Here is a 59,388-nt window from a genome sequence, read left to right on the forward strand (position 1 = left end):
ACCCTAAACCCTAAACCCTAAACCCTAAACCCTAAACCCTAACAAATACCTAATCAACCCTCAAACGCGGGTTTTTGCTTTTTCGCGGCCCGGCCCGGAATTGCCCTTGATTTACCTGAACTACCTTAACTACCTTAACCACTCTAACTACCTTAACCACTCTAACTACCTTAACCACTCTAACTACCTTAACCACTCTAACTACCTTAACCACCGTAACCGCCATGCCCAACTCAATCCTCATCCACTGCTCCTGACCCCACTGCTTTCTCTTTTTTCCGCTTTCGCCCCCGCCCTCTACCCCGATTCTCCTGCACCCATTCGCCGCCTTGGCCCGTCCTGCATCCCTATCACCTCCACCTTTTCCTCGCCCTTACTGCCCCTTGCGAACCCCCACTTTCCTGACTCATTTTCCGTCTTGCTGGGGGGGGGGCCTTTACCCCGACTTTCCTTACCCTTGTTCTCCTTTGTCGCCGCGCCGTCTTTAACCCTACTTGCTTTTCCTTTTCTGCCCTGGTGGCCGTTGCCCACTAACCTCCATTGAACCCGCAACATCTAAATCCCTGAACGAATCCAATCTCAACCGTCATCATCCATCCCGGAACACAATCCTATCTCAACCGCCAATACCCATCCCTGAACACCATCCAATCTCAATTGCCATTATCCATCCCGGAACACAATCCAATGTCCGCTGTCATCATCCATCCCTGATCACATTCCAATCTCCACCCTCATCATCCGTCCCTGAACACAATCCCATCTGAACTCGTCATCGAACCCTGAACACCTTCCAATCTCAACTCATCAATGAACCCTCAACACAATCCAATCTCAACTCATCATCGAACCCTCAACACAATCCAATCTCAACTCATCATCGAACCCTCAACACAATCCAATCTCAACTCATCATCGAACCCTCAACACAATCCAATCTCAACTCATCATCGAACCCTCAACACAATCCAACCTCAATATCCATTCCCTGAACCCCTCACCTGGCCCCCCGATACTCCGGAACACCCGGTATACAACCACTTCCAATTCAATCCCCCAACATCCATCCCATCAATATCCCTGAACACCTGCCCCATCCGCAATAACCATTAACAAAATCAATCTGCAATCTACCAAACCCTCAACACCTTGCCTCCATCCCCCAAATCCCTGAACACCCGCTGCATCCAACTCCCTCCCCTCCATTCCTCCGCTCATATCCTATCCGTCGTCCTACTGCCGCCGGTACAATCTTCTCTAACACCCATATCCCCGAACACAAATCTCCCCGTCTATATCGACAATCCCGCTCCACTGTACCTTCATATATGTCCTGCTTCTCCCACCCTGTCTATTTCCACCCAATTTTCCATCCGTACTATCCATCACCATCCGCCGATACTCCATGTCGTCTCACAAAATAATTCTGATCTGACCCTTTTTCCTTCCGAACGCCCACCCTATATACATATCCCGTCTTCCAAAATATACCTTTCACCACACCCCCTCGATTTCTTTTTTTTTTTAATATCATTTCCCTCATACCCGCGCCCTGCTGCTGCTTCCATTATGTTTTTCATATCCATTCATCGCCTCTACCATTCCTCTACCTGATTGATTCCTCCCTATTGACCTGCTGTTGCCGTGGCATCCCTGCTCCTCCTTGCCGCCGAACTTGCCGCCGAACTTGCCGCCGAACTTGCCGCTATCCGGCTGCCCGGACCTGTCCATTTCCCATCACAACCCGCCATATTACACCTCGCCTGCTGTTCCTGTTTGTTCTATGCCATTTCATGATTCTCCTCTGATGTACCACCGTCATTTGCATCATGTCGTTCTATCCTTGCTCGACCTCTGCACCCGCTAACCTCCTACCGCCTCTTCACCTCTTGCTTCCGACTTGATTCTCCTATGCCCCTTTGCCTCTCAACTCTACTGCGTTTTTCCTGATTGGCCGATCCACCCTTCACCTTTCCAACGCCACTCTCGCTGGCTTCCGCCTTTATCGTCCGAATATCTCGTCTGATCTCGAACTGTACTCCCTCTGCCGCTCTACCTTGTTCCCCCTGGGGGCTTTCCGACACCCTGCCATTCAAAACCCAACATGTAAAACCCTGAACGCAACCTGGGAATCAAACCGCAACATGAATAACCCTGAACACGAACCACCATGACACCCCATCCCGCCCAACATACCTAACCCTGAACACGCACCGCCATGACTCCTCTTCCCGCCCCAACATCCATAACCCTGAACACCCCACCTCCATACGCGATACCCCTGAACACGGCCGGTATGAAACCCTCGCCAATCAATCGCATCCGGAATATTCCATCTATTCCTCCGCTGTCTTCCAAAACTTCATTCCCCATCAATAACCCTGAACACAAATCTCCCGCTGCATACCAATAAACCCTGAACACCACGCTTGCATACATGGATCATATACTCCCTTAATCAAATCATCATATATTCTGCACTTCTACTACCCATTGCGATCAATCTGGAATCGATTCCTTGCCGTCCAAAATTTTCGACATGTCGTGGCTGGTCGCGGAACCGCAACGAAAATATATATCCGATCGGCTAAATATGTATCGCGACATACCCGTATCCTTTTTTTTACCACACGATTTTCTTCACAATATGCCTTCCGTGACACTGGTCTGGTCGATTGGATAATAATTCATGCCTGTATATCCCCCGGATCCAATATCTACACATTGCTGCTATATCGACGCATTGCTGCTATATCTACACATTACTGCTGTATAACCTGCTGCCCCTGGGCTGCCGTGATGTGTCGCGCCGCTGTCTTTTGGATGCATCTCGCCTACCTCCCAACGGAACCGGAATACCAATCTGCTTGGACTGGAATATATGTATGAAAACAATCATTCGTATATTCCTGCTGGCAAAAACCAAACGCCCACGCCGATGCGATCAACATGACCCACGCCTCGAATCACCGCACTTCTCTCCTCCATCATATGTCTGTTGCGATGGTTCCGCGTGTGCTGGTGGCAATGGATGTGGGCTCGGCCCTGGGATCGTGGGTGGTACTGTCCTTGCTGCTGCTGCTGCTGCCGTCCTCGCTGCGGCTGCTGGTGCATATGCCACCTGGAACACAATCCTCCCACTATCACTGCTGCTGTCGGTGCCGCGGGGGGACATGCGCGTGAATACCATCCGTGGCCCAATGTCCGCGGGAACGGCGTCATCTCGGTCTACCATCTCAATATCCTCATCCGTTGTGTACGCCTCCGCCATCACAATCCCGTCCATCGCAACCGCCTCATCCACCGCCACATCCTCTGCCACTGGCGACGACGACCCATCCGCGACTCGTGGTCCTCCCAATCGGCCTGGCATCCATGTCCATCACACACCGACTCCGGCACCGTGTCACCGCACCGCCTCCGCGCATATCCATCAATACCCATCAACACTCACTACCCTGAACACAATAATCAAAACCCTCAACACCATTATATCCCTCAACACCATCAACCAATAACCCTCTCCATACGGATAAACCCTGAACACCACGCTTCCATACATGGATCATATGCTCTATATCCCGCTGCCCCTTGGTTGCCGTGACGTGCCGCGCCTGTGTCCTTTGGATGCATCTCTCCGACCTCCCGCCGGAACCGGAATACCAATCTTCTTGGACTGGAATATATATTCAAAACATCCTGCATCTATTCCTGCTGGTAAAAAACAACCCTTGTGAAACGTCTACGTGATGCCATCAACGTGACCCACGCCTCGATTCACTGGCCTTCTCCCCGCCATCATATGCCCGCCGCAACCATATAAACCTCACAACAACTCCATGCTTCACCCAATGTGCTTCTGCCATCCGCCCAATATACCTCGCAATCCACCCCTCATCCCATCGTCAAACCCCGCCTGCCCAACTCGTCGCTGCCATACATGCCGCATACCTCAACCCGCATCTGGAATCCATCCAACTGCTTCTGGAATTCCTGCGCCCCCTCGTTCGTCCCCACCCCGTAATCCAATCGTGTATCATCATCCTGCCTCCGCCACTTCATCAATCCCTAAACCCGCCTGACCGCCCCGGACGCCCACGGGTCCGCCAAATCGCCTTCATGCGCTGCTAATCGGCATCACTCCCATCACGCAACATCTCGGATATGCCCAAATCCTCCTTGCCATCATCGCACCGCCTCCGCTCATATCCATCAATCACCCCGTCCAAATATCCATCCAATCCCCGCCGTCGCCAACCGGGATCACCCGTCTGCATATACTCCTCCACTCACGCCTGGCTCGTGCTCTGGCTTTCCAATATATATATTGCCGGGGGCTATTGCTCTGATGAACGGCGCCGGGATCGATATATATTGCTGTCCGTCACCTGCCGAATCATATATAATCTATCGCGCTGATTGTGTCACATTGACAATCCATCCGAAATATTCTTTCCCATAAATGGTAATCAAATCTTTACTGCTGTGAAATCGTGTAAAACGCCTATCTGGGCTTCATTCCGCCGTCCCTGGGATTGGGCTGGAAATGGCGCCCCCATCAAACACCCTGAATATGTTCAATTACCCTTAACACCATCAATCACCGTCAATAACCCTCAACACTGCTAACAACCCTCGACGCCGATAACCCTGAACACATTGATAAAAAATCCCTCAACACATCAATATCCCTCAACATCATCAATATCCCTCAACACCGATAACACTGAAAACGTTGATTAAAACCCGCAACTCCGACAACCCAACCGAATCCCCGCCATATTCTTACCATCGCCCTTCGACCATCCTCTATACTCCCGGAAAACCCACTCCCACCATACCGCTCATCCGCCCTACTCCCCTCCTTCTCCGCATCACGAATGCCCCTTCCGCGCCCATTCACATCCTGTCGGCATCTTCCCCCTCCATCTTTTCTACCCGTCCTTGTGTCCCTGGCCCATACGTCCCCCGCTGCGGAATGTCCCCAATATCCATTTGCATATCAATCATCTCACCTCGCGCATCATCCGCCGGACCCTCCCGGATATCATCACCCAATTCCTATCGTGATGCCCCGATTGCCGCCTACCATGATCTTTTGGAATCTCAATCTGCACACCCTCGGATATGGACCCTATATCCTCATTTCAAACAATCACTTCTACCTTCCCAATCATGGAAAATATTCCCCGACTGCGACACCGGCAATCCACAATATTGAATCCCTCAACACTCCTCATCATATACTATAATGGAACCCTGGACACCCCCCACTATATATTCCATACTGGATCTCGTAACACCTCTTCTATCTGGCCTGGTATCCGCTATCCTGCTAAATCATATTCCTTCAACCATAAATCGGCGCTCGCTAAACACCCCTGCTAATAAACTATAATATTGAAAACCCTGAACACTCTCTCATAAACCCTGAACACTCTCTTATAAACCCTGAACACTCTCTTATAAACCCTCAACACACTGCTCACAATCCTGAACACGTCTGTGAAAACCCCTGAACATCTCTGTTATCCTCTGATACCTGGACACTATGAATCTGTCTGTGCGCTGGCGTTCATATATATATATTTCTGGTGGCTATGGCCTTCATTCACTGGACCGGGGTTGATGTATATTGCTGTCCGTCACCTGCTGAATTATATATAATCGATCGTGTTGATCGTGTCCGAATGATAATGTACCGGAAATATTCTTTCGGCTAAATTGTAATCCAATCTTAACGGCTGTGAAATCGTATAAAACGGCTATCTGGGCTGTATTCCGCCGCCCATGGATTCGGCTGGAAATGGCGACCCATCAAACACCCTCAACACCCGACAACCCTCAACACCGATATCCCTGAACACATTGATTAAAACCTCAACACCACAACCCAACCCAAATTCCCACAATGTCCGTACTATCGCCCTCGGGCCCTCCCCCATAATCTTTCCCCTCGATCTTTTTACCCGTCCTCGTGTCTTCGGCCGATACGTCCTCCCGCTGCGGCACTCACGAATATCCCTTTTAATATCAATCATCTCGCCTCTTGCACTATCCGACTGACCCTCCCGGATATCGTCACTCAATCCCTCCTATCGTGATGCCTCGATTGCCCCCTGCCATTATCCTTCCGAAATACAATCCTGACATCCACGGATATTGACCACTATATGTTCATTTGAATCAATCACTCCCACCTTCCCAATCATGGCAAATACGGCCACCCGACTGCGAAACCGGCAATCCACAATATTAAATCCCTCAACACCCCTCACTATGCGCTATAATCGATCCCTTAACACCTGTTTTATCCGCCCTGGTAATTGCTACACGGCTGAATTACCACTCGAAATGTCTATGCTAACAAACTGTAATATTAAAAACGCTGAACACACTGCTCGCAAATCCTGAACACGTCTCCAAAACCCCGAAATATCTCCGTTATGCTCTGATATCTGGAAACTGCAAATGTGTCCGTGCTCGGGCCTTCGAATATGTATACCGCGGGTGGCTGTTGCCTTCATTCGCTGGACCGGGGTCGATATATATTGCTGTCCGTCACTGGCTGAATCATATATAATCGATCGCGTTGAACTATTCTTTTGGCTAAATTGTAATCCAATCCTTACTGCTGTGAAATCGTATAAATCGCCTATCTGGGCTGCTCTCCACCGTGCATTGGATTCGGCTGGAAATCGCCATGATTCAATATCGAACAACCCCTACTGATAAGTCTGAAAAAATCATATGGAATTCGAATTCGAAAATCTTCTTCCGTGGCCTGCTGAATCTCGATCAATGGCTTCCATCCGTGGTACCGCTGTCAACATCAACCGGAACCCACATCTACCTGCATCGTCACGCCCTTGATATGCCCGCCGCAACCAAATCAACTCCTCCGTGATCTACGCCCGTTTCCGTGCCCTATTCCGCACCATCTGTCCAAAATTCTATCAACGCCTCGTCGTCCTGCTCCGCGTTCCGGACCCCTGTGCGGCCAACCGCTGGGACTACCGCTGCGATATCTCCACATTTGCATATGGCCCCTTCACCATCATCACCACTGTCGGGATCAATGCCGTCCGAAACCCTTGACACCGATCCTGTACCGCCGGACTATGCTCTGTCGTGCGATCCGCCTGCGGGCATATGTATTGCGGCATCCCACGATGGAACCAACCTTCCACCTCCTGCTCCAAATATGCCTCGTCCTCATATCGCTGGGATGCCGTGCCATGGTGTCGATCTGATAAACGGGCACGTTTAATGTCCTGCGTTCGGAATCGATGCCATGGGCAATCGGGATCCTATCCGGTTTGGCGGCCGTGGATACTGGTGGTGGATGGGTGGTGCCGGCTTGTGGTGACTCGGGCTCATGCTCGTATGATCGCTTCCTACCCGCGATGATGGATCTGGATGGCCTCTTCTGATGCCGCCGCACAATGGGCTGGGTACTTTGTGCTAATGGCGAACTCAAACTGACACTGCTGTGGCTACTGCTGCTGCTGGGCCGATGGGCTATAATGGAAACCTCATAACTCTGATCACACACCTGGGGTGGCGGTGGTATGATGGGCATCCATCGGCCATTCTCCACCGGCGGCAATGGGGCTGGTATATACTGGGATGCCACGGGGGAACGATCAATATTAATGGCCTCGGTCATCACGGGCTCCTGGTCCTGCCATCCGGGCGCACATCCATCACATAATGACTCGGGTGGATATCGCCACAACGCTGCCGGTGGGATCCATCAATGTGCCCGTCTACATATGTATCCAACACCACACGCCGGCAATCGTGGACCGCACTCCATATACTCCACAACACCGACATGCTCCGCCACACTATGACCCTGCATCCAACGGCCGTTGCTCCCGTCCAACCCTTTGACCGTCGGCCTGGATGATCATGGCCTCGCTCGGTTGCCCATCGCATCCCGCGCGGCCACTCTCCTGTGCGTCATCGAACATCGTGCGTGGCTGACCGAATGAATGACACTCCGGTTGTCTGGATATCAATTCCAATGCCCAATGCGTTGGTGATGGTGATGACGGCGCTGGGCGTGTCCCGGAATGCTTGCAATACACCATCGCGGTCGATTGTCATCTGGTGATATGCGGCACACCCTAATGACTCGGCCATCCGGGTGATATGGGCCACGGCGGTGCCATATATGATCACCCGCGGGTTGCGCGCGACGGATCCGATCCTGGATGAATGCAATCCCCTCGGGCATATCCACCCACTGCGACTGCTGTTGAATTGGGCCGGGGGCCCCGGTATGCACCCGATATGCCACATGGGGCGATGGGGACGTCCTCGATCCCATGTCACGTCCCCGTCGGTCCATCCCATCCGCCGGCAACACTCGGGCTCCGCACTGGGGGCAATGTCGCGGTTAAACATATCATCTGCGTCTGCGCGGATCGTAACTGGCCTCATTCCTTACTAATGGGCGGAATTCGGGGTCCGGCTCAACACAACATGGCACTCGTCAATCACCATCCGATCCAACCGCTTCCACGTCCGCTGCCGGTCCATGAATCTCCGGACTTCATGACTTGGTACCCTCTCGGGCGTCACTAATATAATGGACGCTCCATCGGGGGGCCACTGGCGATCCCACGCCGCACACGAAATCCCCACCTCCTGGTACCGGCGCTGCATGTCCCGTCGTAATGCTATCACAATGGCAAAACCACAATGGTCATCCCGCCACGACGCACCCACACGGGCCACATGCGTAATACACTGTTGCCACCCCCGGTGGGCATCACCGCGACAATCGGGCTCTCGCCGTGCTGGATGGACCGTCATATGGGCTGTTGCATCCCTCGTAATTGCATGGTGGGATCCCCCATCATGTGCTGGAATGCCTCGGTCATCAACCGCCCATCCATCATGCCGGCGGTGCTGGGCAAATGCCCGGCCTGTCAATCGGCCACCCGGGCCCGGATCCCGTCTTCGTCCCACTCATCCTCATCATCAATATCGGAATGCCGGCCTCCTCGTCCCCCTCGATATGGACCGGAACTGGCTGCTCCCGCGTCCATACCGCCGGCTGATGGCAATGGCGATATCCCGATATGCCTGGATGTTGATCGCGGTACCATGTAACCCCGTGCGGGTTTGTGCCTTCAATATCTCCCGAATCGGGGAACTCCACTCCTTCTGTTTTTCGGGGTCGGGGACCAAATCTAATCGGGCTCGCTCGGTGGTGGCGGGCTGCCCACGGAACCCCCGCTGATATGTCTGCATGGCCTCAATAAACGGCAACACCAACTCCCGCGGGATATATCGGCAAATCACCTGGTGTCATTGTTGATATGGAACCCTTGTGATATCGGCTGACAAACATCACCATCCCATCATCAATGAACCCATTCCGGCGCTCTCGCTCGCTGTCGAATACTCAACAACTCGGGGGCACGGCTGGGTTGCCCGGCACATACGTGGATGCCCACGCTCAACATCTCCCGGATTGACGAACACACGGAAATACTGATGGATCTCCCCCATATGAAACTCAATGCCTTCGGGCGTGATGAACTGCCGGCGTAATGGCCCACGGCACACCCGCTGGATCAACAACTCCGATCCATTGACCGGCCACTGCGTGCGGGGTCCTGGATGAAATTCCACCCTGGCTGGCGTCGTCGTATAAATGATCCCATGGAATAACGGGCGTGGTGGCCGGCGGGCAACACATCAACTGCTCAACCAACATCGGGCGGGTCTTTTCCACCGACCCATGCACGAATCTACGGAAATCGCCCATGGTGAATGGATCTGGTATACAACAACTCATCGCCCGACTGCTACCCCCGGATTGCCATTCAATCTGGCCTTCCACGGGCGTGTTGGTGACCCGGCCATATGTACGCAAATCGATCAACCACTGGATGGGCCCGCTGGTGCCGCGGCCTCGCATGACGCCACACAATATTCTACAACCGCTGCTGGGACTGCGAAACTGATACTGGGCGATTTCCAATCATGGGGGATCTGGGATGGTTAATGGATCGATGGAATGGTGGAATGGTGGGCTGGGGTTCGCCGGTGGGATGCATGAATATATATATCTGGCTCCTCGACATATATGCGGGCATGCGGACTCCCATTGACATCACCCACCAAACCACCAATCTTCTTGGACTGGAATATATATATGAAAATCATCATTCATGTATTCCTGCTGGTAAAACAACCCTTGCGAAGCGCCCATGTGATGCCATCAACGTGACCCACGCCTCTAATCACTGCACTTCTCCCGTCCATCATATGCCCGCCGTAACCAAATAAACTCCTCCGTCAATTGCGACCGTTTCTGCGCCGTCCCCGGCGCGCGCTGTCCGAAATACTGAATCAACCCTTCATCATTCCGCTCTGGATCCACCACCCCGCGCGACGCCAATCGCTGGTACCATCGCTGCGTGACCTCCGCATCTCGCTGCGGCCCCTTGCCCATCATGGCCACCATCGGAATCAACACGGTGCGGTATCCTCGACACCGTTCTTGGACCTCCTCGCTATGGTCCGCGTGATGATCACCCAATGGACATATGTGCTGCGGCATGCCACACGGGAAATGTGCGGTATAATTGGCATACTGGACCTTCCCGCGGACCATCTTCATCCAATCCTTATTCGCCTGGATTTCCCTGCTGGCTCCCCCGGCCCCGGTAAACCCACAACGCCACATCTCATGCGCATCATCATATCCCCTCTGCGTGCATGTCCAACACCGATGCACCCACTTCTCGACCTCACTGACCAAAAACGCTTCGTCGTCGAATCGGGGTCCGGCCGGACCGTGATGCCGCTGCGCGATGTGGGCGCGCTCAATGTCCTGCTGTCGGAATTGGTGTCGGATGTCCGTCGGGATGGTTCGGGGTGTGGTGGTGGGGATGGATGTGGGCTCGACCCTGGGGGTCGTGGGTGATGCTGTCCTTGCTGGTGCTGGTGCTGTCCTCGCTGCGGCTGGTGCCGTCCTCGCTGCGGCTGGTGATATAAATGGCACCTGGGACACAATACTCCCAGTATCACTGCTGCATGCCACCTGGGACATGCGCGTGGAAACGATCGGTGGCCCGGACTCAACGGGGGGCGCAATGTCATCCGGCATGCCTTCATCTCCGTCAACCATCTCAATATCCTCATCCATCGCATCCGCCTCCGCCGGGGACGACGACCCCATCCGCGACTCGTGGTCCTCCCAATCGGGCTGGCATCCATGTCCATCACACACCGACTCCGGCACCGTGTCCCCGCATCGCTGGCGCTGGTATCCGCCAATCTCCCCATCCAAATATGCATCCAATATCACCCGCCGACACCCAATCGCGCCGCGGTCCATATACTCGACCACCTGCGTATGCTCGGCCTCGGGGGCATCGTTCATCCAATACGGACGGATGTCCCGGCCCATCGTCCGGCCCTCGGCTTGCACGATGATGGCCTCGCTGGGCTGCCCATCACGACCGGCCCGGCCACTCTCCTGCGCATAATCCAACATGTTCCGCGGCTGGCCCACGTGGATCACACTGCGGATGTCCGGAATGTCGATGCCCATGCCCAACGCACTGGTGGCGACGATCACGGCCCCGGGCTGGCGGCGGAACGTTTCCAACATCCCGTCTTTGTCGACCGCGTTGCGGTAAAATGCCGGGCACCCCAACTGCTCGGCCACCCGCGTGACGTGCGACTGGACGGTGCCATACACGATCACCCGCCCGGGGTATGCCCGCCGCATGCGGTCCTGGATGAACCGGATCACCCGGGGCATCTCCACCCACTGGAACTGCTCGTCATATGCGTCGTCGACGGGGATGGTGTGCACGCGATACGCGATGTTGTGCCGGCTGGTGGGACTGCGGTGCAAACTGACCTGGTCCCGCTGCCACCCCATGCGATCCCACAACGTCTGCTCCTCGCGGGGGGCAATGTCGCCGTCAACAACACCATCTGGGTGGTCGCGGCCCGCAACGCGCCCATTTGCTGCAATAATGGCCGGAAATCCGGGTTGCGACTCAATACCACATGGCACTCGTCGATCACGATGCGGTCCAACCGCTGGGACACCCGCTGCCGGTTGACGAACCGCACGAATGCCTCGTTGGGGGTGGCCTCGGGCGTGACCAACACAATGGATGCCCCGTCCGGCGGACGCTGGGGATCCCACGCGGCACATGCAATGCCCAAATCCCGACATCGCGCCATCATATCACTCCGTAATGCCGTCAATGGCACCACGACGATGGTCAATCCGGCCCGGCCACTCACCCACGCGGGCAACATGAACAACGCACTTTTGCCGCCCCCGGTGGGCATCACGGCCACGATGCAACTGTCGCCGTGCTTGATCGCCTGCAACACGGGGCCCTGCGGTCCGCGCAACGCCATCGCGGTGCTGCCCATCATGCTCTGGAACGCCTCGGCCATGTTGGTCTGATGCAAGTCATATCGGCGCTGGATGCGGGCCTCGGCCGCGGCGTCTTCCCACGGGTTGGGCTTCCGCGTGATCCCCGGGGCTCGGCGGCGCTGCGGCTCCACGGAGGACGGGAATTCCAAAAAATGATGCCAATCGTGGCTCACGGCCCGGAACAACTCGCGGTGCCGCGCCGTGCTGTTGGGATTCTCCATCAACATGCGGCCGTAGTTCATCCCGGCGATGCTGGCGGAATGCGCGGCCTGCATGTCGGCGACGAATGCCCGCATGCCCTCGTCGTCCATCGTGCTGTCGTCGTCGATGTCGTCGGCGTCCTCCTCGGCGTTGTTCTTGAACTGGCTGCTCGGGCGCAAATACCGCCGGCTGATGGCGATGGCGATGTCGCGGTACGCCTGCAACCCTAATCGGTGTCCGCGTAATCCATCGGCGGTCTCCCGTTTGAACACGGCGCGGAACCGGTCCCCACTCCATGCGGTGCCGCGATCGGGGTCGGGGGACCATATATACTCGGCCCGACGGCCCACGGCGGCGGGCTCCCCGCGGACATGCCGCTGGTATGACTGCATCTGCTCGACGAACGGCAACACCAACCACAAATACCACACCACCAACTCGCCCATCTCCCGCGGCAAATATCGGAAAATGACCTTGGTGTCGTTGTTCACGTGGAAACCCTTGTGGTATCGGCTGACGAACGTGACCATGCCGTCCTCGATGAACACGTTGCGGCGCTCCCGCTCGCTGTTGCGGTGGCGGATGCTCATCAACTCGGGACCCCGGCTGGGCTGGCCGGCACAAACATGCACGGCGACGCTCAATTGCTCCCGGAACTGGGCCACCACCCGGAAATATCGATCGATGGCCGGCATCCGGAACGCGTGCCCGTCGCGCTGGATGAACCGCCGCCGCAACGCGGGCTCCTGGCTCACCCGCCGGATCAACCAATCGGCCCCCGGGACGGGCCACTGGGTGCGCTGGTCCTGCAAAAAACTCCATCCGGGGGCACTCTGCGTGGCGTCGTCATACAACGCGTCCCATGGAATGGCGGGCGGCGTCTGATCCCGACACATCAACAACTCGGACACGACCCGCTGTCGCATCTGGTGGACCAACCCATGGACGAATCCGCGGAAATCGCCCATGGTGAAATGGATCTGCTTGTACAACAACTCATCGCCCGACTTCCACCCCACGTGGCCCTCGGTGGGCGTGTTCATGTGGATCGTCCTGCCGTACGTGCGCAAATCCATCCACCACTGGACGGGACCGTTGGTGCCACGGACCATGAACAAATCCACCAAATACTTGACCCATTTGGCGAACGTGCGCGTGGGGTGCCGGCGCTGCTCCTGGGTGAATGGCCCGATCATGTCGTCGCGGGTCGGGGGTGGGGAACTCCGCATGGCCATGGGGGTGGACGGGGCGCTCGTGTATCCCTCGTCCTCGTATGAATATGCGTCGTCAAACTCGATCATGTCGCCCTCGACCCACTGGTGGTCCTGCCGCCCGGCCAATCGACGGCGGATCTCCTCCGAATTCGGGTCCAACCGCAACGCTTTGTGTAAAATGAAAAATCGGGTGATCTTGATCAAACTGGATATCTGCGGTGGGAAACTCTGGGGGGTGGCCCAACCGACCTCACTGTAACCGATGACGGCCGTGGCACAAACCATGGCACACCCGTATTCATCGTTCCGGATCTCCTGGCGTAACAAATCGATGCAAAAATTCAACAATGCATTCTCGATGGGGCGGATCTCAAACGGCTCGGGCTCGTCCTCCTCGTCGCCGGGGTCGGGGCTACCGGCACGGGCTTGCGCATGATGCCACACGGTGTCCCACGACTGCTGCTGGCGCTCGGTGAATGAATATTGGGGGGACTCCCAATCGTGTTCGATCTGTGCTGGTTAATATGGTCGGTCCGGAATGGACATGGGTTGTGGTGGGAATTGGGTTGTCGACGGTGCGGGTCGGGCCGGGCTGGTCACCCCGGTGGAATATCCACAACGCGGCAATATATCTCTCCGCCGGTAGACGGGAGCATTGGCATACCCACACCATGCTCTGGGCACACCCTCACTGAACACAACGTACCTGGGTCCGCGCAAAAAACATCAAAATGTGCTGCCACGGCGCCACATGCTTTGCAATGGCGGCGGCATCCAAATATGCCAACAATGGCTTGTGCGGGCTCTCGTCCTTGGTGGTGCGGACGACTTCGATCCGCAATAAATGACCACACGCCTTGGCAATCTCCTGGCTCACATGCGCTAATCGTTCAATGGCCTGCCAAATCACGAATGCGGCGCGCTCCGGTCCCTCGATATTTTCCTTGGGGCGCCGGGTGCTCTCGACCAATGGCTTGCGGGGGACCCCTTGTAAATACCGGACCCATCCCGTCCGATTCAACCATGGCGTGGCTTCGTCTAAATCGCCGGCCTGGATGATGGTGTCCTGGGCCTGTTGATCTTCCTGCTGATACTCCGACACGGTGTGCAATAACCGGCGGATGGCATCGGCGTCGGGAACGGGATTCACGGGCACTGCGGGGTCTGGCTGTCCCACGCAAATATAATGGGACCCGGGCCCTTGCTTAAACAACCGTTGGCATGAAACGGTCCAGCAGTTGGCTTCAATGCGGCCCTGGATGGCTCGAATCTGGGTGGGCGTGGGGCGACCACGGCCCTCATACACACGATAATCATGGGCCTTGCCCCAATGTTTCTTCATCACATCGATCTGACGACATGTGTATTGGTCGCAGAACCGACATATGATGCCATCCTGATAAACCGGTAACTCGGGGATGGGCTCGTCAATCTGATGGGGCCAACGGTCCACCTGGGGCTGCTCGTCGATGTGATCCCACTGCTGAATGACGCTGTGAATGTGCTGGGCCCACCCCATGGGAATGCGATGAGCGGTACTGATTAAATGGGCCTTGACCTGTCCTGGTCGTACTGCACATTGGCATTTCTGGCAAATCAACACCTGGAACGCGGGGTTGACAAAAAAAATGTCGCGGGCATGGTATGCGCGGCCCATGGTGGATCTGCAAATATATATGTTGGTGGATGTTGTAGATGCGGGGGAATGGTGCCACCGCGACCTCCTGGGATCGAGCTCAAAATCAAACGGGATGATGCGGCGGGATATCGGAATCGACCCCTGAAATTTGCAATCGCAAAAACCAATTTGGTCGCTAACCTGAATGGGGTGGTGGCCGGCGATGGTCGTGGTGACTGGTCGCGACCGGCGGGTGGTGGTTACCCCATCAAAAAATCGCCCACGGTCGGCGGGTGATGCGCGCCCCTGCAAAAACATCGGGCGTTTTCGAAACCCAGAAACCATGCTTATATCAATATGGATTGACCTCAAATTCGATTTGACTATCCAACCGAATTGCTTTTACAACATATTCAGATTTGGGGTATCTTTGTCAGCGAAAATGTCAATTCAATGGGCCCCGAAACCCATTTTACGACGGCAACCCTAAAACCCTAAAACCCTACGGCACATTGAATTTACGCCCATGGGTTGGGGCCCCGCTGCGGTCGCGGATTTCGCGAATTTGATGGGGTGTGAGTCTTCCGGGCACGCACCGTGGTACCGGGAGCACGCACTGTGGACCAATCAGACGGCGAAGAAGTCGGAGGGAGCCCTCCCTCCTTTAAGGCATTATGGATTAGGTCGAATTGGAAATCCTCGCGTATCTGCTTCCAATATTCGCTTTAAGAGTAATTCCTCTTCGAATTCAGTAAGTCTATGACCATTGGCGCGTCGTTCTGTCCGTGATTTTGAACCATGAAGCCGATCGCGTAGAGTATTTTCAGGAATCGCAAAGACCTGCGCAGCGCGTAAAATTGATTTAATTTGACCATTCTGATAGGCTGAAATAGCCATCTGAATACGCGACTCTTTAGAAAGAGGCATATTGTATTGTGGTGATGAAGATTCGACGCGTTAAACAGAGAGAATAGAAATTGGATTGAAAATCCGCGGTTCGGTGGTATCCGCGGTTCGGTGGTTGATTACGTTAAATCCTGTAGTGTCCGTAACAATTCCCGCTGTGGATTTATCAATTTTTTTGCTGTGGATGTATCAATTCCCAATGGCGACCTGTTGCTTATGTCATTGGCGATGCCACATGTAACTAGACTCGCTTTCTAACGCTGAATGGACGTGACTAATGCTGAGAAATCACAAGCGGGATTGCAGCCGCTATCTCCGGAGAAACGGCAACATAGATTGGCACGTCGGGACTCGGGATTATACATTCCGGTACGGATACTGTACGTGCCGAGTTCGTCATGGCCGCCTTCCCTCCTCGTTGCTCTGGCCGGCGGTGAATTTAATGAACTAATAAGTATTAATAGCAGCTAAAATTATTTCGTACTTACTTGGCTCCTACCAGTGTCGCTATAACACGCATCAGTAACTTATCGATTGCTTGTGGCTGGTGACGAAACTTGTTACCTGCTCCTCAGCGAATCTTGGTACAATGCCAGAGCATATTCTCATATTTGGTGCCACTGGTAAGCGGTTTCCTGCATCTGTTGGAGGTATCTCAAAAGCGGCCGCCCGAATGCTCACCTTTCCCCTTTAGGCCTATCGGGTATCGAATTCTGCTTTTCTGCGTTGCAACAAGGGCACCAGCTTACCCTGCTTGTACGGAGTCCTCACAAACTCCCTAGGGAGATTGCCAGCAACGTCAATGTTACGGTCATTGAGGGTACGTTTGAGGATGTAAAGAAGTTGGAACAAGCGGCAGGCGCTGGACCCCAGATCTTTATCTCCTTCGCAGGACCCCCAGGAATGTCAAAGGGCACGGTAAGTTTGATCTACAGGAAAGATGCCTCCTTTATACTAAAATAGCAATAGCATATCACAAATGCGATGAAGCTCATTTTTCCTATGTTGGTGGCCAACAAGTATAAACGCGCCATGGTGCTTGGCACATGTTCATATCCTGCACCACAAGACAAAGGTGCTTTAAAGTGGAATTTGTGTGTGACTTTGGTAAAAGTTATTGGTGGGAGTGCCTATCAAGAATTCAGGGGTTTGGGGGAATTTATAGCCTCTCAGGACGTCAACCACCTACAATGGACTATATTCAGAGTTCCCTTTCTTACTAACGGTCCCGAAATATCAGTGAACGCAACCTATACGGGATACGGCGATGATGGGCTTTTTCTTTCCAGAAAAGGCATGGTCAGATGGGTTTTGCAAGAGATGTGTGAAGATTCTCCATGGGTCGGCAAGGCGCCAGCCATTTCAAACCACTGATTTTGATGTTGTCTGCAAATTTTCTCCAGTTTTCCAAGATCTACGTTGGATGTAGTTAACACTGGGTCCTTTTAGTTGATTCTTATACTTTTGGTTTGTACAGCGAGAACATGCATAAGGTTATCGACAGCACAGACCTGGCGGAGGGCAGGGTAGAAGATCTGATCAAACCACCGCGAGAATTGCTCGTCAGTTAACCTCGTAAAGTCGCAGTGGTGCGGCAGGTGGGGAAAGAATATATGAAGAGTGAGAAAATCGGCGCCCTCAACTCGTGCAAAGAGGAAATGTGGCACGTCTTTCAATCGGGATGTGAGCAGCCGGGGCCGCTGATGACTACCAGCCTCCCGTTTGATGGTGATGTGGACATCGCTGTGAATATTTTGGTAATATTGCGGGGCCGAATAGAACCGGATCCCATGCACCGCTACCGCCGGGGAGTCCACAAAGCCCAAGATGCTGTCTACGTCAAAGGAGGTCATCGATGGCATCTTCTGGCTCCGTTCGGCATGAAGGCAGACCTGCTTCGGCTTGCCATCTCGGTACTGGGGTGTTGTTCCCGAGAATATCTCCCTCCATTGGTCAGGACCAAGGGGCGTCTCCTCCTGGAGAGCTTGCCGTGGGAAGAGCTGTGACTTATCCAGTGTGCGAGGGATTGCGTGATGGAAGAGCTGATCCAACTTATGATGATTGCAACTTTCCTCACCTTCGATGTGGGCTGCAAGAGATTCCCGATGCTTCTGAGCGCTACATCCATGGATCCCCACCAAAAATTGCTGAGCAAGCTTCTCCGTCGCATATTCCAGATCAGTAGACGAGCTGTTGTTATGGACAAGATGTGGCGGGTCTTCGACATACCACTCTGGAATCTGAGGGACGGTCTCACACCCTTCGTCATCGGCCAAGCCCAACTCAACCGGGTCGTCTTGGTGATGCCGATCATACTCAATGTCATCCTCACTGGTTTCATTAGCGAGAGTCTCGTCCCCGGGACTGGCGGCCATGCCACAGGCCGAGTCATTGACATCGTCACGTAGTCCACTCTCCATCACAGCCTCAAGTAGAGGTGACGGTGGGGCCGGCGATAAGGATGGGGCTGCTTCAATCACCTGATCTGTACAGGCAGGTTCGGCGCAAGGAGGGCCAATGGCAGGCGTGTACCGCGTGCTGGTGTTAGCACCAACGCATTGCTCATTCTTGCGGCGATTTCGGTACTTTTTGGCTCGGATAGCATCAAGACGACGGCGATGGGTGACCTGAGGATCTTCATATTTGTCATGGGCAAATCTCACACGTCTCGCGTGGTCCAAGTCGGAGGCGATAATTTCGCGCTCATTGGGATGCTCTGGGCCTTCCTCTTCCGAAAGTACGTGAGGGGACTCAGCCCAACGCTCATCCTCCACAGGAGTAACCAGCGCGTCGTTCGATGTCTTCACTGCTCTTCGACGGGCTCGATTTTGGCGTTGGTGCTCCCGTGTCCGCTCCTCTGCGTCATCGGCACTAAAACGCGGATGAGATCTTTGCGGACAATTCAATTGAGACGGGTGCTTTCTGGGCATCTTGAAGAACGCCAAACAGGAAGAAAAGTACGTACGGAGACTTTCATTCAGGGGATAGTGCGAAAGTGCACGAAGCTAGAAAAGGATAATTTGATACGTCAAATCGAACCCCTTATTCAACAACACGTGGCTCAGAGATCAGCCAATCATCGCAGGAAGTCAGCCAGTTTGGCAGGGATTCAGGCGTTGACAGGGATATGATCGGTATTATTGGCTGCGGCTGAGCGATCTGGGGTACTGGCGGTCTTGAGTCTATCCACTAATCCGGAACAGGAAATCGTCACGCTACGCTATCTCAATCAGGAAATCGTCACGCTCTTGGCAAGAGAGTCGAAATCGCCAACTTTTCGACGGTGAGGTGCGACAGCAGAATCTATTCTGGTGTCATGAGACGCATTGTTTGGCATTCCTGATTGACCAGACAATGATCTAGAACAACCTTGGCGGATTCAAATGGTGTTTGGTGTCACAAACTTAAATGCTGGCCGGTACATGGAATAAAATCTAAAACCCTCTGCCTACTCACTAAGCTCGAACTTGATTCCATCACGTCTTCAAATTGGATAGGGTGACGGATAACACTGGCCGAACTCTATTATATTGTGCCACATGGTACGGGCATGAGGCAGTGGTGAAGTTGTTACTAGAGACTGGACAGGTGGACGTGGATGCAAAGGACTCTCAAGGTTCCGCACCATTATTCTGGGCCGCATACTATGCGCATGAGACGGTTATGAAGCTGCTATTCGAGGCTGGGCAGGGAGACGTGAATGGAAAAGGACTATGGGATGCACACCATTATCTGCGGCGGCAGCTTATGGGCACGAGGCGGTGGTGGAACTTTTAAGACTGGGCAGGTGAACGGTCGATTCACAAATATTCTGCTGTGCCGCAATGAATGGACATAAGACGGTGGGGACGCTGTTACTTAAGACCGGGCAGGTGGATTTAAACTCAAAGGACGGTCACTGCAAAGAGAATATGTATTGTCTACATACGTCTTATTCGCCCCTCGCCTTTCGCACCTCGCCTTTCGCCCCTCGCCTTTCGACCCTACGCCAGACCAAGACCGACTTCTTGCCGGAGACGGGTGAGTCGCAACTCGGATTCTGGACAAAGGCCTAGCTCAACCGGAAGAGGAGAGTGGCGACACTCAGCCACGCAGGCAAGATGAGCCTTCAACCCGACCGGTCACAGCAGACGGAAGGTGAAGATCAGGTGCTTGGGGGATAAAATACTTTTCCGATCCAGCCAATAATTTGCATTTGGTCAGCCAAGCTCACCTTGTACGCGTTCCAGGAGCCTCAAAGAGACGGTGATAACCAAAGCTAAATGTCAGGATGTCGGATACGTGTATCATCTAGTATCGAGGGACGGCCAATTGATGCATGAGATGGATTAACGAGAGTGTGTCTGTGTGTTCCGATCTGTTGAAAATGATCCAGGGGCTATAAACTGCGTATTACATCACAGTTCTTCCGAGAATGACCCGAATTACCATACAATTACTATTGCAATGTGGGTGGATGCTGAATAACCAAGAGCAGTGGAGAATCCACAGTATTTTACCTCTCTCAGAGTTGACACTAAATAATCAACTTTTCGCCCCCATCATGGACCCCGGGAAAAGTACTGTCCTACGTGGATGACTGGCAGAGATTTGCACCCTTGGTAAGGTCTGAGCTTTCTTTGGCTGACGGATGACGTTTGTTCGCCTCTCACCTCGCTGTTCTTCTCTCCCAGTCTTTCCCCCTTAAACTGGCAGATAAGTTTCTTTGGGATAAGGCAGGTTTCGCACTCGCTATTATACACGGATGAACTAGCCGTTGCCTGCAGCGTGAACCTTGAGTAGGGATAGGCTGTTACTGGTAATTCATCATGGGCACTCTGTATCACAGAGGTGCAAGACCTTTAACCTCCGAGCTCCCTGATTCTCTGTTTGTCGTAGCCCTAACCTTACAAACCCTCCGCGACCTCCTTAAACACCAGATATTAAACATTAGGGCCCCCAACACCTAAAGCCCAACCGCCGCTAATCGCAACGACAGGAAACCGCATTTTCATCAGACATGCGTTCACCCAAGCACGAACTATTATAGACCACAGCCCAAACAAGGAAGCGTGTCATCGCAGCCTTGATATCAGATTCGCGATATTAAGATACATGTCTTGCATAATATTTGCCTACTCCAAAGTTAGTAAGGAGGACCAGCGGCATGGGATTTGAAGCCTCACTGTGTTTTGCTCAATGAAAACCCCAATCTCGTCGGCATGGTCCATTTGATCGTTGTGGCCTAAGTGCCAGTAGATCCCTTTCTTTCCGGGGATGCTAAAATCGAAATCTGGTAGAGAACTGATACCCCTGGCGGAGTTGAGTGGACCGCGCATGGACTCGGTGTTAACGATCCCGTCACTCTGGTACCAGTCTTCCTGGTTGACTCCCAGAATGTTCTTTTGCACCTGTGTAAGATCCTGGCCTCCCATTGCGTAGACGCTTAGCAGCATTATTGGTATGACGTCCTTTCGTGGGATGTACCTTCCGGGCTTGGGAAACACCAGATCGTAACCCAGTTCTCGGGAAATCCTAGCTATCACTGCATCAGTAATCCACTCCACGAAGGAGCGAAAACTGGTTACGGTAGTGAGAAAGCTCCATCCAGCACTAGTGATTATGCCGATCAGTCCGTCCACCACCCACGGAACGATCGGAATATTTCTCGTTGCTCCCCGGACAAAATCCTCAAGCCTTGTAGGAAAGGAGTTGATTGCATCCAGTCCCCATGCAGGCCAATCTTCGGGGAATGGAACTGTTGCATGGAAGGATAGGCTGAAGTAGTAGACCTTCCCGGAAGTATTGATTGCCTTATGGGAAAGGTCATGAACGCCTTCAATGCTGTTGTCGTAAAAGGCGTTGTGGTTAGAAGTCAGCCATTTCCACACAGGGCCGTCCACTGATTCCAGACGCAGAAGCATGTCCTGGAATGTTTCTCCCTTCTTTCTACATATTCCCCAGTGGTCAAGCTGGAGGTCGTAAGCCCTTTTCTCTGCAGGATAGAAGGATGCTGCAGCGAAGAGTCTTGCGACTAGACTGACTGCCTGTTGCCTTGATCTCTATGATCCTTCGTTAGTCTTTGAAGGCTTGACAATCCTGAGAACCGAGGGCTTAAATACATACGGAAATAAATCTGTCGAGGGCATTTATAATAGTCGTTCCTCTGTGAGGGGTCCCAAGGGTTGTGACAGATACGATCCAGTCATCTCTCTCGTCTTCGCCATCGCCAAAGTATTCGGGATGCCAAGTTGCTGAGCCATTGGCCATCAGACTGATGAGGTAGCGTACTGTGTTGCCACCTTGTGAATGGCAAATAAAATGAACTTTGTTACTCCGGTCCCACGTCCAGTCGTTAGGAAACTGTGAGTTTGGAAATAGGATCGCTCGTCTCCTGCCAGTGCTAGGATTGTCTTCTGGGGCGTGAGCAGGATCTGCAGCAAAATAAGAGCCGTAATCGACTTCGATGTCATAGACCTCGTCAACTAAACTTGTCGCTGGGTTAACCGTGCTAAATCTGATAGGAGTTAGCTAAGAATGTAGAAAAAGGTTTTAATAAATGCACCTGCCGACAGTGAGCTGTCTGTATAGCTCACATGCACGTTCCCAGTTGGTAGAGATTGGAGCCACTGGAGCAACGATAACGGTATATCCTTCATCGACCAGGAGTTTCGGGATGTTAATGACACCGCCAAAGTAGTTGATGGCACCAAATAACGGTGCACCCCAACCAAAGAATCCAGGCACTATGTTGCGTAGATTGTTAGATGCATTCGGGACCACTCGTAACCACTTACCGAAGACAATTGGTACTGATTTATCAGCAGGTGAAGTTCCGTTTACCTCTTGAACTAGGTTCCGCAAATTGACAAGTCCGTCCACGTTGTTCAGAGGTGCCATTTTGAAGCTTTTGATTAGAAGGTACTTCTGTCAATTGATCTGGAAAACCAATAGAGAATACAGAGAGAAATAGTGACCTCGGGCGGCAGCATGTCGAATCTTTATAACCTCACGAAAGGCAGGATATCTTGCATTCTGCGTCAACCGACGTAATGTCTCTCAAAGCTAATGGCTCGCATATGCGCTGGATATACCATGGAAAATTATACTGAAGTGGATATTGAATTGTACTAACATTGGTTACCCGTCTCTGAAGTCAGCTTGAAGAAAGTCTAGACTTGTTGAGTTTGAAAAATCTGTTGGAGTAAATTCTTGATGCATCTGCTCCTAGCAGGTTGAGGCCAATTAAGCCATGTGTTGTACGTAATTGCCTGCTTTCGGAATGCTCCGAAAACCTTGACATGGGAAGACTATTTGGTCTTGACCCAAGGCGAGCTGATTGAAGGATTCCAGACTTAATTCGACGGCGCTATTGACGACATAAGCATCTGGCCACAAGCTAACTAACTTTAGGGTCGATCTCGACCCAAGAACGAGCTGATTGAAGGATTCCAGACTCAAGTCGACGACACTAATGATGACATAAGCATCTGGTCATAGTTAGTAAATCCTGTAGTGTCCGTAACAATTCCCAGATAGAACTGTCTGATTAACTAATAAGGTAACTGTCGGGATATATTCTCCTGTCAGAACAAACTGGCTGTGACCCACTGCTAGCGACCGATGGATAACATCCCTTGCTTGGTGTACGCATTCTTGCGCTGGGCTGTGGCCTCGGTGTTGTGACCGCCGAAGGCCGGCGTGCGGGATCTAGGGGTGTTTTTCCAACTAGACTGAATATCGACACACACATCTATCAAGAGGAACCAACTGACTTTTGCTTTGGAGCATACACACTGTCCACTTAACTGTGTACACAGTACCTAGCGAAGAGGGGAACGCTCGATGGCAGCACGCGCTGAGACGTGCGGGTCGATTCAGCAGAAAAACCACCACAAAACACACGCGTATGTAGGGGTCAGGTCGGGGAGGTGTAACTATGCTCGACAACATTCTAGTTCAAGAATGAAAAGCGACAGTCTAGGAACTATTCCATGCTCGACATTGATAATTCTTTTTCAAATTAAGGGTGAAATCTTAACATGAATTGAACAAATTTATCAGTTTGTGAGGTGACGGAGCAAGGGCACTTTTCCACCTAAGACCCTGGATTGAATATATGTCCTTTGACTGAGCTTTCCCTCCACTGTTCCTCAGTTATTTGGGGTCCAATCCTGAATTGGCCAGCCTTCAATTGAAGTTCCAGCAAACTCATAGAATAGTTTTGTGCTCACTTCATCTGATGGCTGCATTCGGGGTGGGTAAGTGTAGCCCATCACAGATTTTGGATTCCGAGTGCCAAATGTCAGGGTCCTGCCCTCATGCGTTGGATTCTCTGGAGCGAATTCATGGTGCAATCCCAGTACGTGGCCTAATTCGTGCAGGAAAAAACCATCCATGTTGTTGATAAGACCTGCTTCAAAAGCTCTCTTGTAGACATAGATAGGGTTGATGTCATTAGAATTCGGAAAGAACGCCCTTGCGCAGGTGGGACCTTGATCACCACCATAGCCGAGCACAAAAGCCGCATCTTCCAGCCGGCTGACCCACTTGAATTTCACACCCAGCGAAAGACTGTTCCATTTCATGGCAGCTTCGTTCAGTTTACGGGCCGCATAGACAGCAAGGTCAGGTGTCGGATATCCCTGGAGGTAAGCAGCCCATTGGATTGTCGTGTCTTTTTTCCAGCGGTCAATTTTGCCGTTATGACCAAATTGGATATCGGCAATACCACTGGCAATATCATCCGCTGCGAGATTCCTCAGCACGGGTCCCTGTGTTGCGCATGGGTATGTAGAGATAGCGATTGACACATCGTTTTGGTAGAAATCAATTGTGTACGAGACAGCTTGGAAAGTCTCATCAACATTGATAGTTTCAAGGCTGTCTGCTCCTACTCGAGATTTGAAAGTTTCCACCCAATTGCTCGACGGTTCTGCCTCCAGAGTTGGGTGGTGTTGAGGCATAGTGGGTAAATCAGAAGTTGTCCCGCACCAACCAGGATAGAGAGATTTGGACTCCAGAGTGTAACGTGGTTCAGTCTCTGTGGTAGTGATTTTGTATGTAACGAGATTAACAAGCAAACCAAGTAGAGGTGCTTTCAAGGAAAAGCGATCTCTTTATACTTCAATCCTAGTTCCCCCCAATCATAGCTGTTCTACTATAAAGTCTGTTTAAGCGCCTCCATTTGCAGCCAATAGGGGTTTCTAGGCCACTTCCCATTTGGCTATCATAGGCTAAAGATAAATTTTTGTATAAGCGCAGCCTTGACGTCGTTTGGGTGACAATGGATCGTTCCGAATTCGCAGTCTAGACCATCGAGCAAACGATCTCATCATCATCAGCAGCAGCAGCGTAGATCTCTTTTTGTAGTGCATTTATGCAATTATGACCCTGTAGGTTCATTTGACCATACAACGATGATGTCAGTCCACCGGGCAAACGATGTCATCATCATTAGCAGCAGCAGCAACGTAGATCTTTTTTTGAGTGCATTTATGCAATTATGACCCTATAGGTTCATCTGGCTATACTACGATGATGTCAGTCCACCGGGCAAACGATGTCATCATCATCAGCAGCAGCAGCAATGTAGATCTTTTTTTCTAACCTGCATATGAATGCAATCACGTACCACGCTCAGCATCACAAATATAGCAGAGACTAGAACTAATCAATAGAGGATTCCTCAGGCTCCACAAAAATATCTTTTTCATTTCTCTATGTCTAGTATTCGCGAAGTTATTCACGTTTGAACTTCATCCGATATGGGTGGGGCGGGCCTTCCCAATCGGTCGAAACCGTCACTTAAGGTTATTGTCGAGGATAGTGGGGTAGCACCCGAAATAGCTTAGTTCCGTTTGTGTCGTGATATCTTCATTTGTACTAGGGAATTCTCGACACTCCGAGATCGGGAGGTTCAACCCCTCACCCTACTCATGTAAGCAAGGACACCCTAACGTGTCCTCGCAGCATGCGCTCTTTTCTCCTTTTCTTCAATCAATTCATCCTATCTTTTTGGATTGGTTCCCCTTGGTAGATTAGCCCCATTCTTGCATACAATGCCATACTGTATCAGCTAGCTGCGACAGATGGGGTGTGGGTCTTCCGGGCACGCACCGTGGGTGCCGGGAGCACGCACGGTGGACCAATCAGACGGCGAAGAAGTCGGAGGGAGCCCTCCCTCCTCTTAAGGCATTATGGATTAGGGGTCTTATACCCATAGGTTGACCGCTCATTCTGAAGGCAACCGCTCATTCTGACTCGGTTATGCACACAATTCTGCCAGGCATCCAGGCAGTAATGACCTCGGGGATCTTTTCCATGACAAAAACTCTCGCGACTTTACTAAAATGACCGTATGTTCCAGTATCAGCCGAATACAACTAAGCGGCAAAAGCTCCGGCCAATAAGGAGGTCAATTGCATCGACGTTCTCTGTCTTAATCTTCACCAAAAACGGTCATCTTAGATACGAACTCCCTGTTTTCGACAAATGGCTATTGATTAAACTAATTTGAAGATTTGAAAAGCAAGTAGATACTAGAGATCTGCATACATCTCAGCAAAAGTTCCTGATAAAAACATTTTTCTCCGCGATTTGGCCTGAAGCCACCAAGTCGAGCTCTTGGATTTCTTGAACAAACGGATTGAAAACAATTTCAAATATCCTCAAAATGGAAAGTGGTTTTCACATGAGCAGTAGTCCAGCCTTTCCAACGTGATGAATTGGTATCGGAACCATCAGGGCCAAAGGTGATTTCTTCTCCTTGTGCATCATCGTAAAGCTTGCCATGTTCCGCCACGGCTTTAGTTATGCCGTTATAATCCACATAAGCGGTGCCCGGGCGAGCAGCAATGGTATCAACAAGTTTCGCTCTGACTTCTGTTGAGAGTCGATTCTTAAGGTCGCCCATGGAGGGATGCCGACCCTGATGCTCGCCATATACATCTGCTCTGAAGGTCTTCGTATTGCCAGACATTGTCGGCTTTTCCAAGGTAGTATTATGGTCCGTTGACTGATTGTACAAATTTGTTATATGAGGTTCTTTGACTGTAGAAATTCCTCACAAAAATGGCTTTCGTAGGGCGGAAGTGAACCAATTTAAAGATAGAAGGGACGCCCGGATCCCGCTATCAGCAGACAGATTTCAATCAAGTGATTATCAGCCTAGACTTACAAGACCAACGTGGCCCAGGGTTTAGAAAACTTAAAACTGAAATCCGACCGTGTCGGATATGAATTGCGGGTAACAGATTAGTGGCGCGAGGCACTCTTCCACGATTACCTGTTCCACAGATCATTCATTTAGACAGAAGATACAGCCAATCTGGAGCGATGTAAACAGGCGTTCCATTTTCATGATTTCATGCGGTGAACGACCTAAAAAACTACCGGTTTGTCGTAAAGCTACTTCAGTAAATAGCATTTCAGGGCAGAGAGGAGCTCACTATGACGATCGATGTATATCTATATCTATATGCTGTTATGCTACGGTATATGAACCGATTTTTTACGAAAACCAACTAGGCACCTTTGATGTTTAAATTGGAAGGCCTAAGACCTAGGGGTTAAACTGGTCTAGATTATCGCGATAAGGGTCGTGACAAGACGTACCACGCATTCAAAGTCTCACTCCTTCTGGATGACGCCTGCACTCATCACAGGATTTCAAATAATGATTCGAGTGCATTATTTTAAGTGTCATGTCTAGATCCTGACCGGACAGAAACACGAACATAGCATAGTGTATTATTGGTAATAAGCTGCGTTGGTAATATGTGGCAAATGAACTAGCTAAGCGCATCTAGACCTCCCTTGCTAGTCGAGTCTGTCGTTCGATCGCCCGGCCTTTCTTTTTCGAAGAGCCTAACTCTCAATTACCAAGTCTAAAAAATCAATCCAAAGTTTAAGTGGGATGAACGTAGAGTGTACCGGAAAGTTGAACTTTTGGAAAGTGCTCGTCACGTCCAGAATGCAGCTCCCAATCGATGAATCTAGAGGGCAGTTAACCCAAGATTTCATGCTAAATAGTTCTGTTTGCCACTTAACATAATCATTACGATGACATTACGATGAGAGTTAAGATTACATGACATCATCCAAATCATCACCTTGCTCATGTCACCATGTGTAAATATACATATTCGCTGATGCCGTTCTGATCGATCTTTGCAATTCCTGAATGACCGTCAATTTCCACTATATTCACCAGGATCTTGATAAGGTATGAGGAAATTTTACATCACTACTCTTTTGTGTCTACAACCATGGTTGGGAGACTTACGTTGAATACAGCAGCTAAGTCCAAACCATGGGATTCAAAATTGGGCAATTGATGTAACCTATATTATAAAGATCCAAATGGGAATTAAAGGGCCAGTTCAATCTCCGTCCTTCTTGTCAGCTTAAGTAGCAGACAAGACGCACCGATCATGGACCCAGACCGGCGAGTCGCGAGACTCCAACTCTCCCATCATCTAATCTACTATTTGATATCCTTCTCTGTTGTGCTTTCCGCGTCATGGGCCGGCGCTATTGGACCTTCGAAGCAATGTGGCCGCGCCGTGGGAAATGCGCCTATTTCCCAAACCACATGCTCCGGCCAACGCTACGATTATTACGGCCTAGCAGCTTACGGTACGGTTCCATCTAATGCGACCGATCGATATGGAGATACCCTGGGTGGGTTTGGGAGTGCGGTGTTTTTCGACCAGTCATCTTGGAACAAGGGTCAGGATGGTTCCTACCACGGTATGATCTGGGCAATGCCTGATCGTGGTTGGTATGTTTCTTGGCTTACGGATGGGGCAATGAGAGCCAATTACTGATTACTCATGACTAGGAATACGAACGGCACTTTGAATTATCAATCGCGCATTCACAAATTTTCCATTCACCTATGTCTAGCCCCAGACGCCTCCGGCAGCCACCCGAGTCCGCCGAATATGAACTTGACATATCTCGACTCAGTCTTGTTAACCGGGCCTGACGGCGTTCCCACCACGAGCTTAGATGCGGATGCGACCGGATTTATATCCTACGACGGATTTCCTCCGCTGCCACGAGCCACCTATGACGGAGATGGCTTTGGCGGCCCCGGCCTAACTAACGTCCGAATTACGTTGGATTGCGAAGGCTTAGTGGTTGATTCCGACGGTGCTTTTTGGATCTCAGACGAATACGGCCCGTATATCTACAGGTTCTCAAAATACGGCAAAATGCTCCTTGCTATCGCGCCTCCGCCCGCGTTCCGTCCTCTACGGAATGGCACAGTCAGCTTCAGCGGAGCTGAGCCGCCAATGTTCGAACCGGATCGATTTCCTAGACCTCTCGATCCCACCGCTGGTCGAGCCAATAACCAAGGCCTCGAGGGTCTCACCATTTCCCCGGACGGACGTTTCCTATACGCTATGATGCAGTCAGCCATGAATCAAGAAGGGGGGCCAAAGAAAAAGACTCGACGACAGACCCGGATCCTGGAGTATGATATCTCAGATAAGAATTCCCCAACTCTGTCACATGAGTTTGTGGTTACGCTGCCTCCTTACGGCGATGAATCCAAAGCCGCCGTCCAGTCCGAAATCCATCGGCTATCCAATGGACAGCTCTTAATCCTCGCACGGGATTCGGGCTTTGGACGTGGAGCGGACGAGACTGAGTCAAAGTATCGTCATGTCGATGTTATTTCTACAACTGGGGCTACAAATCTTGCAGGAAAATGGGATTCAACTAATGGCTCTATTGCAAACGCCAAGGGGATTTTGGACCCAAATATCACGGCGGCGACTTACTGTCCGTTTTTGGATTTCAACTTGAACTCGGAACTCAAAAAGTTTGGGCTGCACAACGGTGGACCGAAAGATGACCGCCTCTTGAATGAGAAATGGGAGAGCCTTGCACTAGTTCCTCTGGGCCAGGAGGATTCGAATGCAAATCCAGAATACCTCCTGTTTAGCTTCAGCGACAATGACTTCATAACGCAAGAAGGTATGATCCTACATATTTAGCATAGCACTTTACACTTCGTGCACTGTTGGTGCAAGTCTTCATTTGGCTAATATTGTCTGGCACTAGGATATCAAAATTCTGGACGGTTTCGCTATTCCGACAAATCTGGCGAGGACATCGATACTCAGATTTTGGCATTCCTAGTTAGCCACGGGCAACATGCCGCCGCCATGCACAATGCTGAGCTGTAATTTGGTTATCTGCCGCGTAGGATATTGTCTCCTGTCATCGATATAGTCTCTTTGAAAATTTGTGTTTGGAAATCGTGGCTAACGCTGGGAAGACGCATCTCTATTTTATATTCAGGTTCAACCTATTTCCGAACGATAACGCTAGCAATTGACATTGTATATGGGAATCCAGAAATTCTGATCGTCCTCAGACTGGAATTCACCCTTTTAGTACTATCCGAACTTGTGAATATGGGATGAATAAGTTTTTTAACCATCTAATACTGATTTCATCTGAAGTCCAGCCATTAGGTGAGACTTCAATTCGCCAGTCGTTTGGAAGCCATCAAGCCAACCGATGTTGTGGTTTTTGGCATTAGAGATGATTGTTGGTGGTAGTGCGAAACCAGCGGTACTGATTGACTCGATTGTAGTCACCCACTCACGATTTCCAGGTTGTAGGACTACCCGGCGACCATAAAACTCAGCTCGCGTAACCACCTTCTGTGCTGATATAAGCCCCATCGCGAAACCAGTCTCGTCAAAATTGTATATATCATCAGATTGGATACCATTTTCATTAATCGTTTTTTCAACAGCTTTAAACCAATCAATAATGAACGCTGGGTTCTCGTTTTTCGCACGTTGATAATCATATCGTTTTGAAAAACGTGACTGTAGTTCTTCTCGGTGTTTAGTGAACTTGGTTACCCAGTTTTCTCCCACTGTTAATTGGGGGGGGTGGGTATTTCCACGGTCGGCCAGTAGAATATTAGCCATATCTCTCACATGAGAGGGCCTAGGCGCTGCACCACGCGAGTCCATAGAGAGAATCCACTGTACTAGTGAATTTTCTTCAAAACTAGTCAATTTATGACTATTCGCACGTGTATCAGCGCGTCATGATCGCCCTTTAAGGCGCGCGCGTAGTGTAGTGTATGAGACGTTATATCGTAATGCGGCTGCGCGTGTTGATTCAGCCTTTCCAGTTTGAATATCCTGGATAGCTAATAGGGTCCTGCCCTCATGATTAGCCAATCCTTGGCCTGATTGAGTGCGTGGTGGTGTCATAGTGGGTGGTTGAAGATGGTAGGTACGCGACGGGACGCGTTTTTTGATGGGGTTGACCGCCGGGGTGCAGGGTAGTTGACCGCTCAGTAGTGGATTACGTTATCCATCTTACGTGTTCGTGGACGTGCTGGGACTGAAGACTCCTGGGATAGCAATTGAGCTCGCTTTTGTTGCTAATAGCGGAGCCGTCGAGCGGCATTCTTCGCGGCCCTTGTTTTGTATGTCGTTGTAGGTCCTCTTCGACCCATTATGCTAGATTTTAAAGGGTGGCCAGGACAGCATAGGATGAGGTAGCATGGCTGGCCGTCATAAGTGTGTGAGGTGCGTTTGTCAACTTTTGACAGCGCAGTCCACCCCTGATGACACACCATGGACTGGATATATCATTTCTTGGCACTGAGCACAACAATCAGCGCTCACTGGCAGAAATATATGTGTGTGCACCGCGAATGGCAGTCAATGGATATAGATTGGTGTGTGTCATGATTAAATTGGATCATGATATCACATGTTGATGATTATGCGACTGTCTAGTTGTGAGAATACAAGTTTTGGATGCTTACTTCCTCCTGTTTACGCCTAGCACAACAGACAGAACCCCGGTCAGTAGAGGGAATGGCACGTGACTAGTCTGGGTTTTCGTCCGAGTTTCTATTGGCTGAGAGTATTTCATCTTTCCTGCCACCAATTTTCAATAATATGTAAAAAGAGAAATGGTTTTAGAGTCTGGCGGATGCGGGCCTTCTAATCATACTAAAATAATCTCCATCCGGGCGTTGTGGTGTTGTGGTCACCTGCCACAATTTGCCTGTTGGAAGGTGATGTTTCATGAGGAGCATTTGCCATATAAGGAGGGTTGGAGACCACGATGGATTCCGGTGATGTTTCCAGAACTGTCAGAACTGTTGATATTACAGATAGTGATATCACATTATACTTTGCCAAATTGATTTAAGGGTATTAGAAACCCTTTTATCTTATGGAATTATATATGTGTTAGCAGGTTGTATATCCAAATTCATATATCCAGTTATCATGCCATCAGATCGTAATTTATTGCAGTGATCATGTGTGGGCAGATATTTATGCATTGTTATCCTCAGAAGAAGGCACCACCACTGATTTAGTTGGTTACGTGGCCTAGAAAATCTTAGGAATTCTGGATCTAGTGGGAAGTGTAGTGTAGTGGACAGCTTTTTAATACTAGGTAGGACAAGTTCTATATTACGCAACCTAACGCTAGAGTAGCTGTGGTCACTAGCGGAATCGCAGTTTATTGCTGATTATAGAGCGGGCAAAGCTAGGTTTGCTACTGCACACTCATTGAGTGGTGTTTGTCGTGGAACGTTCGCTATAACTTAAGTAGGAAAACCTAAGCAAATCAAGGGAAGAAGGAGGGGGCTGATATAGAGCCTAAGGTTTAGAGATAATTGACTTAACCATAACACTCAGAAACCAGCAATATGTCTGCTTAACCAATACGTATCGAGATGCGAACTTTCTTGGATATCGTCAGATTGTGTCTTCGCGAGGATTCAAGGATATTAGAACGCGGTAATGAGAATGTCTTTAAAGTTAGAGACAATTTTGAAAAGACGACTGAATAAATATAAGCGTTTCCAACTTCAAGGTGAAAATATAAAGAAAATTTCCGAAATTGCACGCAAATATGTTGTCTGGGTACTGGGGTTTTAGTGCAGAACGAGCTGTTCTCCACCGTTCCTACTTAACTGGAAGGTTTTCCATTGCCCCATCGGAATGTCAACATTTGGCGCGAGAAGGGAGATGATACCTTGGTGAGTCACAACAATAATCTCTGGCTCTTCGGTGGTTGTTAATGATTCCAGGATTCGGTTTAACTCTTCCAAGATAACAGCCTTAAAATCCGGCAGTGGTGAGTTAGACCCTGACTTGATGTACCATTTTGGGTCTAGGTGATGGATTTGCGGTGCTATCTCTGGAAATTCATTTTCCAGCTTGCTGAGGGAAGAGCCTGTGTTCGCTGGGTAGTCGCTAATTTCCTGAAGATTGGCATATAAGACCAGCTTTACAGCTCGTCCACGATCCTCTGGAGAAAGGGCGGAGTTCAGTATTCGTGGAAATGCTGCGAGAGATGTCTGAATTGCTCTGCGCAGTGGACTCGAAACAATCGCACAAACAACGTTGGAATTATCTTTGATGAAACGTCTGCCCAATTCCTGCGCTTCGTACCAGCCTCTTTGGCTCAGAGGAGCGTCCGGGATGTTCAAATCAGAGCGTAGATTATGGAGACCTTCGGCGTGACGGACCAGATGAATCCTTCCCTGCATGGTCAAGATGAACTGCGAAAACTTCTGGACATCAAAGTCGGATTGGGCAGCAAGGAAAGCCGAGGTTGTTTCCACACATTTATTCGGTCCATAAGGCTTTGAGTGCCACATACGAGTTAATGATCATCATTTTATCCATGAACAGTAGATTACGCCATATCCAACTTAGGTAGATCAAAAACCTTACGTGAAAGTATTTGTAGGTTGCAGTTATGGCCGATCAGTATACGACCGAGTGGCTGTTCCCGCCCCTTTGGTTTGAAGCTCAGAGATATTATTTGGAGGACAGACAGACAGTTGCCACCGACAGCCTAAAAGCTTTCTTTCAATAAAATCCGACAAAAACATTCACATGATCTCGGTAAAAAATCCTCCAATACCACCGTTTGTGGGAGGTCACACGACCACCTATTCAACTGACCAACTCGGTTGCATGCAGCATAATCCAGACAACTCAATTTTAATTAAGCTTCTACTAGCTTATTAAATCTGACGCGAAAGGGTTGGCCATTGCATCGACGTTGAAGAGTTGCAAGAGGTACTTGAAATCGGCGCGCAGCTTCGCGAATCGATGGAATTTCTTTGTTCTGATGGGCTTGTATCGCGAGCTGAATCCTACCCTCTTGCTCAACAGAAGTTCTTGAATATTGACTGCGAATTGGAGGCATGGTAGGTTGTTGAATTGAGGAAGTTGACGCGGTGGGGCACGATCGCGATTTCTGACTCACTCGCTTGGGTGACTCACTCGCTTAGGGATTACGTTAACTATTAAAGTGGGAAAGCTCAAGGCAGCATGGTCGGTACAGACAGGTTGAGGCACGAAAGAGAGATAGCAGCAAAAGAGATAACTGGCAAAACAACCCAACAGCAATGCTGTCGTGGTATTTGTGATTTGAGGCTGCCCTCGAAACCTTAATTTTGTGGAGCATTCAATTCATGGATGTAACAAATTCATCTAGTTGATCCATGCGGCAAAATGTGTAAAATAAAGACAAAAACGGCGTTATCAAAAGTACGAAATGACGCACATATCCCAGTATTTGTGTAAGCTCTTGCTTCAGTAGTATCGGAGCCGTAGGGTCAGTGGGGCCTCCGGAGGGCGGCCTTCCCGAGCTATCTCATCTTCAGTTCCACTCTCTGCATCTGACCGACATATTCTCGGGTCGAAGTCTTGGCGCAGTCGATCATCTGCCAGACTCCAGCCTTGTGGAATATATGGCTGTTTGCGGCTAACTTGCGCACGAACCAAGAACTGCTAATGATATTTTTTGGTACTAGACGCCCAGAACATGTCGATTAGTTCGAAGGCACTAAAACTATGAATTGGCATCTTCAGGCTTACAAGACAACTTCCAACAAATAGACCGCCGATCACCGACAATGGAATCCACTCAGACGGCAACTGTTTTGTTCACCGATCAGGCGACACGCTGTTCGCAAAACATGTTTTCCATGTAAATCGAAGTCATACATTGGGTCTAGAGCATCGAACAGGCCTCGAGGCGTCATGATGGCAGCAAAGGTATCTCTCGTCCCGTTGTTCACTAGTATGTTTTGGGCAGGGTATAAACCTGCGAGATATAAATTCAGTCTGATGCTCTGTATATGAGATTGAGATTAAACATCAATCACAATCAAACTTAATTTAACCAATCTGGAATCCACAGGAACACACTGGTGTGGAACATCTGGCAGTCCACCGAGACCATTCACCATGCCCCATTCCTCCAATACTATCAACCCCGCCCGGGCCAGTTTCATCCAGGATCTAAAGGGGGCTGTCGGTTTAGAGGCTCTGAAAACCTTGGACCCAAATGCGACCGAGGTCCACAGCCCTCCCCCTGCAACCGGTTCCACGACCAGACTCGAGAGATACCCGTGCACCACGCAGAAGCCTATGCCTGCGACGATCGCCGGTATTACTAATGTCGCGGCCCTTCAAGTCGGCTACGGAAAGGTGATCCCTCGCTGGAAGACCGGATCGACGAAAACTGTCAACTTTGCCGCTTTTGAAAACGGATATCCAAAGCCAGAGCTCGCCTTTCTAGCAGCTACGAAGTTAAAGGAAGCCGCCGACGAATGGAATGCGCTGAAACTAGGCATTCAGCTTAACTGGGTTTATAAAATTGAGGATGCCGCGTTTGTTCTCTCCTACGCAAAGAACGACAACCCCGCGGTCCTTGCCGAGGCCTTCTTCCCTAATGATCTGGATTTGAATGTGTTGAATGTATACCCCGCCGCATTTGAGCCGGGAGCTGTGCAGTACTTGAAGAATATCTTCTTGCACGAGCTAGGTCATGTACTGGGATTCCGTCATGAGTTTGCCCCAGAATTGGAAAGCGACGAACAATCGGTGCAAATTGGTCCGCGCAACCCTACATCGGTAATGGCGTACGAATTCCCTCCCCAGTTGCAGCCTTCGGACATTGAGAACGCTAAAACTTTCTACCAATTCCCTGGGAAATATATTGGACAGGCACAAGGAGAACCAAAATGGGGATTGATGATTGTGGATTACGATGCAAACAACTAGTTTAAGGGAGTGGGGCAGGAGGGCTGGGAGAGTTTCAAACAGTCTCGGAAAGTATTGACCATTGCGCCTGTGGTGGGCTCAGTGACTTATCAGATATCGGCTAGTGAGCTTCTTGTCAACCAGAATGAATCCAACGCGCTTGTACAACAACATGAAACCATTTTCAAAATTGCTAAAATCATTCAAGAGCCTGCTTCTCTTGCATGAGGCAGATGTACTCCAGTTTGTGGGGTCTATCATAACTTTCATTATTTATGCCGGGATAAACAAAAGCTGACTGATTTGGAGGCAATTGATAAATTGCGGCCCCAGTGGAAGAAGGTTATGATTGAACTAAAACGGCACTGTAGGCAGTCAGGACGCCATTCGAAGCGCTGAAATTTTTTTTATTTATTGTTCGTCCTATGAATACACACATATTGAGACCTCAATTACTAGTAATTCTAATGTAAATGTGGGTAATTTGGGTGTCAAATTCGGATGCTGTGATAATTTATATTGTGGGGGTCGTTTTTTGTTTGGGTGGTTTTTTGTTGGGTGTCGGACCCTCCCAAGCGAAGGTCCAGTAATTTTGGTAAAAATTAGTTACGTGGGGCCGGTTACAGTGGCGTTCCATAAGTTTGAAACCCTCTGATCCTTACCGCCTATTTTTCCGCCTACAGCGTCAACGCCGATGTGCAAGAAATCTCCATATAGTCAATGCAAAGGATCGTGAAAAGTTTGCTTGAATTGAAGAGGTCTCTACTCCATAATCGACCACCTTTACCGTCAAAATATATTCTTGGGGGATGAAATTTTGACAATTGGTGGACCGGCAGAATATTATGTCATCCCAGAGATGGTTTCAAACTTATGGAACACCACTGTACATTGCATCAGTGAATCGGTCTTACACATACTTACTTCAAAGCTCGAATAACACAATTTCCTCGGAGCGAAGGTTGAGAGTCAGCTGAAATATATAGAAAAGCCGGTCAGTAGCTATGATGCCGTAGATCGAATTTTAATAGAATAACGCTCCTTATTACGTGTAGTTTCCTAGTCCCTCCCTAAGAGGCGGCTGAATTCTACTAAACTCCACACAGAATACTGGATAACCTAGTGTAAATAAATTTCGCATCTTTCGCGCTAGGATATGTACTGTAACCCTATTAACGTATTCGGTAAGCGAGTCGGCCATGTAAGCGAGTCGGCCACCGCCACCCGATTTCCACGACTAGGTGAGATTCAAGCACGTTTTCACCAACAAAACAATTGCATTTCTATATAAAACTAATTACTAGGCGGATTAGGACACCTAACCCTAGTATGCCCCCGAATATGACAATTAGAACACTGCGGTGGCGCGCGTACGCGTAGTCCAACTGCAGGAAGCCCTGGATCCCTAGTCACAGTATCTTGAGCTTCAAAGACCTGATTCTCCTGTAGAAATCGTTCCTGGCCCTCCTGAATAGAAAAACCCTCAGCAGCAGTAAGCTGCCTAGTAGACTTCTTCCGCTTTTGAAGCTGTTTCTCATGTACAGCTCGTAAATCGCGAATTTCTTGGCGCATAAGAACTGCCTCATTTAAAGCAATTTCATTGCTTTTAATGATTTTGTCCAATCGAACCTCTAATGAAGAGGTAGGACTTTGCGAGCCTTCCTGTACGCGTCTCTGAAGCTTTCTTTTCACTATAGATGCCTGCTTCTCGAGCTGCCTGGTGGTATAGGGTGTCTTGGGTACTGAATTGGTTGACCGACTGCCTGGTGGTGTTGGCGTATTCAGCTGAATATTAAGCTGGCTAAGCACCCTCTCTGGGTTATATGGAACTACCCAGTAGCAGAGAAACCACTGCAGATATTGCTAGTAGTATAGATCTCTGTACGCGCCTGAGGGAAAGCTTCAAGGAAGTCAAGCTTGTCGATATGATTAAACCCAAGGCGCATTCTCTTCTCCACTAGGTGTCCGTATGCACGCTTTAATTGTGAAAAACAGCCAACATCCAGAGGTTGCAGTAGATGCGAAGAATGAGCAGGCATACAGATAGGAATAATACTATTCTCACTGCATATCTGGTCGAATTGAGATGTTAGATGACTGCCATGGCCATCAAGAACTAGGAGGCGATATTTCCCAGTTGTACGGCCAGTAGTAGCAGGAATAAAGAGATTCTTAAGCCAGCGAAGGCTTATTTCATCACTAGTCCAGCCATTTGGACTAACTTCAATCCTCCAGTCGTGTGGTAGATTGCTCTGATACCAGGCCTCTATATGGACCTTTCCTTTGAAGATAATGCATGGTGGAAGGGCCCATCCAGAGGCACTAATACACTCAATAGAAGTAACCCATTCTCGATTCCCAGGCTGTACAAGAGGCGTTCTCCCATAGTAGTCAGCTCTAGTAACTACTCGAGCAGTAGCTACTAGGCCCATAGCAAAGCCAGTCTCATCAAAGTTGTAGATATCTTCAGGTACAATCCCATGCTGCATTACGGTAATTTGTACGCGATTAAACCACTCCTTTATAACTTTAGGGTCCTCACATTGAGCACGCCGATAGTCATATCGTCGAGAGAAGCATGTCTTTAGTTCATCACGTCGTTGGATGAAGTTGTATACCCATTTCTCTCCTACTGTTTGAAGAGGTGTGGTATTTCGCGCAGTAAGAAGAATATTGGCCATTTCTCGTATATGTGACGGCCGGGGAGGTGCTCCACGTTGAATAAGCGATAGGATCCATCGTACAAGCGATTCCTCTTCATTTTGACTCATTTTATGGGAGTTGGCGCGTGATTCATTGCGAAATGTCTTTCCACGTAATCGGTCTTGAAGAGTAGAGCGAGGTATATCATAAGTACGTGCTGCTTCACGAGTATTCGAAATTTCGTGCTTTTTTAAAGCTGAAATAGCAAGTAAGATTCCTCCTTCTTGCTCAGTTGAATTTCTTGACTTTGACGCGCTTTTGGAGGCATGGTTGGTGGTTGAATTGATTGAGGTTTCGACCGAGGCTAAAAACGCGTGACGTGGCCGACTCGCTTACATGGCCGACTCGCTTACCGAATACGTTAGTTGTTCATGTGACGGATGAACCTGGGAATAGCCTCGTCCCGTGGAAGGATGCCTGAGGCATAATATTGGGTCGTTTGCACAACGCGTTTGCTGGGGACTTAACCCCTCTTTTTCTGGCGGACTTTCTTTCTTTCTCCTTCCTTCTTCATCTTCGAGATTCTCGTCCTGTAGGCACCGAATGAATCTGTTTCTTTCGAACGGCCCGTAACAAGCAGCATATATTTAGAGCAAGCTACATCGGCAAATGAATTCATCATCATCATCATTGTAGTCGTAGAAACCCCGAATTTTAGTATGTTCTAGGTTGGCATTCATTTCATTATATTCCCAAGTTTGAACCTGACCAGACATTACTAAGTAGTATTTTTTGTGGTCAGAAAGTGGCCAGATTTTTTGATGGGTAAACCGCCAACCGCCGGTCGCATCCATCCCGGTCGCGCCCTACAAATCGAATTTAAGGTTTTTGGCCAATTAGGTTTTGATCGTACGAGCAATGTAGATGATTGCAGACGCTAAAATTGAAATGTGAGATGAAACATTTGCTCAATTTAGGACTTACCAAAATATGAATCTGATCGTACAAAGGAAATTGCGTGCAGTCAAGTCGAAAAAATCACTTGCAGTCAGGGTGGTGGGTCAAAATACTGCCCATATAATGTAAGGCCTCCGACCGCCCTGCAGTCAGCCTGACTGCACCGGTACTCTGGGATAAAAGAGCGTGATGCGGAATCTCTCCATTGAGAAGAACTTGGTCTGAAACGCGAGGGTCCAAGTAGTTAAATTGCTACAGAATGTGGTGCAGGTGCAATTGCTGTGACGAGCATGCACGCCGAACACCCAGTCGCCGACGTTCTATCTACAACGGATATCGTTGAGAGTTCCAGCCTCACCGTGCGAACTAGGCTGTGCAGCGGTGACAATTTCCCTTTACATCTCGCCTATGCCACCATCTTCAACAGCTTCCAGGGATTCGCTCTGGATCGTGTGTTCTAGATCTCACTCTGCCGGTCTTCGCCCATGGCCAACTTTACACTAGCTTACCTCGCGTCCGCTCTGCCTAGACATCCGCATTCTCCGAAATCCAATCAGGACACGCTTAATGTCGTTTATCACGAATTTTTACTTCCTCTCTGACTGTGAATTGAAACTCCATGCTAATTTATTCACCGCACCACGTAGCAGCGGCCTTCGGCCGCTGCCAATGCGACTCGTAAACTTATCACCTTGACGTCATCACGCCAAACCATCAGCCAGCCTCAATGACTGATTTATACCTGTCGCCGAATGTGGAGGGGTAATAAAAGGGCTACCCCGCCCTATCATGGAAACTCAAAACGGAATCAAGTCTTGACGTCAATCTAGGCTGTGACATGCTCTGGATGTTAATATGAAAGTAATGGGTTGATATATAAGCGCCGTAGCGACCCGATAGATTGCATCCTGTCAATACCCGCTATATTGATCAGTGTTAGTCGGTAATGTTTTCCCGAAGAAGCAAATCCCGTATATTTCTTGGGCTCAATGCCTTTGAAATGATTCTTGGTCTTGCGAGCCGTGGAATGGCGGAACCTGCATCGTGGATATCGTTCCAATCTGTGAGCATCTCTTGAGTCGAAAGTTCTAATCTAAGAGACAAATCTAAATCCCATCAAAGAGGCCTGACATCCACGCTCCTTTATTCAATGTGAATATCAACGACGAGAGCTTGGTCACACCAGGCTATATATTTGTGGCTCCGTACAGAACGGAACTCCCGGGACCTTACATATATACTACCGACGGGGTATGTATTTCACTTTTTCCAGTATTGAAACCTTCTCACACTCACCAGGATCTTGTCTGGAGTGGATCGGATGGTTCAACCACTGAGATTTTCCATGATCTGCACGTCTGCAATTATAGAGGGTCAGATCATCTTTGTTTCTTCCAAGGAACTCAAATCGAAGGCTATGCGCGGGGCCGAAATATGATAATCAATAACGACTATCAACCGACTACGGTGGTACAGAGTGGCCACGGACTGACTCTAAGCGACATGCACGAGCTAGAAGTCCTCGACGGAGAACGCATGTTGTTCACTGTCTACCAGCCACGGCCATACGATCTATCAGCCTACGGCATAAAGACCCCAAATGGCTGGGTCATGGATGGTTTTTTTCAGGAAGTCGATATTAAAAGTGGAGCGGTGCTCTTTGAGTGGGGATCTCTTGATCACGTTCCCCTTACGGAGACATACGTTTCTTTGGGGATCAATCCAGTCGTAGGCGATGGATTAAGCAATTCTACCGCTTGGGATTATTTCCACATAAACTCAGTCGACAAATCTTCACAAGGAGACTATCTTGTTTCCGCAAGACATACTAGCTGCATCTACAAAATTTCGGGTAAAGATGGCTCTGTGGTATGGCGACTAGGTGGTCTCAACTCTACCTTCAACATGGCCAGCTTCAATTTTTCTTCGCAACATGATGCGCGTTTTCACGAAGAAAATGACACACATACAGTGCTTTCGCTGTTCGATAACGGAAGTGATAACTACAGAAATACTTCACTCACATCGTCCGGCATGATCATCGCGATCGATCACCTAACCAACACCGCGACACTTGTCAAAAGATTCGAGGCTCCAGGACAAGGACTACGTTCTACAAGCCAGGGAAACACCCAATTACTGTCCACTGGAAATACATTCATTGGATGGGGAAGCAATCCATCCTTTTCAGAGCATACTGCAGATGGTACACCAGTCTACTTCGCCACCTTCAATGACGATGATTCGATGAATTACCGCGCATTCAAGTACAATTGGACAGCGACCCCATCCGATCCTCCAGCCCTTGCCGCCCAAGCTCCTTCATCAAATGGTGCAACCACATTTTGGGTGAGCTGGAATGGAGCGACCGATTACAGTCACTGGAACTTTTACGGGACCACTTCCGCATCCGATGAATTTGCGCTATTGGCTACAGTCGGCAAGCAGGGCTTCCAGACTACCTACACGAGCCCTAACTTCCATCCTCTAGCATTTGCGGAATCAGTTGCTGTTGATGGTTCAAGTATGAGAAATTCGTCGGTGACGGGATCCTTTCCTTAACGTTGTCCCAGTAGGAAATAAAGTATAAGATATACTAGGCTGAAATGGGTGTCCTTGGCAATCTCTATAATTGCACTTGACTTGTCCAATCCGAATGGAGTAAATGCTAGCTTCTGGGATCCAGTTTACCATTCAACTGTTCTAACTCAGAGGTATTATTGATTATTCCCGTTATTTCTGAGAGTGTTCCACAGGATATATACACAATGCGATGTCCAAGTTGATTTCTAATCAACTTGCTTTTCCGTATAGAGAGTGCTAGGAATAATTTCGACACAGCAGATTTGTTCCTGATCTATACCAGTCTCTTTCCACAATAGTGACCTGTCGATCGGAGAGACTGATATTACAATCAGGAGCAGGATGATTCAGCAGAAGCCCAATCTCCTACCTGTTGTGGAAGATGTATGGAGAGAAGAGGAACAGGACACTGAAGCGCTATAGTACGCTCAGATGGGGCATCTGAACGGCGGAGACTTGAGGGTGGTTCTCCGGCAGACCGGCACTCCATAATCAGAAGAGGAACTCCCGTGCAAGATGGCGACATCTGCACTCATCGAGAATATTTGAAATGATCCATTCGGACATTGTGGAAATGCCGATCACCCAGGGTGGCTCCAGGTGCTTGATCATCTTTACTGACGATGATCCTCGTGGTCCGTGGGCATACGCCATGAGATGGAAGCAAGATGCGCCCCAAAACTTTGGACATACTTATGCATGGGTACACCGACAGTTTGGCGCCCAGATCACAAGGTTCCTCGGTGACAACGGGAGAGAATCCAGTCCAGGAGTTGAGTTCGATACCTCGCCACCATACTGCAAAGGGCAGAATTATCGCGCCGAACGCAGGAATCGCACTATCCGGGAGTCCTGATCGTTGCGAAACTTCCTCCTTCCTGGTGGACCGAACTTTTAAACACGGTAGTCTATTTGAAGCTGCGAGCTCCAGCATCAATGCTACAGAGAATGACACCATATGAAGTCATTTACCGTACGCTGCCCTCGCTGTTGCATCTATGACGGATTGGCTACCGTGCATGTGTGTTGATATCAACCCATTTGCGAGTTTTGGCGAAGTCTAATCGCCATACTCAGTGTAGTGGGGAGACCCCCTCCCCTTACTACATGGTGCCATCCATGCTATGTGACATAGCCGGCAGTATACGGTGGCGCGATAGCTATTTCTAGAATACACCTTCTTACACCTCCCCGACCTGACCCGTACATTTGTGTTTCTCGGTATTCCCTGATTGCTACGCGTGTGTTTTGTGGTGGTTTTTCTGCTGAATTGACCCGCACGTCTCAGCGCGTGCTGCCATCGAGCGTTACCCTCTTCATTAGGTAGTAGCTGAGTAGGACTTCCAGCGGACCACCTTCGTGGTTTTATACGAGTAGGCTTTTACCTAACGGTCGGATCTCCCTATATTTTGTAAAATGTGCCGGTTTAGGCCGCACTCTGGACAACGAGGCTGAAGACACCCCCCGGCCCAACTTGGTTGACGGATTGGGGGTCAATCTAATTATAAAGACGCTTAACTAGCGAGTAGTAATAACTGTTGTGATATATCATATCGTATCAGAATCAATTCCTAACCTCACGGAATTGCCAGCTTTGATTGAAAATCAATCTGGAGGTCGCATGTGTATATAAACCCTCAAGTTTTCTGTCCAGAAAGAAAAAGAAGCAATCTTCCTCTGAATTGCAACAGTATTAAGTCGCAGCAGACAGACAGAATATGACACATTCCAAGCTGCTCAAATTTAAGAACTCATGTATTGATCAAGGGGCGACAAGGGTCATTATTATATGCCATATGACTGTGTGAAATAGATAGGGGACGCATGTGTAATAACCGAGCAAGTCTGCGCGTTGCTAGCCGCGGTACCAGATACGCTGATCAACCAACAAGATGTAGGAGCCAGGCCAGAATCCGCCGTCGCTAAAGCTCCAGGGAGCTGGGATCAGTATTATGTAGGAGCTGGGTTATCACCGACGACGATAAACACTCCTGGGCGTGTGTGACCGCCGGCACTAGATCGACGGAGGATCTTTTAGGTGATATTCCGCATATATCATGAGGGAACATAGATATATGTCGAAGACGTAAGTGGCTGGCTTTCGAGGTCCTGAATAGCCTCAGGTTACTCTGTCCAGCGATAAGACCTTTATAAAGCTAGCTACCCGTTACACGCAGCTGCCGCGACTTCTTGCGCCGCCGTAGCGTATGCTTTGGAAGCCCCTGCGACACGCGATCCATTTGCTGGTTTGCAGTCCATCCACTTCATATGCATTGAGAACATTAATAGGGCCGTAAGCGAACAAGAACTAAATACTCTCAAACTTTACTAGCGGAAGTTCTATAGTCACAAGAATTTTAATAACGGCATTTCTGTTCAGTAGAATTTTGAGCATCCTTTCCTATTCTGATTTGATGATACAAATGGTACAGTAAAATCACTACGGCTTTGCTTTCGTAAAGTCCAACTTGGAGAAAGGTACACGTACGTGGAGAATTTGCGATCAGTTAAGTCGGAAAGGACGCAACAGAACAGAGCACACAGAAACTCAACATCAAGACGTACATCTTGCGTATAAATCGAGCTCAGAGCAAATAACCTGAAGTTTTCCGTGGTCACTGGGGTACGTAATCCACAATAGGAGTCGTAGATAGCATAGTGCCTACCGGCAGGCGATAAAATTGCTGTGTAGCATCAATGTCCGATTGCTGAAGTTCTGGCAGCTCTTTGCGATAATTCATTACCGAAAGTGGATTTTCCTCGCCAATTTGTACCGCATTGCCTTCGAAACGCTTAGGTTGGGGTCCATAGCTAACTCATGTCTGAGTCCCAAGACATGACCCAATTCATGTGTAAGAACTTTCCAAAGGCTTTTTCTGAAATCGGGTCGAAAGGCAAGGCTATAGACATAGAGGAAGTTGAGGCCTTTGCGATTTGGGAAGTAGGCACTAACTAGCAAGCACATTTCCCTTATCACCACCATGGAGAGGACAAAGTTTGCGTCTTTTGCTAGGGCGACAAATTCAAAATTTACCCCAACGTCTGCCTTGTTCCATGCTTCAGCAGCCTGCTTAAGGTGTGCTGCAGCATGCGTCGCATCTGCTGGAGAGTCATATCCCATTTGCCAAGCAGTCCACTTAACCACGGAACCAGGCTCCCAGCGTGGAATTTCAGATTCCAACCCAACCATGATGGCGGCTGGGTCGGACTTTAGGTTCCGGGGAACTGACTCTTGCGTGATACACACAGGAGACAATGGGAGGGGCTCTGTATCAGTTGACACTGCCGAAATTCTGGAGTCCTCGACAGTTGTCAGAGCTTCGGGTCCAAGATGTTGTGCGGTCAACTGGAGAAGAGCCTCTCGGGTAGTTGAAGCGTCTGGGGCCATGATTGAGCCTGGGTAAGGTGTGCCACACCAATTTTCAGGAAGTTGAGCCAGAACAGTGAATTGATTTGTCGCCAGTGCCTTTTAGGTGAAAAGGTACCTAGAGTTGTTTTATCGTAGCCTACGATAGTAATATCCACAGAGATCGCGTTTAGGAAAAGACTAAGGGATACGATCTCAGAAGAAGAGGATAAGGACGAGAGCAGTGAAGACGAAAGTGATTATGAGATTAATTTGCTAGTAGTTGAGACACAGACACGTATATCTAGTAGAGTTCGGAAACGCTCGAGGCTTCTGGATAGTTATAAGGTTGATCTATAATTATCTACGAATAATTTTACAATATAGCTACATTCCGCATTAGTCAATTCGTTTTACTTCTAACTATTCTTAGTCTGTATTCAGAATACAAAAAATCTTAAAAGATACAGCAAAAAGCTACATAACTAATGCAAGTGACTTTTTTGAGTATATTTGCTGTTTTTAAATCAGTCCATAGGCGGCCTATGGGCTATGACGAGGTCTAGTCACATAGCATGGATGGCACCCATGTAGTAAGGGGAGGGGTCTCTCCCACTACCCACTACAATATTTTATTTCTTCAGTATTACTCCTACTTTCTAGCAGCACTATTCACTAGTGAGAGTACTTAGAACGACTCTGGTTTCCTAGTGCGGCTTTGATTTTCTGGCACTACTCCGATTTCCCTGCACTTCTCCCACTTTCTAGCACTACTCCTGTTACGGGTTAGAACCCGCTTCTCACTATATGGCCTTGCCATATAGCCCGCTCTTGAAGAATGTGTATATGATGGTTGTATATTGTGTGTGGGTCTTGTTGAGATTCCAGGATAAGGTACCGAATTGATGCCCCATTCCCGACCTCTGTCGGCATGCCTGTCCAGGGAAACCGGAGGCACTGAGCTTGATATGCGCTTCAAGCGCTCTTGCCACCATTATATTTGGTCAAATCAGTGAGCTAGCCAGTGAACAGTGAAAGAGTTCATTCAAACTATCTGGGCCAGCTAGAGAGTAGGAAGGAAGAGAAAAAGGCCGAGTGGGTGGAGAAGTGAGTGGAGTGGGCCTTGGTGGGACCCACCGCCCTGGACACACCACTGCCTACCATTTTCTCAAGCAATATTCTCCATTCGGGAGATCTTCATGGAAGAACCCCGATCGAGACCGATTATGAGGGATTTACTTCTGTCAGGGGCCTGCCGCCGGTTCAGGGATAAATACCCCCAAAATCGCGTGCAGACAGTTCAACACAACACAGTCAAGTCAAAAGTTCTGCCAATTCATGAAGGCCGATCTGTCTAACAGGCCATCACTCTATATTCAGTGCTTCGTCGTAACCCATCTCAACCGATCTGTGGGTCTCGGTCCCGGTTATGCCCTGAAACGAACGAAGTGAGAGAAAGGGTATTAATCAACACGGATGTGCGTGCATGCGAGACGTTGCAAAAAGAGTGGCTTGATCATATATGGTCTGTTCTTCCACGCTCGTCGCTAATTCGCCCGATGTGGTTCCACTCTTTGCCTTCTTTTACGCTTAGCCTGGCTTGGGGTTATAGGGTTTTGTCTGCATCAATCTGTATCTTCTCCTATTATGATTGCTTCGTATTATGCAACTTCCTTGTCTTTTCACTGTGACGCTCTCCACTCTATTGCCACACATGCCTCTCGAGATTTGCTTCTTTCCTCCCCATACATACCGGCCCCCTCCACAGTTCTCATGCTGCTCCTTAACGCTTACTTTGTCACTCTACCATAATGCTCGCTCTCCGGCTCTGTAATAGTTGTGGCCGTCGTGTGCGTCTATCTACAACTATCCAACCACCAAGGTGTCCTGTTTGTCGTTTATCAAATTTGCCCTCCGTTCTCCAAACCCGCCTCTGCTTAGGATGCCATCATCCAATTCCTACTGACTGGCCCCATCCTCGTTGTACAAATTGTCTATCTGCAGTCTTCCGCGCCCAATTATTCTCCTTGTTTTGATTGTGGTAACAACTTCCCTGCTCGCCCTGGCGTCGTCCGTTGCTTGACTTGTAGATCCAGAAGGTCCGCCGCGCCACCTCCTGTCGACTTCGGTCCCATCTTTTCAACATCATTCAACCCTGCCGCTAATTCATTCCAGAGGCTTGATCTCCCACAAATAAAACGCCACAGACCTGACTGTCACGTCCCAGAATCCTCAAGTCTTCAAATCAGTACGACTTGCAATGCATACTTTGTGATCGACCGTGCTGTTGGTTTTCTGCGCCAAGAGCATAAATCCCGCGTAAATGCTTCGGAGGCGTTCCCTTCTCCTATTTCTCCATCCCGCATCCGTCTTTCTGTAGCTCGCTTTGAGAAGAGTCTCCAACTTGCAAGCCGAGATCTTATATGTGCTGCTTGCGGCAAGCTTGTCCCTAGCACTGATATACGGCGGATTCTTGATAACGATCCTATCCTCCACCCATTAGAAAGGTTACTCGATGACTGCGGCTGGTGTGAAGGCTACTGGAACTTGTGCTCTGTATGCCACGCTGCACTTCTCCGAGGGTCGCCTCCAAAATTCTCTGCCAAAAACAATGTGAATGTGACTCTATGCCAGCACTACCCCGATGTCCTCAAAGATCTTACTCTCACCGAGGAATGTCTCATCGCCAAGCCCCACCCCGTGGGAGTGATATACTTGCACAATCCAAATAAAAATGCGGCCAGTGATTCGAAAACATGCTTACATCATTTCATGTTGCGGCCATTAGTCATCATTGGGGCTTTCTGTCATTGGTCCATTTGGTTTCGGACGCATTTCCGCTTCATACGAAACATTTGAACACGACTTTTCACTTTTAAATCCTATTTTCCTTTGCTTTCGTTTCAGGGCTGATGCGCGCAACGCGCGCGTCTTCCAGTATAGATACAGGTCTAACCCTAATGCATGAGTAGTGCGTATCAGAGTGACAGGACAATACCATCAGTACAGGAGATCCAACAGGCTACTAGGGTACATGTCAGTATTTGGGCACAATCTACTTTGGATGGCGAATTTATCAGAGGATCTACGGACAAAAGCAAGAGATCATGAAAGATGATGAATTGCGTCAAGAAGAGAAGAAATGAGGGACATGGCTCTGCGCTGCCTCTTACCCACCAAACAAGGAAGCCAAACACTGCATCTCGCGTATAACTTTAGCAAGCTCTGGTCGACGAAAATTCAAGGTGCACTAAATTGACCACTGACCTCTATCACGGCGTTCAACATATCCTGAGATGAATGGAGCTGGCGCAAGAGGCAACCCAAAGTGGACCCGCATCTCAACGAACAGTTAAAGGAACTGGGAATTGACTCGATTGTACAGTGGAATTCGGTTATTCAATTTTAACCTTGCATTCTTGCGATTTAATTACAGTACTAGTTAACTAGCTACGCAACGGCTCCGGTCTGGCAGATTGAGAGCACTACCACGGGATAGAGAAACTAGGAAAACAGTACGGGGTAGTACAGTACATTACATTAGTCGAAAACAATCTCATCCCAAAGGTCATTGGAAAATCGACTTCGAAGCTCGTCAAGGCCCCAGCCGTGAGGCTGGCCGATCCTTTGCAGCGCAGTACGGAACTCATCGATCTGCGAGAGATACGCTACGTTTTTCAAATACTTGCGCGCATCCTGTCCCTTCAATTGAAGACCATCCCATTCCTTGGCCCAATGAGGGCGGACGTTCAGATTGTCCCCGTATGACATCCACATGTCGGCAACTTTTTGGATAAAATTCATCCACTGATCATCCGCCACAGCGTCAGGGATAGTGAGCACCTCAATGCTAGCGGTACCTAGCCTATTACCTCGCTGAGGCGCCATGATCACGTCACTGCCTCCCATAATACGCAGTTCAAGTGTCAGCCGCATCGGTGAGGATGGGTCATCTTTGCTTTCAGCCTGTTGGTAGACCAGCTTGATGACATCCCACCATGCTTGTTGGACGATGGAGAAGTCAGGCTTGGTGGGATCGTCCTTGCGGGGCGGTATCGGAATCTGGAACTCAGTATCCCTAACCCTCATATTTTGTATACCACGTCGGAAATGCAGCGCATTAGGTAGAGCCGTTATTATGGTCGGTGAGCTATCCTCGCCACTGGCTGGGGGAGGGCGGCCATTCCGTTTGTAGCCAGCAGCTGTGCTCTGTTGTCTTTTTGTGAGCAACTCTACTTTCTTAGACATGGAGTCAGACGCATTCCTTACTGCCAATATCCCGGTAGAGCGTTAAAGAGAGGGACGGTAGTGATAACCCCCCCAGCCAGCCTTGAATCCATTGCAGGAAAGTTTGCGCCTCATCCGGATACTCTTCAGCTCCAGTAGGATCCGACGTGGCGTTCCAGGTATTTACCCAAGCTTTACGCTGGTAGGTGAACCAAAACCATTCAGAGTAATAGTGATTTTCTGCACGGCTGTCAAACTCTATCTTGGCATCCGCAAGTTTCTTTGATGCATCATTTGAGTGGAACCAGTCGGATTGGAGGGCAATTGGAATATCATCCTTGTTAATTGGGGGGATAGCCAGACCGATGTCGACTTTAAGGGGTTTCATTACTGCGTATGTCATAGCATCGAGCTCGAAGGTTATGTGCGTCACCACTCCAAGGAGCCCGAAAGCGCCAGCGGAAGCTTTGATGTCAACTTGGTCGTCGACTGTTCGAAAATCTCCGTTACAATCCACGTACTCAACGCTCTGGACATAGTCAGAGACCGTTTTGTGAGCATATCCGGCGCCGTGACAGATCGGGCCATTGACGCCACCGATTGTGACCTCGACAAGAATGACATCGACTGGCAAGCTCCAAGCGTCATTCTCAATCGCCCAGCGCCGAAAATCCTCGTTAGTCACGGATACGCCAACGCGACACAGTCTTTTGCCTTCATTATTTTCCTCTTTAAGCTCAATAGTTCTCAACTGATTGCCGTTGGAGGAGTTGAATTGCCCCGGGAGAACGCTGATTATGTCAGGAATAGTCGTAGCTTGATGAAGGTCAAGTAGGGAGATGAATATCTCATTGTCTTCCGAGAAAATATTGCTCCAACTGTGCCGGTAGCCGCCGCAACGGACTCGGAGGTCATGTTGCTTCGCGTAACGGACAATCTGCTGCACACCGTATACAGTTGTAGGAACACATGTGCACCGCGGGGTATTCTTGACCGTCTGACCCCAGTTTTCGAACTCAACACCTGTAACCACCACCTGCGTTACAGTTGTCAGCATTAAGGGAAAACAGCGGCAGTGTGTAGCAAATTACCTTCATGGCCTTAGTTTGCTCCTCATCTTCCCAAAACTCCGGTAGCTCTTGGATATAACGGTGCCTCGGTGGGAATCTGTATTTGATTGCCTCCTTGATTTGCAAGGCACAGATAAACAAGTTCTTGAGTACAGACCACAAGGAAAAGTGGCGCTTGACAGGGCCGGGATGGCCAGAAACTTCGAAGTCATGGTTGCGAACCGCGTCGTCCGCCGGCTTGCCCTCGATGAAGGCAGTAATCTGCTTCTTCAGAGTAGGATCGCCTATGCTTTTAAGTGACTTTTTGAACCCCAATGTGTTCCGAAATGCCCTGAGGAATCCGCGAAGTTGAACCTCTGGGTTGAACTCCTTTTCGATCACAGGAATAAGGACTTCATTTTTCAGAGTGCCGTAATCCACTAGGTTGTATTTTCTGGCAAAACGGTTTTCAATATTTTCGACGATGTCATTCAGAATGTGGTTCCGCTCGAGCTCACTCGGCCTGGGGCCGTTCAGACGTGGTGAACTCATAACTTCTTGCACTGGTTCCACGAAGTGCTCGTTCACTTAGTCGCAAGTGTTTAATGCTAATGAAGGAGGTTTTGGCGTTAGCTTAGTAGATACCTAGATCACAAATTTTTCTCTGTAGCGTTCGAGGAGATCGAAAGCTATCTAGGACTGTGGGTAGTTGGAACGGTAGATTGCCCAGGCTATCCTAGATTGAATGTTTGGCCAAGGGTGAGATGCTCGACGGAAGCGACGGAAGATAGGGAAATGGATTCTTTAAATCATTTGGAAGATAGACAATGGGTGGTGGAACCTGATAACTCACTCCGTCATTTAGCTGTGAACTCCTTAGGCGGCTTGCAGTTACAAAGTGCATCTGGTCCTGGAAATTGAATGACGAGTCATCAAAGCAAATAAAACTACAGACGATTTTGCAGATAAATCTATTAAAAATTTAATTTGATAAAACATATTAAACTTTTGAAAAGACGAATGAAGATCTTCAATGGGATCATCCCAGAGCTTTTTTTTTGGTATCTGTATGGCGCTACTCGCTCCAGTAAGACCTTTGCCCCGGTGACGCGCAACGTTAGACCTCTCACACGGAAAAAGGAAGGGTGGTGAGTCCACCTAGCCTCACCTATGACGATTTTATTATGATCAGTCAAGTCATGACAAGTCAGGCTGAGTAAAAAGACATCACTGTCATTCAAGATCAATATTTGACTGGGTAAGGATTTCAGTCTTTCAAACCAAACCTGGACCATACTTTAATGGTTCCGGCAACCAGTGCGTTCTATTGTCGCCTCCCCAACTAAATTATTGATTTCCCTCGGGTTAATTTAAATTTGAGCGTCCGAAGCGGATGACCGCCGCCATTTTCGGGTACGCCACATGACGCGCGTTGATCACCCGAGCCCGCAACCTTGCGCAATACTTGTCCGTGCTTTGCCCATCCGCAGTTCCTCATCACTGCCAAAGGGTAAGGCTAGGTTTCAGAGTTAATCTAGACTCCCGTGCAGCAGATGACCAAGAAAAGGATTAATTGGTTATAATGACGAACCCTAACCGCAGGGAGGCTAGTGGTCACGTGATTAGTTTGCTACTGCGCGTGCATTCTATGGCAATTGGTTGGGCCAGGGTAATGAAGTACACGTAAATGGTATGATCTGAGTGTTCTTTATGCGCAGCCTAACAAAAATGTGACAGAGAAAGTGAAGAGTTGCTTCGATACACAAGAGTCATATAATATATTTATGCGGGATTGGTTTGATCTGATCTATTCACAACCGAGGGCTTATATTGGACGAAACTTAGCAGGTTCGAGGCTATATATAAATCATCCTACCACCTCACTTATACTAAATAAACATGGCTACCTTATAAAGAGCTGTTCGTGAGTGCGTGGACTAGGCAATATCACCATCTAGGTAATGAGGCTACCTCTCGAGTTGAAGGCTCACATGCAGCCTCAAAGCAATATATTATGGGGCCTTCTGGTGATATCGTGCTTGTCTGGGAGCGTATTGACGAAGCTATAAAGGCACAGCTCGACGTCCTTCACCTGAACTTGCATCAGATAAGATCAGAACCTTACCTACTGCTCCCAGCAGCTATATTCGGAGATAAAGCGCACAGCATCGTGCTATTCAATTAACCTAGTTAAAGACCAGGCTGATAAGGCTAAAAAAGCTACCCCTTCCGCCCCTTTAAGCCCTTGTATTAACGTTTTTACTAGGACTATAGGGCTTCCATGCGCGCATCGCATAGCTAGCCTGCTAAAAGACGGCCTGCCAATTCCATTAGCTGATATTCACCCTTTTTGGAGGATTGGCCTTAGCCCACAGGCAGGCTATTTACATTTGCTTAATCCTCTACTCCCTGTGCCTATATAGAAGGGCAAATCGGCTGCAAACGAGGCAGATAGCGATACAAGGACCACCAAACCGAAGAAGGCACCATCAAAGTGTTCTATTTGTGGAGTTGTAGGGCATACGCGGAGGACATGTGGCAAATAAGGGTCATGTATTCATTTTGTACGTAATTAGGCAATATAATATAGGGAAGGGGGGCGCTAATGCTTCATATAAGCCTTCATGTAAAAGGTAGGGCACTATAAACCTAAGTTAGTTACATGTCATGTGTTGGCAGATGTAAGCCTGGATGACATAATTGCGGTGTCCCTAACAATTCCCGGGTGCCGTTACTAAAAGGTTGGGGTGTCCTTACCAATTTCCTGTCCCGAATAAAAGCTGTGCTGTTCCTATCAATTCCCGTGAACGGGTCACACGGTGAACGGGGCAAAACCCACCTACTACTAGATTTCCAAAAGTAGATAAAACCACCAAAACACCATTAAATTCAAAAAGCTATCTATTTGGGCATGGTTTAATTGTATCGCCAATATTCCAGCAGCCGCTACACCTCGGGGGTGCCCGTTTGGCTGGTGGAGATGGCAAAATGGGCGATTCAACTGGTGCGGGTGGAGGCTGTTCAACATCAATGCTTCACATAACTTAGGGCCTAGCGCTAATGAAGTGTAGAGTGGGTGACCTCACAATCTTGGCTTGCTACGATTATCCAAGAACGTTAAACTTCGTCCACTAACCCGCCATCCAATGTTCCTCCTGTTTTTCCATTTTACAACCTCATTCATCTGTCAGATTATTAATAATCTATCCAGCGATACCAAGGCATCGCTACGAGGTACGATAAACTAGTACTAACAAGTCGGTTCCAGCCCTCTAGAGGAGGCCAAATTTGTCCAAGGATATACTCAGCAGAGTCTGCTGCTAGGTGAGCCCACTTGATCCCAAATCCAAGTTTTCTAGCATCAACTTCATTTCGATCCCACCCAAATAAGGTTCATTTTACTAAAAGGGTGAGAGGACGAAAAGCCGACAATTTATGCTTGGCATTGAGAATTGCTAGCCGTTCCCCACCTCAAGTTATCAAGGTTCACTTTGCAATTTCCGAACCAGCATCCAAACATAGTGATGAGGGGCGCTCCGGGACAGTCTGACCAAGCAGACAGGTCGAGATAGGGAGATCGAGCGCACTACGCTCGCCAGACAGGCAAATGCTACCAGAATCAACAGTGGGAATAGCACGCAGGAGTGGTCTTCGCGGTAAACGAAGGTGGGATCAGATATGTGTAGGATTCATACTATCCTAGGCTGGTAGGCCTGCTACCGTAGCTGCTGTAGGGGCAACTAGGCGCCTCAAGAAGCAGACAACCAAGCTAGTCCTGAACGGGTAATACCCTCTCAATCAGCAGATCCCAGCAAGCCTGCCAAGCTGCACTCGACGATATCAGATTTCTGACACCGACACCAATCTTCCACTACAATATTTATGACCTCTCTCACCAATAAGTATAAACCTTTGCCTCCCAATGCATCAAGGGCTCCCGTCCAACCCACTCCTTTGGCACATTCCTCCTCTGTGTAACCTCCCTCCAATCCTCCCTCCCCCGCTGTGGCCAATTGTGTACAATATACTCCGTACCAGGTGTGTCCTGATCTGTAAAATTAGCCACGACAACCACCGGTGCCTGAGCCGGTGCTCCTCTCTTCCACGCCATAATCTTCCCCCCTTGACTCTGATCTACATGAATGAACTCAGTATCATTGTAACCCAGGGCCGGACATTTCTTCCTCAAATCCACAAGCGTTGCAACATAATTAAAGACTCTGCTTCTCCAGTCTCGCATGAGTCGCTCATAATTCACCGGATCGAGTTGTTTCTGCCCTGTCGGACGGTCCATTTGATCACAAAACTCCTCGCCCGCGAAGATCATCGGGATACCGACGGCTGTCAATAAGCATGTGAATGCGAGTTTAGTTCGTCGTTCGATGTCATAGACATGTGCGAACCAAAGGAAGTCAAAGAGGCGCTCTTTACGAAATCCCTCGACGTCGTGAGAGGTAATGTAGTTTACTGCTTGTGCACAATCTGTGAAAGGGTGCGCGCTATCTAGCGTGCAGTTGATCATCTTGCGGACCGTCCATTCAAAATTGTCACCGTGCGATGATTCCCCAATAATAGCGGCACGGAGGCGTTCTTGGAAAGGTTCGTTCCAGAGGGTATTGAGAGTGTCTTTAGATATCATGTCGATAGGGACATTTTTGATCTCTTCGCCAATGACGAGGAATTTCGAGGAACCGTTTCCGTATCTTGACTTGTAGAGAGACCATGCTTTCTCTTTGTATGATTTGATGAAATCGTAGTTCGCGATATTTTCGATACTGTCAAGCCTCAGACCATCGACACAGAAATCTGACATCCACCGATGAAGCTGGCCATGATGAAAGGCCTGTGAAGGATGGACGTTTTCCTGTGCACCTGATTCTGGATTATACGTGTTGATTTCTTGGATGTAGCGCCATAATGTTCCACCCCACGGGTTTCGGAGTTCACCGGAGTGAGATACGTAGCTATCTGGATTTTCCTTCTCATCTTCCGGGTTAAGATGAAACTGCGTGAAGGCAATCGATATATATGGATCATGTCCGAAAGCCATCACGACATCTGTGAGAAATCGAATTCCCATTTTGTGGATGCCCTCCACCAGCTTTACTAACTCCGAGGAAGTTCCAAGATCGAAGTCAGGAGCGTAGTAGTGAGCGGTAGCATACCCCCATTCACCTGTTGGCCATGCGTCTGCAGCAGGGAGGAGCTCCAGTGCATTGATACCCAGGTCAGCCACGATAGCTCTCGAGGCAACTTGCGGGATTTCTCTGAAACGTTGGCCAGTAGTATTCTTGTCGAATAGAGCCAGGACATCACTGAAAGTGCCAACATCGATTTGTACGCCACCAAATGGCTTATATTTGGCCCAGGAAGCTGGGAGCTCGTAGATCACCATATGATTATTGTCTGACATTGCATCTTGCGGCGGGACTTCCACCGGACTAGGCTCATTTCCATCTATGTCGCAAGGCCATAGTCTTCCATTGCTGTCATCGCGGAACTTGGTCACAGAAGGAGGCTGGATGTTTTCGTCCCGGTTCTTTGTGGCTCTGTAGTCTACCGTGTATGCAAACGGATCGGCCACCCGAAAAGTGGCTGGATGATCCGGTGATGTGCTCTGGAGCTCGAACCAGTAGTGATAGACTGTGCCATTCTTTAATGGCGGTTCTATGTCCTTTGGATCGAGTTCCCACAGATCGGGTATGTCTGAACGTTTAAGCGGGCCTGTGAAGAATTCCGTTACAGTAGCCTGAGGAACATGGCTAAAAGTTCCCAGTACTAGCGACGGAGTGAACACCTGTCCTGAAGGTATCCAGAGCACAAATTTCTTTTTTCGGCGCTCAAGGAGATCGAAAACCATTCTGGATAGTTTCTGGAAGTCACGGTAAATTGCTTGAATCCTTCTGGGTGTAGAAGTCAGGCTATCACTTGGCGAAGGTTGAGCTGCTCAATGGCAAACAAAAGGTGACAAAGAACAGCATTCTTTAAATATTTCTGGAGACGTGTAGGATGGTAAGGCGAGAAAATACTCCATCATTCAGTCGTAAGCTTTTGCAAGAGGAAATCTAAAAAGTTTCGTTGCCATCACATAGTTCATCTGTCAAATAAAAGTACGAAATTGCATTACAAAAAGTAAAATTCAGAATTTATTTTCCGAAACCCTCCTAAATCCACCAAAAAAAAAAGGCTTGGAGCTATACAGTGTGTTCTTCATTTACTAACTACCTACCCGTAATCGAGACCTTCAGAGATCTCTCGAATAAGATGTGAAAGAAACAAGTTGAATACAGACCTAGACGACAGCCTAAGCGTTTCTGATCCGTTAATTCTTACATTAATATTCCGGCCAGGCTCCTTCGAAAGCCAAGTCAAGACACTAGAATGGATCAGGTGTCACAGGGGATTATGCACGTCGTATACTCAAGCTAAATATGTGCGTCAAAAATCAGCCCTGAATTACCTATAGGCTATTAGTCTACGTAAAGGTCGGCCAGATCTGCCCGGTGTCTACATTTTTAGCAAGTATATTACTACACGTAAAATATGCTGAGTGGATAGCTTAGCCGACCCCACACCACTCGATCAGCAAATGCGGGGCCGCCCACATCATAGTTCATGTTGATCATCTGAGATGTAACCTCATATCTGACTTCATCCGGTGGTTCCGCTGCTCTCTATCTTCCCAGCCATGAGATCCGTTGGATCCCCGCACATGTGGGCGTGCATGGTAATGAAGCAGCTGATGTTGAAGCGAAGCTTGCTGCGGAGAACGGAGGTGGGGCGGAGAATAGTGCTCCCGAAGCATACCGCCTTGCCTCCCCAGCGAGGCGCTGGGTGCGGCAGCGGATGAGGGATAGATGGGCAACGGAGTGGGTAAGAGAGAATACAGGAAGACCGACCTATCGACTGGTCAACACACCGCACAAGAGGACTGTAGGTCTATATGAGGGGCTCTCAAAGCCCTACACCTCAATCCTCATTCAGATGAGGTCTCAGCGAATTGGGCTTCGACATTTCCTGTTCAAGATCGCCACCGCACAGCAGAGGGCAGAGGGGGCCACAGACCGGCGTCACTGCGACGAGGGCAGCCAGACTCCCATGCATGGTCGTCTCCAGTGTCTGTTATACACCAGGCTTAGGACCGTGATGTTGAACAAGATCTGGTACAAAACCGATCTGGGGAGAACAACCGATTATGATACGATCATGTCGGACTCGCAGGCCATCCGCTACATGGCCGAATTTATGCACCGGACAGGACTCCTCGGCCAGTTCAGGCACGTGGACTACGAGGATGTTGATGCAAATATTAACACGCCAAAATAACTTGGCAAGGTGGCAGCAGGAGGTGAAGACGCTGGGTATAAGGAAGAGATCAAAAACCTACAGCGACGAGAGGCAGTGGGAGAACTACAACGCCGATGAGGAACGATATCGAAGGAACAGGGCATGTTGAAAAACGGCATGCCAACTGGAGCAGATGTGGAAGCAGAAGCATGGGATGTGGCCGCATGGCACGGCGTGTGCTGGCATAAGCCAATTACATTCATTTTGAGCGTTCTATGACGGTTTTTGTGAGATTAGCACCTGTTTTTGAATCGCGACATGCAGTGTTTTCTTTGTATTTGTTACTGTTAGGCGCGGCGTTTGGACGAGTTCTTGTTTCCGACGGAGGAAGCACCTGCATAACCATTACGTTCTAGTTGGGCTGCATCAGGTTAATAGAACTTTGAATTGAATTGAATTGAATTTAATGGTGTGAGTGTCATTCATTGCGAGGAAGCGCGCATCATGTTGCGACGAAAAGTTGTAGTCCACCAATGCGAATGAAGACTGATTACCATCTAACCGCCAGATCAAAGATCCGTCATGGCCTGAAATCTTGTAGATAGTGCTGGTATGTCTGGAGGAGATCAAATAATCTCCCGTATTGGACTTGTCTACTGAATTGATATGGAAATAAACCCAAGAAGTGGTATTGCTCAGCCCGTCACCCACGATCGGGTTGAGCTGAAAGGGAACGTAAGTTTCCGATAGAGGTACGTGGTCCAATGATGCCCATTGGAATGGCACCTCTCCGCTGGTGATGTTGATCTCTTGGAAAACGCCGTCCATAACCCCTCCATCCCCAGCCGTGATTCCGTATGATACCAGGTCATACTCTAT

General features: G+C 49.2%; 15 protein-coding genes across 15 annotated transcripts; 6 read left to right on the plus strand and 9 right to left on the minus strand.

The window, feature by feature from the left end:
* Nucleotides 1-10,258: 10,258 nt before the first annotated feature.
* Nucleotides 10,259-10,474, minus strand: N7532_000905 (uncharacterized protein; the record flags this gene model as incomplete). The annotated part of the gene is made up of 1 exon (XM_056613399.1): nt 10,259-10,474. The coding sequence occupies one exon, from the start codon at nt 10,472-10,474 to the stop codon at nt 10,259-10,261; it is 216 nt and encodes a 71-aa protein (XP_056478440.1).
* A 63-nt stretch (nt 10,475-10,537) lies between these two features.
* On the plus strand, nt 10,538-10,948 carry N7532_000906 (uncharacterized protein; the record flags this gene model as incomplete). Its single annotated transcript, XM_056613400.1, has 1 exon — nt 10,538-10,948. The coding sequence occupies one exon, from the start codon at nt 10,538-10,540 to the stop codon at nt 10,946-10,948; it is 411 nt and encodes a 136-aa protein (XP_056478441.1).
* Nucleotides 10,949-16,955: 6,007 nt separating this feature from the next.
* Nucleotides 16,956-17,740, plus strand: N7532_000907 (uncharacterized protein; the record flags this gene model as incomplete). The annotated part of the gene is made up of 4 exons (XM_056613401.1): nt 16,956-16,989; nt 17,061-17,284; nt 17,336-17,441; nt 17,607-17,740. 4 exons carry the CDS (start codon nt 16,956-16,958, stop codon nt 17,738-17,740), a joined length of 498 nt encoding a protein of 165 aa, XP_056478442.1.
* Nucleotides 17,741-17,811: 71 nt separating this feature from the next.
* On the minus strand, nt 17,812-19,296 carry N7532_000908 (uncharacterized protein; the record flags this gene model as incomplete). Its single annotated transcript, XM_056613402.1, has 1 exon — nt 17,812-19,296. The coding sequence occupies one exon, from the start codon at nt 19,294-19,296 to the stop codon at nt 17,812-17,814; it is 1,485 nt and encodes a 494-aa protein (XP_056478443.1).
* A 2,184-nt stretch (nt 19,297-21,480) lies between these two features.
* Nucleotides 21,481-23,245, minus strand: N7532_000909 (lipase; the record flags this gene model as incomplete). Its single annotated transcript, XM_056613403.1, has 4 exons — nt 21,481-22,407; nt 22,472-22,862; nt 22,911-23,091; nt 23,143-23,245. 4 exons carry the CDS (start codon nt 23,243-23,245, stop codon nt 21,481-21,483), a joined length of 1,602 nt encoding a protein of 533 aa, XP_056478444.1.
* A 1,253-nt stretch (nt 23,246-24,498) lies between these two features.
* Nucleotides 24,499-25,311, minus strand: N7532_000910 (uncharacterized protein; the record flags this gene model as incomplete). The annotated part of the gene is made up of 1 exon (XM_056613404.1): nt 24,499-25,311. The coding sequence occupies one exon, from the start codon at nt 25,309-25,311 to the stop codon at nt 24,499-24,501; it is 813 nt and encodes a 270-aa protein (XP_056478445.1).
* Nucleotides 25,312-27,005: 1,694 nt separating this feature from the next.
* On the minus strand, nt 27,006-27,326 carry N7532_000911 (uncharacterized protein; the record flags this gene model as incomplete). Its single annotated transcript, XM_056613405.1, has 1 exon — nt 27,006-27,326. The coding sequence occupies one exon, from the start codon at nt 27,324-27,326 to the stop codon at nt 27,006-27,008; it is 321 nt and encodes a 106-aa protein (XP_056478446.1).
* A 1,453-nt stretch (nt 27,327-28,779) lies between these two features.
* On the plus strand, nt 28,780-30,546 carry N7532_000912 (esterase-like activity of phytase family protein; the record flags this gene model as incomplete). Its single annotated transcript, XM_056613406.1, has 3 exons — nt 28,780-29,129; nt 29,190-30,334; nt 30,422-30,546. The coding sequence occupies 3 exons, from the start codon at nt 28,780-28,782 to the stop codon at nt 30,544-30,546; spliced, it is 1,620 nt and encodes a 539-aa protein (XP_056478447.1).
* A 2,741-nt stretch (nt 30,547-33,287) lies between these two features.
* Nucleotides 33,288-33,905, minus strand: N7532_000913 (phosphoglycerate mutase family protein; the record flags this gene model as incomplete). Its single annotated transcript, XM_056613407.1, has 1 exon — nt 33,288-33,905. The coding sequence occupies one exon, from the start codon at nt 33,903-33,905 to the stop codon at nt 33,288-33,290; it is 618 nt and encodes a 205-aa protein (XP_056478448.1).
* Nucleotides 33,906-35,619: 1,714 nt separating this feature from the next.
* N7532_000914 (uncharacterized protein) lies at nt 35,620-36,438 on the plus strand (the record flags this gene model as incomplete). The annotated part of the gene is made up of 1 exon (XM_056613408.1): nt 35,620-36,438. The coding sequence occupies one exon, from the start codon at nt 35,620-35,622 to the stop codon at nt 36,436-36,438; it is 819 nt and encodes a 272-aa protein (XP_056478449.1).
* A 4,579-nt stretch (nt 36,439-41,017) lies between these two features.
* N7532_000915 (arylsulfotransferase family protein) lies at nt 41,018-42,579 on the plus strand (the record flags this gene model as incomplete). Its single annotated transcript, XM_056613409.1, has 3 exons — nt 41,018-41,080; nt 41,140-41,268; nt 41,317-42,579. 3 exons carry the CDS (start codon nt 41,018-41,020, stop codon nt 42,577-42,579), a joined length of 1,455 nt encoding a protein of 484 aa, XP_056478450.1.
* Nucleotides 42,580-43,150: 571 nt separating this feature from the next.
* On the plus strand, nt 43,151-43,456 carry N7532_000916 (uncharacterized protein; the record flags this gene model as incomplete). The annotated part of the gene is made up of 1 exon (XM_056613410.1): nt 43,151-43,456. The coding sequence occupies one exon, from the start codon at nt 43,151-43,153 to the stop codon at nt 43,454-43,456; it is 306 nt and encodes a 101-aa protein (XP_056478451.1).
* A 1,884-nt stretch (nt 43,457-45,340) lies between these two features.
* Nucleotides 45,341-45,988, minus strand: N7532_000917 (uncharacterized protein; the record flags this gene model as incomplete). The annotated part of the gene is made up of 1 exon (XM_056613411.1): nt 45,341-45,988. The coding sequence occupies one exon, from the start codon at nt 45,986-45,988 to the stop codon at nt 45,341-45,343; it is 648 nt and encodes a 215-aa protein (XP_056478452.1).
* Nucleotides 45,989-49,486: 3,498 nt separating this feature from the next.
* On the minus strand, nt 49,487-51,774 carry N7532_000918 (uncharacterized protein; the record flags this gene model as incomplete). Its single annotated transcript, XM_056613412.1, has 3 exons — nt 49,487-50,148; nt 50,216-51,209; nt 51,265-51,774. 3 exons carry the CDS (start codon nt 51,772-51,774, stop codon nt 49,487-49,489), a joined length of 2,166 nt encoding a protein of 721 aa, XP_056478453.1.
* Nucleotides 51,775-55,114: 3,340 nt separating this feature from the next.
* Nucleotides 55,115-57,082, minus strand: N7532_000919 (uncharacterized protein; the record flags this gene model as incomplete). The annotated part of the gene is made up of 1 exon (XM_056613413.1): nt 55,115-57,082. The coding sequence occupies one exon, from the start codon at nt 57,080-57,082 to the stop codon at nt 55,115-55,117; it is 1,968 nt and encodes a 655-aa protein (XP_056478454.1).
* Between the last annotated feature and the right edge of the window lie 2,306 nt (nt 57,083-59,388).

The sequence above is a fragment of the Penicillium argentinense genome (assembly GCF_028826775.1).
Source record: "Penicillium argentinense strain IBT 30761 chromosome Unknown utg000002l_segment0_segment0, whole genome shotgun sequence".
Lineage (NCBI taxonomy): Eukaryota > Fungi > Ascomycota > Eurotiomycetes > Eurotiales > Aspergillaceae > Penicillium > Penicillium argentinense.